General features: G+C 43.9%; 4 protein-coding genes across 4 annotated transcripts; 2 read left to right on the top strand and 2 right to left on the bottom strand.

The window, feature by feature from the left end:
* Positions 1-9304: 9304 nt before the first annotated feature.
* LOC126556949 (transcription factor RFX3) lies at positions 9305-33568 on the top strand. The gene is made up of 8 exons (XM_050212527.1): positions 9305-9707; positions 9812-10058; positions 28050-28143; positions 28404-28770; positions 31329-31430; positions 31579-32187; positions 32254-33237; positions 33382-33568. Exons 1-8 carry the CDS (start codon positions 9312-9314, stop codon positions 33490-33492), a joined length of 2910 nt encoding a protein of 969 aa, XP_050068484.1. The 5' UTR covers positions 9305-9311; the 3' UTR covers positions 33493-33568.
* A 3723-nt stretch (positions 33569-37291) lies between these two features.
* LOC126566344 (zinc finger protein 135-like) lies at positions 37292-38327 on the bottom strand. Its single transcript, XM_050223250.1, has 3 exons — positions 38308-38327; positions 38075-38213; positions 37292-37897 (listed from the first exon to the last, which is right to left on the bottom strand). Exons 1-3 carry the CDS (start codon positions 38325-38327, stop codon positions 37292-37294), a joined length of 765 nt encoding a protein of 254 aa, XP_050079207.1.
* A 451-nt stretch (positions 38328-38778) lies between these two features.
* Positions 38779-39125, top strand: LOC126559553 (electron transfer flavoprotein regulatory factor 1). Its single transcript, XM_050215722.1, has 2 exons — positions 38779-38821; positions 38912-39125. The coding sequence occupies exons 1-2, from the start codon at positions 38780-38782 to the stop codon at positions 39119-39121; spliced, it is 252 nt and encodes an 83-aa protein (XP_050071679.1). The 5' UTR covers position 38779; the 3' UTR covers positions 39122-39125.
* A 5127-nt stretch (positions 39126-44252) lies between these two features.
* LOC126557157 (uncharacterized) lies at positions 44253-62579 on the bottom strand. The gene is made up of 3 exons (XM_050212834.1): positions 62513-62579; positions 44853-46631; positions 44253-44786 (listed from the first exon to the last, which is right to left on the bottom strand). The coding sequence occupies exons 1-3, from the start codon at positions 62567-62569 to the stop codon at positions 44253-44255; spliced, it is 2370 nt and encodes a 789-aa protein (XP_050068791.1). The 5' UTR covers positions 62570-62579.
* Positions 62580-64250: the final 1671 nt, after the last annotated feature.

The raw sequence follows: 64250 nt of genomic DNA, 5'->3' as shown, positions 1-64250 counted from the left end.
CTCCTGCTCGTACGGCTCCTGAAGTCTCTGGTTGGAACGAACGTGACTCATTGACGACTTGTGATTCGATTGCGCACACACCCAATGGTCGTGGGACGTCGGGCGTCACGATGGACGCCACCTACAGCTACCAACGGAACACTGGGAAGCTTCTTCACACCACCGAACACGACCGAGCCCGGTTCCGACCGACGCGACTGATGCTGGTGCGCACTCTTCTGCACTCGGCACGGGTCCTTCCTCATTCTGAGCTGCGCGTTCCTCGCGTACATTGCGTGCAGCCACAGCTGGTTGGCACACTATACCCGCACATCACACCCACACTGGCCTCGCACTATCGTCGTACGCACGTCACAGCCAACCAGTCACTGCTACTAATCGGAGAAGAAATCTTTCACTCTGCCGTAGGTGGCCTTCGACCCTTTTCTTGACCAGCTGCTAGTGTTGCTGGAAATTGAACACACACGAGCGGACACACACACACACTTTGCTTGTTAGTGAGGGATGGAGGGTTTAATTATTTAATCTGATTGTGGTATCGTGGCGTATCATTTCTATTCCTGTCTCGTAGCAAAAGTCCAGCAGAGAATCCTTGGAGACGAGAAGCAATTGTGGGCACGATCGGATATAATGAAGCAAACGATTTAATTAATAGAATTGAGAATTGACTAATTGGAAAGTTCATCGATCTATCTACCACTTGACGTTGGAGCAAATCTACAAACTAATGGTCATTCAATAGCCTCGACCAGTTAGGCAGCAAGTAGCAACGAGGATACAGCACCAAGAAAATGATGTCACATGATGCACCCACACGGTAGTGATACAGAATCTATTTTTAAGGCACCAAATAAAACTCCTAGCAATGGAGTGAAAAAATAGAATGCTAAAGATAAACTATTCGCTCATCTACCTACACGCGGTAGAACCTTCTGCCCTACTTGAGAAGTTCATTCGCCTACCTAGCGCTTTGGATTATGTCCTATTTGGAGGAACAAATCCTCAAACAAATATGAAAAAAGACACACGATGTAAACCTTCCCACCACCTGGGATCCATTCCATTAAGTTCACATTTTCTAAGAACGACACATTTATAACAGAAAAAAGACGAGAGCCTCCATCTCGTAATGTAGAAAAGATTCTGTCCGACAAACCTGTTCCAGTATCTCCAGCTCTATTACCCAGCTCCCCAGTCACGGAAACAATGGTACCATACCATGTTTTACCTTCAGATAATTGGCAAATAAAAGCATCATGTGGAAGTAAACGTACGCAAAGCACGATGAGGCCTCGATGGAGGCGCCCAGTGCCGTGTATGCTTTTCGTTACCAGGTGTAGCGGATGTGTACTGGCCTACATTCTGCATTATAGTTCCCGTTCCGTTTTCCAGCGGATGCAATGGACGATCCGCGGAGTCTTCTTCCGGGAGATGGTTTTCGTTCTCTATTGTTGTGCGCGTCCTGCAGGTGCATCACAGCAATACACGGGTGCTGCCCACCGACCATGGCGGTGGGCTAGCAAGGGCACGTGACTCTATTCTGTAGAAGACGGTAGGCTTTAGTTGCTGGCAACTTCGATGGCAAAAGAAGGGTTTTCATACGCTTCTAGCTATAGTTTTGTTCGGTTTTTTTTTTTTTGTTTCCATTCTACAATAGCTCTCTTTCGCTTTTACTCTCTTTCTCCAACCATTTTCTCTTCTTATTGTAACATCGTTTGATCGCAAGTGTCGCTTCATTCTCTCTACTGGAGAGTATCTTTCCACACAGTTTTCTTCCTATTTCGGCCTCTCTCTCTCTCTCTATCTTTCTCTCCCCGGAGAAGAAGCATTTCTTATCAGACATTCTTCTTTCAAAACAGGCTGGCGTGCATGCGCGCCGGAAAATATATCCATTCCTGACGCCTACTGACACATTCGCTCTGACCTGTGAGAGGGAGAAAAACTAGGCCCCCGATAATCACATACACACATACACAGATATATGGACGTGTTAACCACACCGTCAACGACCTTTCGTGCTGCTGCTGCTGCAGCAAATACACTCCCGCACGGTTGGCTTAGGGAAAATCATTGGAGGCCCTTTAGGCTTTCACGTGAATGAGATAGTACCATACAGCGTTGCCAGGCGTATACTAGTGTGTGGCTGTATATGCTTGTGTGTAAATGTGAAAACCACCGCGTGTGTTTATGTGAGTCGTGAGTGCGTACATGTTCGCTTTTCCATTGCAAGCAGCGTTTTGGAGAGAGTGAGAGAGCGAAGAAGAGAAGGAAAAAAAACTTCTGCGATCGATATTTAACTGCTGCTGCTTGTGTCCCTTCCTTCCGAAAATCTAGAGTCAAGCTTCATCTGTTCCAGTTCTTTGAACTATTTTCTTGTGGAATTTTGGCTTTTGCTTAGGAGATTTTTACTTCACAATTAGGCATTGAATTGTGGAATGGAGAAGCAAATATGATCGAGTAAGTCCTAAAACAATTGCAATGGAAGACTACTCCGATAAATCCTTTGATACACTTGTCACAAGACAACCGCAAATTGGAAACACATACACGTACACATGCTCACAACCATAAGTACATCACAACTAATACAATTCAGGTGCCCAATTTCTTCACCAAAGATGTTAAATCTTGATTTTCTCGTTGTTCTATGAAACCAGTAGATGAAAATTCTCCAACAAAATCACTACCACACGATTGCCCACGATTGCCTGTGGCCGACTGACTGGGGCCCGAAACTGTATGGATTCTTCCAAAATCATCAAACGGGTCGCACACAAGCACTCATTAACACACCCACTCACATACATGTACATTCCTACACACATACACGAAGGAACCTAATGTTTCCGAGTTATACTGTACATAACATTTTCTCGCGAATCTTTCAACCGTTTCAGGGATCCCAACTTCCGGCCAAACAGTACCGATGACCGATATACATTCCCACTAGCTAACTCCACTAAAAGCACTAACCATAAAGCGAATAGCAGCAGCAATTATCACCAACGAGATGGGTAACTAAGGTCTTCTCGATAGCAACGCGTGTATCCTTCACGTACTAGATATCACACACCAGGAAAAACTAGTCGTCTTGATACTTCCTGTGCGTACGCCTCTGAGCCAAAAGCTCTTTAGCATACCTTTTTGTCACTTCGTTTCACAGCGCTTCACACCTCCCAGGATGCACACACACGCACACACGCACTCACCAACACGTAATTTTCGAGTCCGATTTTTCTTTTCTTGTAAATCGCTTTTTTGTATTAGATGATGACGAAAACTAAACTCCGGGAGGCTTCTCGGGGCCAGGAATTAGTTTGTCTGTAAGCAGAATCGGCATTAAAAACCCACTACCGGAAGGTTATAAAAATAACCGGAGCATGAGAGCGCTCCCAGCGGTGGTGACCGAATGCGAACCCGTTGGGCCAGTGAAAATTCACTCAGTCTGGAAGTTTTGCGAAGCAGCGTCTCCCGCGGGAGCTTTCTCTCGATTGCGTGCTCTCGCTCGCGTATGGTGTGGGGCCTTTCCCGCCCAATTTCCACGTTAATCCGCGGGAGTCCCCGTTCAGAAAGGGAGCAAAGCGTCAAACGAGCATTCGCGCGAGACGGTGAACAAGGATAGACGATATGGTGCTTTGGCTGACTGACATCACATTTTGGGGACAGTTTCTCCGATTTTCCTACGTTTTTTTTTTTCATTCGCTCTCCATACTTTTTACTCCAGTAGGAGAGTTTTCTTGTTTCATTTCTCTAACTTTCTCTCAGCTCTCGCATCCCGCACGAATCCAACGATTGATGGACGGCGTTTATGTTTTATGTGTAGCAATGCTGCTTCTGTCATTCTTCCCCAATTCCGTAAATTATCCACCCATTGCGAGGCTCGCGTCATAAATGATGACAATTGAGGAAGCTTTTCACTGATGGACGTGAGTGAGGATGTTTTTTCCTGCGTCGCGTACGGTTAACAGTCATCAAACGAACATCTTCATCACCAGTTCCTTGCTTCGGTAAAACAGTGATCATAGTATGAAAAATTGTATAATAAAATATATGCTCATTGATGTTATCGCACCAACGCAACCGTAAAGTAGTGTGAAAAATCACCTTTGAATAAATTGTCACCTTTGGACATGATGAGAGATGTTCCTTCCATTTCAATATCAGCTTGTCACATTGATGGGTTCAACGGGCCATTACGTTCCCGCTTCAGCCATCAGCCCTCGCAGGAGACCGAAAGTCATATTTTTCATAAATGCTACAGCACTTCTACTTCCTCTCCTCGCTTCTTCGTCTATCGCTTTCACCATAATCCCCTCCAAAAAAAAAGAGGGAACATCCATCCATCCGTTGTCCCTGATGCGTAGGATTTATTTGATGTCAACGTGAATACTATAACTCCACGGCCACGGCCAAAAGCATCTCAGCAAAATCAAACAGTAAGAGACGACCGGCCTGACCAAAAAATCTAATAAATCCCTTCGAGACCGGTAACAACACTCAAGTAGTGTCCCGGACCTTCATTCTTCGCTGCTTATGTTGAGGGAGCATTACCACACGGAGGCAGGGTGTATGAAAGAAAATATGTTTTTTGACGATTTTGTTTTGCTACCACCAACACCACCACTATCCCTCGGTCCACATCGCACCCAATTTTGCTTGATTCAAATTCCTTTCGCCTCTTTCCCGCCCTCTGCTGGGCCTCCCTTCACAGGAGCATCTTCTCGTGATCCAACATAATTTCTTTTGAAAGTAAACAAAACTACCAACATTTTCTTCGCTTTTTCGCTTCGTTGCATACTTTCACTCCCTTTTCTCCGGTGGTAACCGTGGTCGATCGTCCACTCTGTTCGGATGTTTTTGCTTCGCTCCATCACACAAGATTTGGTGTGCCTTCCTTCTGGTATCATGATACCTGCCACGGGGAAATGCGTGTATCTGTGATATGGAGTAAGAGAGTGAATGAGTGAGAAAGGTACAAGTCGGAAGGAGCAAGAGAGCATAAAAATCTCCGCATAAAATCTTTCATCACACAACCATACCCATCTGCAGCCCCCGAATCGGTTGGATTACCCTTGCCGAAGAGCTAATGCTCCTGGACGATGGTTTTAAGTAGTAAGAGTATTGCTTTCTTCTTCGTCCTTACACATTATAAACGGGGGTATGGCCGGCGAGAAGTGTGGGATGTATAAAACGGAAGAACAAAAATGTTGCTAGTCGACAAAATAAAGTCTAGGGATCAAAATAGTTGCCACCATCTACACTACACATTTCTCTACCTTATAAAGGTGTTACTTCAGTTTCTAAATGAAAGGGTTGGTGCGTTTAAAAGGATTGAAATAATGTTCTTATGAGTTTAGTTAATTATTACTAAAAGTTTATAAAAACAGACAGAAACCAGAAAGGATTGACAAAAAAATAAAAACTTTGAGAATTATGTTTTCCAATGAAAAATTGAAATAATGAAGTGCTTCCAAAAGTTCAGCGCAAATATTCGCGATTATCGTTTGTCATGATTTATTTCAACATAATTTACTTGAGTTAGCCAGAATCTTTGACTTCAACCCTTACGGGTTGTTGGAGAAAACGGCGGAGCCTATCAATATCCCTCATAAAACCTTGATGTACCGTGCCCTTGAACATAATTTTCAAATTATCGTTAAATTCTCTACGAAATGGAGAGAATGTAGAGCACAAAGTAAACGAGCTATCAATGGATTATTTTGTATAAATAAGTAAAAAAAATCGAAAAACCAACGTTTTATCGATATTTAGCTTTAAATCAACCTCTGTTAACGGTTGATTCAAATCGTTTTTAGTACCGTGAATGGCCGTACGCTGTCGGAGGCTTTTTAGTACAATGCTAAAGCGGCTTATAAGAGCCGGCGGCTGTTTGGAGTATCAAAACAAATCATTATGCAAAAGGACTTTGTGATCAAATTTATCATCCTAAACAGTCATCAAAAACTTGTTCTATTTGACAAAATTCACAACAGACTTCTTTTTGAAACATTTTTATTTGTAGGAAATGTATAACAATACAATACCCACATTGGTGATGATTTTAACTGAGAATTGCACTCCAAATGCAACAAATAAAGTAGCAAAATACAATGCCCAAACATTCATCAAACCAAGCTTGCTTCTATTTAAAACTATTCCGATATTTTCAACGAGTAATTGATATTCAAAAGTCCAATTTTTGTTTGCTAGAAATTTTTTAAAATGAACGTACTGAGAACACCTCCTCGCTTTCAACATTTTGTGCTGCAGTGTTTGACAGCATCTGTCAAAATTTTGTCTCCTTGGCAACGAGCTGAAAAACGAATAACAAAATAAAAGAGATTTCACCAAAGTAGTTGCTACGAAACTGTGCAAAGGATTTTCCGCCACCCTTTTTCGCCAACTAGCAGTGGTGTACCGTTCGATAAATAATTCGGTACAAATAACCAAACACACTCTCACACGCACGGTGGTGAACTGTATTTGTGGCGGAAACTGTGAATCCAACCGAGTTGATGTGGATCATATTTTGTGCATTCCCGTGTTAAAAACTCTCAACCACACGAATCTGTACACACTGTAGAGCAAACCAGAAATTTGCACCATCGTATGAACGAGTGTGAATATCGTAGTAAACTCGGCTGATAGTTATCCGTGCATCAAAGGCATAAACGGCATAGACGGGATAGTGCACACGACCGGTACGTTTGCTGTGCGTACTTCTCGGAACGAAAATACACACGGTACCAAGAACGCAGCTGTTGCAAAACGGGGTCCTAGGCTGGGTTTGTCCTGCTACCCTGCTGCCGTGTGTAAGTGTGTGTGATTGTAGGGACTTCCGACAGCATTCTTGTTGGATGTAAGTGCTTGTGTAACAACAACAGGTCGCGCCTGTGGCGACAGAAAGACTTTCCTAGCAAAAGCTCTGCTGGAATGCAACCGTCCACTCTGTAGCTGTTCGATAGCTTTCCCAAAACCGAGCGATGGATCGAAACACGCAGCAGTCCCACGATTTTTCACCGGAGAAGATGCCCTACATCCTGCGAAAGGGATAAGGAGGTAAGCATTAATAAAGGGGGGGAATAGGAAATTACGGACGCTTCGGCGGTACTGCTGTCCTGTATATTGCTCGCACTAGTTCAGTATGGGGCGAGGAATTATCAAATAGTTTTAAAAATGTTACTACCTTGCGTGCGATGTTCTGTATGCCCTCGTAGGATTGTGATATCTGGCTACGTTTGTTTACCAGAACTGTGAGACGCGCAGAACTTATGCGCGCCCAGCAGAAGTACATCAGTATGACGGTTTCCAGGTGCATAAGACACGCGTTGCCACGGGTTGCTAAGTTTAACGCATGATTGAGCAGGCCATCTATTACGTTTGTGGGCAGTTTACAGGGAAAATTTTGTGCCATGATTTATGATTCGGATTCTCTAAATGCAAGCCATTTGGAAAGGAAAAGACTAAAGTGTTTCACCTTTAAAATTATTTTTTGATCCCGGCTGCCTTAGCCTACCTGAATTTGTGTGATGATAAATACGATTCCCCAATTCTTTGCAGCACGTGATGCTAACACGCAAAAGCCAAACAACCAGGACATTACTCCATTTGGGTTTAACTTAATTCACCCGAGCAAAAAACGTTCCGCATGAGAAGATACCTGTGCTGCCTGGCGTGCTGCCTGGTCTTGCTTTCTTCGCACACCATTCCCGTAACCAAGGGGAACGATACTGGTTTGCGTTACTTCACCTTCCTTCATCATGAAACGGTTGCGCGTCCCCATATGGCGCTAAACGCCACCTAGACCACTCGCTCCGGCAAGGACCCCTGACAACGAACCGCGAAGCTGTTTAGCGAAGCGTATCCTGCACCACAACCATTCACTGATGTGTATTCTTTCTAACTTCCCCGTTGCAGCTGTCCTGGTGCCATACCGGGCAGAGCTGCGGGAAAGTGGGACCCTTAAAAGTAAAAGGATATAGAGAGCCACAAGGTTCAGGCAGCGCGGGGAGCAATGGCACAGGAATCTGTTTGATCGATACAATTCTCGTTCGACAGTCGCTGGCGTTTTATTTTATGCTTTCCTGTTTGTCTGCCTTTTTTCTTTAACAAAGTGTCCGTTGCCACCGCCGCCATGCACCGGTGTCCTAGCAGCATTGCAGTCCTTAGCAGCCACGATTGATCGCTAGGCGTCAGTAGCCGTTCTGTGCTTGGTGCATTCATTTCTGTTTCTTAACGACCGACGACGACAACCGGCGTTTGGGGCTCTGTTTTGTTTTTTCGCTAATTGTGCTTACAAACAATACACATCCCCAGAAAATCCGTAGCGCGATCATTGGACATCCTTGCTAAGGAAGGAGCAGTGTTGTGATACGGCGGGTGATGCTGGAAACTGTCTGTGTAATCTCTTGGAAGATTTAAATTGTCCTCTTTGTGCAACGGAGACCTCTCGTGGATGTCCCTTAGACTGTTGTTAATAAATTTATGTGCGGGGAAACGATTGGTAGGAGTGATAGAAAATCATAACATCCGTTAATGATCAATTCTAGTGAATGTGGAATATACATATCGCCTACAATGTCGTTAAAATCGATGTATGTGCGTGCGAACAAACATTAAACAGCAATTAAGTTAATTGCCTTGTGAATAGTTCTTCTGGAGGATAAATTTAACATTGTTTAGTATAATAACAAGATAATATAAAAAAATCATAGCTGACTCATGCTATATTGCCTATTTTGGAAGGGTTCGTTTTGCTCATATAAAAAGTGGTTAATAAAGCTCTCAACAGATGGCGCTCATTATAGCAATAGTTGTTTATAAGCAATAGTATGTATGGTTGCAATTTATTCAAAGATTTGTTGATTAATCGTTTAATTTCTTGCCTAAACAAAATAACTTACATGAATCATCTTTTCCTTCCAGATTCTATATTTACTACCGACAAAAGGAAGTAAATTTCTGCGGCGCTTAAGTTCGGCGGAAAATAGACTATTTGACCTCTACCCCCGTACGCAACAGTTCCACTCGTCAAACGTGTCCGTGGAACACAGTAGCATTACACCCAGTGATAACTGTGCCGCCCAACTATTCCTTACAACATTTCATATCAACGCTTACCCCATTTATCATAAAAAAGTAACATACGGTTTGCATGTTATACACGGTTCCGGAACGTCCCGGCACACATACACTTTACAGGGAAGATTAATAGATAAATTATTTTAACACTTGCATTAGTATCGGAGACAGAGAGAAAAAAAACTATTTATGCTTAACAAAACGAGCATCTATCATTAAAACAAAACATCATGGCGACACGGTTAGCAACACAGCGTAATTTTATAACCGTTATTCCCGCGCCTACCGGTAGCTCAGCTGCAGCTTCCGTTACAATCGAGCAAGCCGAGAAAGGTGCTGTAGTACAAAAAACCGCCACTGAACCCGCTGACTCGGGGAACACCACCAACGGCGCTATATCTACGGCACCAGAGGTGACGACAGTGAGTGTAGCGAGCTCGGTCTCAGGCATGGCCTCGAGACCATCCAGCTCGTCGCAACTATCCACGATCGCCATCGCTGGTGGGTTAAAGAATGGCAGTGCAAAGGGAACACTCATGTCGACAAATCTGCTGACAAATAATGCTAACATTATGAACCTTCTCGGTAACGCGAACGGACTTTCGCTGCAGCAAATCATTCAGCAGGTTGGTACAATCTTTTTTTATATGTTTATTTACCTCTGCCTCTCTGTACCTCTTTATTTTAATATTATTACTCTTGTAATGTAAACATTTGTTATGAATTTTAGAAAAAAATTGTGATAAATTCGAACGGAACCCTGATCGACCTCGTTCCCTTAAACGATGATAATGAAGGTGTCGAGGCAAAGGGTGACAACGAGAAGCTGTTGGAAGGCCCGACCGCAAACGAGAGCGTGGAGAGTGGTAACTCTTCGGAAGCAACTGTTGATGAGTCAACGCATGTGACAGCGCAGGTAGCGGTCGTTCAAAGCCAAAGTCCTGGAGATGGTACACCGCAGTACATAACTGTGACTGGTAAGTAATGTTGCTTTCGTTTTGTTTACATTACTGATTAAAGTTAAATCAAACCATAAAGAAATACTAGTGCAGGTTAAGTCAATCAAACCACTAAAAATACGTACAGTCAACTGGTTCTCTTTTAAACAGGGTTTTATTGCCTTTATGAGCAAATTATCTAATTATGATAATTATTGAAAACACACAAAGCATTTCGATATCAGTGACTGATCTAGCAGCGAGAAGTCGTCAAAGAGGCCTCTTGGATGAAAGGCTTAATCGTTTCGCAGAGAGACGTCGTATTCGTTTCTATCTATCACTAGAATTTGTAATTCCAATGACCTCGTCTACCAAGAGATCTTATCACAATCGCCCGCTGTTTTAAACGTTGTTTAGTGATTTTTTTTTCGTGCCTGGGTCTTAAACTACTTTTAATATAAATTTAAATTTGAGAGAAACCTCAAAAAAAGAAAAAATAAATTAATTAAAGCTATCCTTCTGGAAAGGTTTAATTTCGATGTAATAGAGTTGCATGTACAAATTTTTTCAAATTTTGTGTTGATTAGACCATCCAAAATAGCCGAAAAATCGTAAAATGTCTAGGTATTAAAGGTATTGAAATGCCTGCGGTTCTTATGTAATACTTTGGATGATCTATGGCTATCTTGATATTTCAACGACTTACCTACCAAGAAACTTTACGGCTCTTGGCCGTACAGTTTAAATGATATATTTTTAAATTTATATTTATTTTTTACTTTCATCTCACTTCATAATGTTTCACACAAACGGTTAATGGTTGTTATAACTTAATCTCCAAAGAAGCAATACTTGTTTTTTTGCTTTTGCCTTTTTTTTTTGTTGTTGACGAAATGATAAAATGGATGTTTATGGGAATATGAAATTTTAATTATTACAATTCCAAACATAACAAAATAGAACATGATTTTTATTTAGTTATATTACACAAGACTTTTACTCGCGTTTCTCTCAGAGATGAACCATGGACGAGAAAAACGTGCCCAATATTGCTGAATATTTCCTACTGGCAGTAGAATTGCTTTTTAGAACAGGCAATTTATTATCAAAGAGTCTTTTTATCAGATTTACATTAACATTCTTTTTAAAAGTATGTTCTAAACTAACGAAGCGACTAAAGTTTACAAGGTATAGCTACATTAAAGAAACAATATAAAATGTTAATTATTATGTCAACGTTCTTGTCTGTTTTCTTGGTTACTTTAAAACGCAAACCATTATGCTAGCTTATATTCGCAAAAGCTAACTCGAATTCGAAATCATCTTTTTAAAATATAACACACTCAATCGTGTGTACGTATCCATTACTGACAAACTTGTGCCCTCCAATGCTATATCATAGTATGTAGTCAAAGATCTTTTTCCTCGCTGACGCTTTTTGTGGCGTTTTCTTCCCGTTGACGTATGTCCATAAATCATATCCCGCGGAGCATGTTTTGCCACCGGTTTTGGATAATACAGTGAAGCGCAGTTGATTAGAGCATACGTGCAGAAGCTAAGGTCATTGGCCCAGAAGGACAAAAAGAAGACTTCCAAAAATTGGAGAAATATCCCCGTTCGTTTGCGAAAATTCAACGCTCGGAAAAATATTTCGTTTTTCCGTAAATTGTCACTCTGCGTGACGGCACGTGCGTTTTTGGATGCTACCAAACATTCACTGTACGTAGGCTTATTTGCGTTCTCCGAATCAAAGGGCATTGATCATCGGTGACGTGGAGGGGGGGGGGGATCTCTTCGTCCGTTACGGCTGGCTACCATCAGCAATAGAGCATTGGCCCATACGTATGTGCTACTCGAACTTGGGCATGGCACCGGTGCGTAAATTGTTCTCAGAATTATTGGAATCGAGCGCGGACGGAAAATTGTACAAAAAATGTCAAGCTTCTCCTGCGCCTAAGGTAGTGTTGCGAGTGTGCGAGAACGGGCACGTCTAAGTCCAATGCCATTACATGGTTTGCTTCAGTGATCCAATTTCGATGACGATTTGAAATAATGTATTGACGCCCTTTTGGCATCTAAATTGCTTTCAATCACATTCCAATCTTCTCTAGCTTGCTTGGAGTCATTGCACCATTATCGCATATGCGAACATCATTTGAACAGCGCAATCATGTCAATTACTTAAAACATAACAACATATATCCCTGGAATTGAACTCTACCGCGGAAATGAACTTTAGGAGAAGAACTTTTTGTGCTGGCTTTCGCTTGTTTGTATCTTTATTTATTTTCAGTTTCTTTTTTTCTCTTGAGCCTGTTTGGCTTCTTCGACTCATTATGTTTCTACAGCGCAGATAGAATCTCAAATGCTATTATTGTGATGTTGTTGATATCGTGAACCCTCGCACTATCGTCTATCGTCCTAAAAAAAACCTGTCCATTTTCCCTATAACATACACGTTAAATCAGTGTTGATAAACAACTCATCTTTTGATCTATTATTATCTCGATTTCATTTCACCTCTTTTTGCTGATGTGCCTTGCTGCTGGGTACGCTCTAGTGCGCAACCCCTCGACTCCGTTCGATGGGTTGTAGTGCGGGTAGCTTAATTAAACGTATCCTGTTTTATAATAGCAAGATATCGGCATCCGTGTGGCCGGCTATCGTTCCCGCCTTTTGTCGGTACGTTCTCGCCGCCTGACAGATTTCGTAGGAAAACTTGTCAAACACGTCAAAATACGCTGTAATCAGACACGCTCACTGCAACTGCGAAACCCAGGGCAGGACGAGACACGACTGTGTTCCTCGTTGTAACCTTGAATAGGGCCGATTTACCGTTTACCGCTACTTGAGTTCATCGCACGGTCAGGCCAACCTAGGCATCGGTACAATTAAATGTATCACTTTTAGCCTAGCTCAGCCTCCCGGGACACGGTAGGTTGACGGTGGTAATCCGCCGCACCTTCTGCTCTTCCACACTCACTCACGCACTCATTATCTCGTCAAGTGGGTTTTTGGCGCGCCCTCTTCTACCAGCTACTAGCGTAGTCCTAGCGCAGGAAGCCATCGAAGGATGCGTTAAAGAAAGGTAAGGATCACAAATTAACAGCCATATTTCCTCTCTGGTGAGAGGGTCGCGGTTGGCCACCCCCGTTAAGATTATCATCAACAAACGGTACCGGTTAGCTTTGGGCTGGTTTGAAAAACTTGCGAGTTGCTGATTATAGGTGGCACACCGCTGGGTTGGCTGGTGGTGGTAATTGGGGTGAAATTGATACGGTTTCATCTTCCCTAGCGTGTATCCTGCAACGTCATGACAAGCAACCCCTGTGTCACTCCGATCCTCGGAGTGCTTTTCTCAATTTGTCTACATTCGCACCAAAAATCACATGCCATGGTGCGTATATTTCTTAGTCGTGGAGCGTGCAAATGTCCTGCCACTGTACTACAAACCTGTTCCATAGCTGGGTTGCAAAAGAAACTCAGAGTTTTCTCTGTTTTTCTGTACTACAAAGAGCCTCTCACTCGCAAAACCACAAGCAACCGTGTGTCTTTACTCTTCTCACGGTCCAATGATCCATCCTATCAAACGCGTCCGAAAGATATGTATACGATGCTGGCAAAGATTTTGCCTCGCTTTCAAAGAAAAAAAAAACATTTTTCCGCGCATCACTCCCTTGGTGTCCTTGCCTTTTGTTGTTGTTCTCCCTCCTGTACTCTATCAGGCGATAATCTTATCGGATAGCACATCAAGACGAATGGCGAATGGTGAAATGCTTTCACCGTGCGCGCTAGAGAGGAGAGATCTCGAACTAATTAAAACTCTTAACTACAGATCTTGCCGCGCGAAACGACGTCCTATTCGTGGGACTGCTAAGTAGAATCGATGTAAAGTTTTATCTTCTTGATCTAAATTTATTGCACGGTTTGCTGGTGATAGGCTGTCGGAGAACGTGCGGAGGACCCAAGTTTTTGTCGCGATGGAGAGCGAGTGAGTTTGTGGTCTTGTTGTCGATTTATAATAAGTGTGCCATGCGTAAGCGTGTTAGCGAGCGGTGGAAATTAGTTTTGCTGAAATTATCGAATGCCGATTTCATTTATGCTCATTACTCGTTAACGGTGAATGTGGTGTATGATACGAACTTCCTGGCACTGCTGTAATATGACGAGTTTGTGTGCTCTGGGTTCTTTGGATGTTCATACGAGTTGGTCATGCGTTTCACGCTTTTATCACTACGCTGCAGAATAGTTATGGAAACAGCAGTTGAGGAGCCCAAACTCTGATCTAGAGAGTTTGGCCCAACAATTCTATGCATAGTGTTTAGAATGTTTTCGTTTCTATGCTGGCGCTAAAGGCTTCTTGCCTTCGCTTGCTAGGAGCCTCATGATACTTCAAGTGTGAAATTTTTCATGATTACATCATACATCCTTGTGAAGATTATGATAATAGTTAACTTTGTGTGTAATTAACACTTAAAAATCCTTCAACGAATAGAATTTCTAATCAACTAACAGTTCGTCATCATTTTGAACATCTTTCCTTTACAATTGTTCGTTTGTTTTATTCATTAAAGTGCTTCTCGAATAGCGAAACATCCTCAAAATCGCGGACATACAATAAAAAGTCATTCAAACTGATACTTTTATAGCAATCAAGCATTGGTTTTATACCAACGTACTTCACCGGATTGTTTGTAATTCCCCGTGCCGTGCTATGTGTCTACAACAATGGATGGTTTGTCGTACAATCGAAAACGAAGTCTCCATATCTATCCTATCCTTCAATGAGTTTATTATCCTTTTGGCTCTATTCCGCACGCTGGCTAGAAATCTTCACAAAAAATCCTTTCAGCCGGATCGCCGTGTTTGTGCGTACTTCGACCGATCCGAGTTACCGATCAAAAAAGGCAACAGGGCAAAAAAAAAAGCAGGGAAAGTTGCATCCGAGGACCGTGTCGTACGGGTGTGCTGAATGTTGTGCGCGCTACATTCGATAAGCACTGCATCGAGGTGTAGTGAAGCGAATGTAATCCTGAAATAATTAGTCTTGATTGGAAGAATTATCCCTCTCCGCGCTCGGTAGGACTTCGGCCAAAGTCCTTCGTCCGGATCGGACGCTGCACGCTGCAGACCCTCGCGAGCGAGTGCGAGGGTCCCATGGTGTGTGCACGGGAAAGAACTATAGCACCGCACCATTACTTGTATCAGCGCACTTAATAATGGGAGGATTAACAACTCGAAAATTATATCGCGTACCTCTATCACTGTGATCACTCTCTAGACTGCTGTAGTTGAATTGATTTTTTACCTTTGATATCTTCAGAAGCGCTATACCCGTACCACTATACCCTACTCTACTCGGTAAAGGGAAATAGACACACGACAAGCGAACAGAAGCTGTGAAGGTGTGCACCAGCCCGAAACATATGCTGGGTGGAAGCTGTTGGACAACATTTGCGCATCAATTAATTAGGATTACGCAGCGGGTAACGGGGTGCGTATGTGTGTGTGTGTGTGTACTCATCCTTACCTTCCCTTGCAAAAGGGTGCGTTCGATAGGAAGGGATGCAAACAAATAGATAAACATAATAACAATAACAACAACAAAAAGGGATACAGAGGAGGGCGCAGCATTATTGGTATTGTGTCAGCCGTATTGGCAGTGGCGAAGTATGAGAAGGGAATCTCGTAGCCACCTGTACGATTAGTTGGACGGTACTCTTGAGCGGTGAGTAATGTTGCCTTGTACGCCCAGGACTTTCAGGGCTGTCGGTGTCGGAGGACTCAGGTTATGCAACACGTGCCTTCCGAGAGGGGCTGCTTGATGCTTGCACGTGCATCGAACGGGTAATTGATACTCGCACACTCGTCGCAGGTGGCTCTAGAAATGGCCGCTCGTGCTAGACGAGTCGTCGGCCAGTCTGCAAAGATAGCTATCGATGGCTGCCTCTTGCCACTTGTTTTGTCATCATCTTAGTGGTCTTGTAAAATTATTGATTTAATTGCTCTACTTGGTGCCAACAAGGACTTCTACCATTATTCTTCTTCGGTGAAGCCTGGTGTATTGTAAAATGAGTGCAAATTGTTTTCCACATCCATCACATTTGCTTCGTGCGGCTAACGGTGATGCTATCGCATGTTATGGCGCGCAACAGGTGTTCCGCTTCCCATGGCAAACAGGGATCGATATCTGAGCCGATTGCTTCGGCTTGCGAATGCCATTGCGTCCGCCATTGTCTGATGATTTTTATCGCAAAATTTTAAAACCGAACAGAACAAATTTCCATCGATCGGAGAAAGATTACGGGTAGTGTTGAAGAAGCTCACAAACATTTTAGGGATATCATCGTGGCACCTGTTTCGGTTCGCAGACCATTCGCATTGTTTCGCTTATCTCTTTGTGGTTAGCGAGAGCACAAATATTGTGTAGGTTAGTGCATCACAAATGGTGATTTCACGTGTTCATTGTAGTCTTCTTATGATTGACAATAATTCCTAGATGTAAAGGTGAAGCAATTGACCGTTTTTTAACCGAGTAACTAAAATATCCGTTCAAAAGGTTTGAGATAACCTAAACAATCCTTTGATCTTCCCTTCAACATATCAACATAGTTTCATTTGAAGATTTTCTGACCAACCGGTTCCAGTGCCGCATCATAACGATGTTTTGCAATAGTTTTGAGGACTCCTGAAGAATCTCGAAAATCGCCGGCAATGACTGAGCTGTGCGAAGGTCCATGAACTTCCAAAATTAAACGTCCATCCATCCGTAAATTATTTATACATGGAGCTTCGAAAAAACCGTTTTAATAATTGCATTCCACTATTAATATGAAACATTTCTCTCCTGCCACTACGATACAGCCGGCAACCACAGCAAGAACTCCCCGATAAACTTTGCTACATCCTTCGTCACTGGCGCTGCTTAATACTTGACCAAATTACCGGTATTTCCGGTGGAAGTAAGTAGCTACATTTCCTCTTTGTTCATGACCCGGAAAACTCCCCGTGTGCGGTGTAAGAATTGTGTCCATTTGTTCCAACAATATTTGCCCGACTCGTGCGGCAGTGGCAGCCTCCCATTCCAAAGAAATGTCAACTTCAAAACAAGTGCGTTTTTGTTTTGATGTGCATCGTGTGTGTATGTGTGGTCTCTCTTACCTTGTTTGATGAAAGGTTCCATCGGGAATGGAATCTTTGAAATATCCACCATGATGCTGCAGGTGTGTAGATGAATCGTCAGGTCGCTCTGTCGTCACCTCCACCGATTTGTTTGCCCTGTGTGTTTGCCGTCCGACAGGATGAACTGGTATCGTAAGCAAACGAACGAAGTAACGTACAAGGAGATGACGGCCATCATCATCCTGTCACAGAGGTGCCGGCGTACCGCGCTTTTCCCCGGTCTTCTCGGGCGTTCTCGGTCATGCGCACGAAGATCCGACGCTGTAATGGAAATCTGCTCGACTTCTCTCGCTCATTCCTGTTCAATGTTTCCCCTCGTTATCAGCACACCGTCACGCATCTCTTGCGGTGCGTAACGGGGCGGAGCTTAACTTGCCAGGCTCACAGATGCATGCTGTGCCAGGCTTAAGGATACGTACCGCGGACCCGAGCACACTGCCATTGTCCGTTTGCTACGCCCATTTTACATCACCCGGCTTGCCGGTGTAAATTGCTGTGCTGTGGGAACTCCACGCTGTGCTAAGCATATTGCGCCAACATTCCGAAATGCAACTCATGGAGATGATCCCTCAAGGTCGTCGGCAAAAAAAAGACGGAGAGAAGGATCCTGGATATAGTCATCGAGTTTGCCAACGGAGAATAAGGTGGTGAGAAATCAATCACGGAACAATTAGCTGTATCGTGTGTCCTGTTTTTGTAAGCTATTGAAGATTAGGTCAAAATATGGATAATCGTCGCCTAAACAGTTCTTCCTGGAAAACAATGTGAAACGAAATATAGCTGATCTGGAAGATCGGCTTTTTATTTCGTAGCGCGATATTTTTTGCGACCGTATGGCCACACCTATCGGGCTGCTATCCTGCTGATGTTCGTTACAACAGAATCTTTGAGCAAGAAAAGAGTTATTTTCCTTTAATATCCGATGCACTATGTATTATGAAGTTCTATTTTCTTTCTGCTCTCTAACACCCTCCTAAATGTTGGAACAATGTTACAGTCCCACTAATTGTTTACCGATGATATTCGGTCACTGGCTCGCTGTTAACAAACACCGTCAAACATGAATCAGACGACAACGGACATTACAAATAACCAGAACCGCCAGGAGTTGTTGATCTTTTCGGATTGGCTTGTGGATATTGGGTTGCGGAAGGGATTACTCGGTTCGGGAAAAGGGCTGGAGTGAAGGAATAGTAAAAAAGGACGAAAGTGAGCAAGCGAGACACAGGACACGTTAGACAAGGAAACCATTTACCGAGTGCATCAGGAAACAGATAGCAAAAGGCTCTCCAAGAGGGAGAGAAACCCGGGTGAGTAACAAAGCGAGAAAACCAAGCGGCTGGATGCGGGATGCTGCGTGACTGGTGCGGGCGGAAGGCGTGCTTTGACCGTCGGGGCGGTGGGAGAGTTTGGCAGGCAAGGAAAATATTTGTCGGAAAAGTCCTGACGCGCGGTGCACCAGGGGATAGATTTCGGTATCGAATTCAGTTCACTCTACACCGTCGCGTCGTCGTGGCCCGTTGCTAAGGGTCTGTCGCTGTAGTCGCCACCGTGAAAACGTACGCTAACGGCGCATTCCATCAGCAAGGATAGCCAGCTCGCAGCAGCAGTAGCAGCTGTGTCTGCCTACTATCAGTGTGCGTGTGTGTTGATAATGTGGATACTGTGCGATTTGGGGGATTACCTTCCGGAAGAAGTTTAGTTGGTCGGTGATTCTTTGTCAGTGTTTGCCTTACGCTGATAACGATTGAGAATTTGGAAGCTACAGTTTTTCCGCAAAAAAGGACACAAATTGTGTCACTTTGCCTGGAAAATCATAACATCCCTTCTTGTTAGTGGCAACGTGGCAAAACGCATTTGCTGCTCAGGATAGGCCCTTCATAAATGTCCTTCGACACTTCGTTGGAAATACATGTTTCGTACATCCGTACGAATATAAGCTAGGCCAGCTTCGAGTCCAGAACTGATCGAAGAAGTGAATTCACTTTCACTCTCAGCTGTACCAGACAGACAAAAAAGGAAGAACGAGGGTCTTGGTAGTAGGTGATGGACAGGACAGATCATCACCGGAATCGAGTTATCAATGATGGCTGATAGAGTGCAATAGAGAAAGTGTGCGCTTTTCGGAAACAAAAGCGAGTGAAAGTGAGGACGAAAGAGCGAGAGCAGTAGCAGTGTAGTGTGCGAGCATGAGCTGGCCCTGAAGATTTCATCCCCATCGTGTTCGCCATTTGCCATTCAATACATCGGAGGGCACAGCCCATTCCCCCCAACTCCCTCTTCTCCCTCCGTGTGTCGCGAGTTCGTTCGATATCGATTTTGTTCGATTGTACGCCTCTGAGCCGCTTGGGCGGCTAGCTGCTGAGCCACAATCTTCAACCCAACCATCCTTCATCCGTCTACATTCGGGCGCCACCTCTCATCGTCTTTGGTGTGCATACGAAATCAGGCCACTCGGAGATCGAACCCTGTCTTGAGTGGCTCCGCAGCATCCGTAGTGATGGTAATGGTGTAACCTACTTTCGGCAGAGATCCCATGGTAACTTCCTCCCGAGACGCCGAGGTTCAGTCGGACGCCGAGAATCCTTGCAGCTAGGATTACGGAGGCATACGGACCAGCTGCTGCTAACGGTGGCTTTCGGTGCAATTGGTGCAGTTATAGCTGGTGGTGGGGTAATGTGTGAGGGCAGGACCCATAGACGTCCTTGAGACAAGTACCAACACCCCACCGGGCGTGTGGATTGTAATATGGATTCCGTTGAATGAACTCCACACTGACCGACGGCTAGTGCAATCGACCGGCTTCTGCTGGATCAAAAATAGGTAGTTAAATCATTGTGTGGCATAATATCCTTCACCCAACCTTAGTGCTTGTTAGTGTTTGTGTGTGCGTTTGTTTTTGAAAGATTCCAAGAACTGTGAATATCGAATGTATTAGAACTAATATAAGTAGGCTGAGATAACAAAGTCCGATACGGATATCAAGCGAAGGACTAAGGTGTGTCTACCACAGTACAAGGTGCCTTGGTTATTATCAACATACAACATTTAAAGCAGTGCTAGTAAATCAAGTCTGCCGTCATGATGTACAACAGGCGTTGCAACAATATGTCCTACTGCGGGAAATCCTACTCCCTGCACAACTCATGTAATGTATACTTTAAAATTACTTATTTATTGTATTATAATTTGTTCTTTGTTGTTGTACAGGGATTAGAAAAGCTACGAGTCGTATGAGTTACACTTAAATTTGAACCCCCTGTTGTAAAGAAATAACGTCGTTTACATTTCAATTGGACATGAGAACCTCGTGCATTTTGAGGTCTCTTAAAATCTTAAAGGGACATTCCGAAACTGGGACCCTGAAAATGGTAGAAACATGACAAGCATCCTGAGCACGACTATGGACAAGTAGCATAAGAAGCATGGAAAAATATAATGCTTAATACATTATTTTGCTTCCCGTAACAAGGATCAGAATATAAACGTAAAGTCCTCGGCGTCTTCTTTGGCACTACCGTCCCTGGATTTCTTAACTAGATGCTACCCTTTGTTGAATTCTTAATTATACATACAGGGAGAAACATTTAGAAAGATCTTATAAAAAACCTGTAATTTATTTAACGCATTCTTCACTTAAGCTGTTTAGAATGGTACAAATGGTGTTACAATGGTAATAATAGTTTTTTAACATAGTGCTCACTATCAACGTTCGGATGGGAGTTGATCTCCGGTCGTGGCAGCTGCCAGACTATCAGGCCGCCCTTTTCCATATTTCTTCATTAAAATTTGCGGCAATTGTGGTTGTGTTGTACCTGAATAACTGCATGAGTGCATCTTATTTTCTTTTTTCTTTGACTCCACAACCTCCTCAAGATGCCTTAGTCTGGCATCCTTGATTGTAAGTTATCAGTACCTGGATCATCAGTCCCGCTTACGGTAACAAAATTGTAGATGTAAGATGACGAGAATAGCTACGAAGGATGTATTATTTTGTTGCCAAATTCTATAATTTTATAGAAATAATGGTTTATTCGCAACCTTCTGACTTATTTAAAGCTTAATCCTGTAGCATGGAAATAGGGTTATGTTAAGTATTAACTTAACAAAATAATACATTCGTGGGTTCGCTTTTCAGCACGACTTTGTGGTATATGCCTGTGTCGTACCTCAATTATTCGCAAGAGTATATCTATTTTTTATACTAGAACCTGCTCGAGATATTTGGCTTTCTCGAATTCTATGTTTAAGGAAAAGTGTAGAGAATACAAAATTGAATATATCTCCTTTTGCGCTGCTTGATTATCTTCTTACAATGATTATATATATACTTCTGCAGCTTTGGTTTCCTCCAAAGTTGTTTTAATGCTATTTATCAAGGATGGGTATATTTAAAAGAAACTTAGTGAAAAGAAGTGTAGTACAGCAAAAAATTGTTTTTATAATTTTCAAAAACCACCGAAGACATCGCCAAAACCCTATTTGCAGTATGGTCCTAATAACTTAAAACAAGTGGACAATTCCAGCAGTCACTTTAGCGTTAGGATGACTTCAATGCTTAAAAAGAACGATAACATCGATGGCAAACGTGCCATTTTGTTTATGGAAGCAATTGTGACTGTAGTACGTGAAACCATAACTGGCTAGTGATTAATTGGCCACTGTGTTTGTACGCGTGTTGCGAAACAAATATCAGTACGAAAAACTTCGGCTACGTTATTGGTCGTTTAACGATTACCCGGACGGTATGTTCATCTCCATCTTGCACAAATCGCCTAAAAGCAAGTTAATTTTTGTAGTGTTTGTTGCAGCTTCCGGGCGGACGAAAAACCATCAGCACTTTTACGATAATGGTGGATTTAATTCGCGCGAGCTTGTTTTACGACAAGCTTCCTTTTTTGTAGCCCTTTTTCGATAGCCACCGTCCGTCCGCGCATGGGGACGGCCACCCACTACAACGCACGCCTGGTGCGGTAATGTAATGTACGCCATTTCGCAGAAATCCAATCAACATTAAATTTATGTTTACGGTACACTTCTTGCACGAGTTTGCTCTGTGTGTATGGACTCCCGATCGCAGAAGGGTCACGGCGTTCACGCATTCGTTTCGCAGATATCCCTCTGCGACGATGGAGCGCGAAGACACGCTCCGGGTGACTGGTTCGGCATCTTTGGGGAGGTTATTATTTTTCTTACGTTTAAGTCGAGCAATAACAATATTCTTGTGTCATGAGATTCTTTTCATCCGACTTTGGAGCCATTCATCTTACTCCGGGGTTTGCGTTGAGGGTGGTTTTAGAACGTAGCACCGTTTTGCACAGACTCACCTATGTAGATACGCCTGCAGGGCAAGCTGGAATAAGAAAAAAAGTACATTAGTATTTTTATGTGTTTATGACGGGACTCGCGGGCGCTCAGAAGAGGTCCTTAAGCTTTTATTGCGTTACGGCGTGGCGTATATGGCCTTTGTGTTTGTATAGTTCATCCTGTTTTTATTACTCCCGCGCGCGCACACACACACACCCGCACACATGCCAAAGCCTTGCGTTATGAGAAGGTGCTGTGAGAAGGAGTGGAATCTCCCTTAATCGAAATGGTCGCATGTTTGGTCTTGCTTTCCATCCATCTTCCGGTAAGGCCGCGGTTTGTATGCTGGATGGTATGCTGGCCGTAAAATGAATCCCTCCGCAAGATGGGCAAAACCTACCAAACCAAGCCGCGTCATCGGACAGCAGCAGCAACAGCGCTGATGCTGCGACAGGGGCGTTTTTATTGCCGAGTCGTCACCGCAAGTGCCTTCCAAAATGGCGTACGGTACGGTACGGTACGGAGCAACCATCTTGTGCGGCGTAGCGCAACGCACACAAAAATTGCTAATCGAATTGGTTTTTCCGCTCACAACTGTTCGCAGCATGGCAGGGTACACCAAATTGAGAAGGGGTTCGCTTACATTTGATTGGGTGTATCGATTTGTTTTGTGAAGTTGCCTTTTGGTTCTTCTACGCTACAGTCATGTGCATATAATATTTTGTTCTTTAAGGTTTCCTGTATCTTAGGAATTAGGTATTGCAGGCATCCGATACTTGCAAAATGTATTTGCAAGATTGTAGATTGAAAGTTCTGGTTATTCATCTGGATTCGCAGGATATTTCAACAGGACATGGTTGGTCGCAGGACATTTCAACGCCAATTAGAAGATTGGCTCTTGAAGTTATAGTTAACAAAACGTATTTTCTACGCCATTCTCAACCAAAATTGTATAACATATATCTTGGTTAAACGGACCTATTAGGGCCTTTTTGATACTACGTATTTAGCTAGTCAATTCGCATTGAAGAAGAACGATGCTGAACGGGTTTGGCACTTGGTTCTGTCGTATGAGGATCTGCGTCGCTATCGCCTCAACCCACGTGGTAAATACTTCCTTCCGATATGTCGCAGAGAAGGACACGACGCTCTAAAACACTCTTCTGGACATCCATTAATCCCAGCAATATCTTAACACTAATCGAAGGTCTCCACTTCAAGCCGCACATTAAAGACATTCGCGTCGTAACCATCTCGAGACAAACGCACGGAATGTCATCCGCGGTTTGGATTTACGAGGGAATCTCAATTCCCTCGCAAGCGATTAGCGGAAATGGGCAAATGAAGCGTTTTGTCTAATCATTCTGAAGTCAGTTTCACCCTCCGGGAGGCTAGAAGGAGCATTTCGTGGAACTATCTCGTAGAACTCGATCCCCCTGAGAAAAGCAATTGCCCAGCAGACCAAACGCTCTGCTTCTGCTGCTATATCTCATCATTCATTAAACGGTTTTTGTGTCGCCTTCACATAAAACCTCAACTTTTGCTTTTTGTCATGGAAAACCCGAACCCGGAAAGATTACATGATTTCTTGTGCGGCTGCAGCAGCGATTGATTTATCGTTTTATTGCACCACGACGCACCACGATAGTAGTGTGTCCGTGCCCGGTTCTGCGTTTCCGTCTGCTAGTTGTTCAGCCCGATCGTTCCGTAAACGCGCTGGGATTGCAGCACCCGAGAATTAGAGCAAATTGGAGACCGAGCTGAGAGCAGTGCTGCACGTTTGCACAAACCGTCTTTGAAATGTGGACTGGTGAATGGTAGACACACATCCTGTTTTCCCAAAAACCGATTCGATATCGCACACCGCGCACAGCACACACTATCGCCCATTGCGTCCGATTGCCGGGATTCGTTCTCGGAACAGGACGAGATCGACGATGACGGTTGCAACCTTAAATTGGTGTAATAAAATCCCTTCGCCAGCGTATTCCGGTTATGTTTCTATTTTCTTTTGTTGTTACTGTTTTTTTTTGTTATGAAGGATTCTCGATATGCGGTTCTGTTGTGCTATGTGCTAAAGGGCTACACTTTTTGAGCTGCATCATGCCGGGTTGGATCACCAAGGCAGTCCTGCTGCAATGGTTTCTGTAGATTTCGATTCGTTTTTTCCGAACGCGCATCGTTTTTTTTTTTTTGGCGAAATTTTCGTTTTACCGGACAACATTTTTGTTTTGGGTCACGGTTTCCACCCCGTAACGAATCGATCCTCAGAGTCCGGGTGCACCGCAGGATGTTTACAATGTTTTAGGTACAGTTTGGTATTTTTGGCGCTGACCAGCGCACTAAACTGAGCTGCACTGTGTGTTGTTTTGCATGGTGTTGTGATGGAATCTATAGTTGTTTTTATGTTGGAAAAAATAGCCTCTTTTTTATGTTCTTGATTTTTTATGTGTAACTGGGTGGGTGCTTGAAGCGTTTTACGAACACAACAAAAACATATTAAGCGATACCATCCATCCAGAAATGAGGTCTAGAAGTTACGAAATTGAGCTAGTAATGTGCAAGCCTTTCTGGTCACTCTTGAGGATCGGCCGGACAATGTAAGGACAGATCTGTTCAACAATTACTTACTCAAGAATAATCGTGTTGTACATGTCAATTGTCCAGTGCATCTTAAGCAGTTTCAAAAAATAGTGTCGAATTCAGTAGTGACATTCACGTTAGTTTTTTAAAAGCAAGTATAACCCACTTTTTGTATACAGTATAGAGGCGATTGTAGTCCAAGCCTCTATAAATTGAACGAAAAAATTGAGCATAGTCTAGAAATATAGTTTCATCAAAGACTGACAAGAGGAAGGGCTGACTAGAGGTAAAGTCAAGTCAAAGAAACCATTAATGGCAGAACAAAACGTCTCGTGGTTGAAGAACCAAAACAGTAGAAAAATTCAGAGTCGAAAAGTGATTTAGTTTCTATACTACTGAGAGCTTTTGTACGAATTTCCGGATGTTTAATGACCAGAAAATGACTTTTCACAGTGTTTCGATCCATATAATGGAATTATAGAATTATAGAAATTTGCTTTTTTTAATCGAGTTATAAATCTCCCCTAACCGATTGCAAGATTCCACTGTATAATTGGAAAGTTCCACAAGAAGCTTGCAATATTCCATTACCCATTTGAAAAAAATCTATAGAGCGACGCAAAGATTTCGGCATACGGATCGAAACCCTACCCAATGGATCGAATAGCTACCCAACTGGTAGCCATTCCTCACTTCGGGAGAATGGATTTGATTCGATAACCGGTCCTGCCGTGTGCAGACCAGCTTCGTTATCGCCATGACCATCGAACCTTCCCGTTTCTCATTTTACAAGAAAGATTTACTATTTCCGAGTATCATATGATAAGAGAATTCTGATGAAAACGACCATTCCAAGGCTCTTGAATTTTCCCCAAAAAAGCGCTTTACGAACTTCATATGCATTATTCGTTGGCAAAATAATGAAATGTGTGAAATGTAATCGTTCTACTTAACCGCAAGCAATTTTATGATTTTCATTGTGCAGCGACAAAATGATTCCGAAATTTCGTTTCCACCCCAAACCGGCCATAATCTATGTTATGTACTCTGGGGATCGCGCGCGCGCAAAAAAAAAAAGTTCAAACAATAGACATCTGAATGGGGGCCAGGACCGGCAACGCAAAATACGAAACGGATTCTTCCGTTTTTCCACTGATCCACTGTTTTTATTTCGCTGAAAAATGTCTCCCGTGTAATGCTTTATCGACATGATCTTGTTTTTCGACATCGACCAATTCTACAGGCATTTGTGTTGAAGTAAAATCCGGCCTTTGATTGAGCGCGCCTGGCATTGGCATCGCTGTTCCTATTTGTTCAACGTCCTGTGCTCTAAAAGTACTCGGGAAGGACATTCAGCCTGAAAGAACGCACACACAAAGGCCGTTACTTGCCCGGCAGCGTCACAGTCAGTCGGCCATGTTGGTTGACGGTGGAAGTAGAGCGGGATACGTTTCGGGATTTGATTCAGCGAAGCAGTCATGTTTTTTTTTTTTTTTTGCGATGCTACGTGTCACCTCCGAGAGTTCCTCCCCTGCTTTCATTCACATTCAATTCTGTTTGCCCAAAAGGTTGTTCTTCCACGCGCACGGCATTGAAGTCGTCCGCCATACCCTTGGCGCCACTCAGCTTCACTCCGTGTGCATGTGTGCGGGCAACCTTTCCTATTCATAAAGGGAATGAAAATAAAAATTCTTTCAAGAAAATGAAAAACCATCATCATCCCCCTCCGCAATCCTGCTTTCCCGAAGGCCGAAGAATGGAGACAACTTTGTGCCATAACTTTTGGGGCTCTATTCAAACGACACACAAGGAGAAACTGAGAGACGGAATGGGATGGATAGCTCCTGTGAAGCACGTCCATTTTATGCACGTTAGCACGAAGCAGCTTTCTGTTGGGCAGCAGCTTCCCGGATGAAATCCAAAAATATCCACACCCACAGCATCACGGGGGCAAGGCAATTGTCCGAATCTTCGTCCCCAAAGTGTACCACCGTTCACGCTTGGCTGAATGATGTTTTCCGCTGACACAAGCGCACGGGATAAAAATTCATCCCGCTGTTTCCAGTCTGCTTTTTCAGGCAACAAAAAGATTGGTGGATGGATGGGTACATCGTGGGAGAGAGGCCTCCTCGTTGGTTTCTTTCCCCATACCGTCGGATCAAAACCATTTTCCGCACATTCGGCATCATCTATTTGTTGGACCGATGTTTCTGTCATCCCTTATTTTTCGATGTCCTTCCCTGGATTCCCCAAGTCCCTCCCGCGTTTGAAAACGTGATAGCAGCCATCTGGAGTAGGGATGCATATAATAACTGCTAGAATAGCTCACGGGGTGGGCGAAATTTAGCCAGAGATACGAGTGAGAAGATAAACAAAGTACGAGTGAGCGAGACAGAGACTAGCAGGAAAAACAGTATTCTATCGCTGAAGAATAAAAAAACAAGATGGCCGCAGGATACCCTCGAAGGTACTGCTATCGGCCTACGGTTCTTTCGAAATGATCCGTTTATGTAGTCTCCTGTACTTGTAAAATCGTTCCGCATATATCCATTAAGTTTGTTCACAACATACACACACACACACACTTTTCCCATTTTACTTTGTCACAATGGCACCTGTTTGTTTCATCTAGTAATTCCCATTTCATGTCCGACAACAATTGACACAAAAAACAGTTGTTTATGACACAACTCGCTAACAAGCAACTCTGCCTCGTGGTCGCTAAACTCACAAACGCCGACCACCAAAACGGACCAGTCAGTGTTTAAGCGATAAAAATATTTAATCCGCTTTGTTACAAAGCTCTGTTACAACGTGTTGTTGAACACAGTCATCAACGATCGAGAGAATGAAAATTTTCAACAGATGCCCAAATTTCTAGGCACTAAAAACCTAATCACAATATTGCAAAAAAAAAAAAATTAAACACAGTGCGTTGTTTTCGTTTTTCTTCCGCAGTTTCGTCGCCCGAGAGTGTGCCGAACCATCACACGTACGTACAGTATGTGGACTCCGAAATGTACAACACTTCCGGCCAGGGACAGACACAGATGTAAGTTACCACTTATACACCGAATCACAAGTTATCCTTCGATTGAAAATTTCTATTGCAAAAAAGTGTTTGAAAGTTGTTTTTTTTTTTTTTTTTGTAAAACTCAGTCTCAATTTCGATCCAAATCCTTCATTATCATATTCAAGAATCGATTGGTTAAATGTTAAGCGTATAGCAATCGGGACAGATTTGTTGCGAAAACATCTTGCTGCATTGATGGCACAGAAATCAATAATTTATATTACAAACAACATTTCCAGGACATATCCCGTATATTCCGTTGGAGATTATGGCACCAACGGACAGCAACAACAGCAGCAACAACAACAATATTATGCTACGGCTGGCAGCTACGGTACGGCGGGAACTGGCAACGGTAACGCTCACACCGATGCGACCGGTACCGGCAATGGCACCGCAAACGGTTCAGGCACCTCCGGAACTGGGCCCAACACTGTCAACGCTAACGGGACCGTATCGTCCGGCAATGGTGGGGCTGGTGGTTCCGCTGGCGGTAACGCTAATCAACAACAGTACATTGTCCCAGTGGACGAGGCGGTCCTTCTCGGGTCCGGGAACACATCCGGAACGCAACAGCAGTCCGACTCGTCACCACAAAACATGACGGTAAGTGTGTGTTTGTGTGTGTGTGCATGTGCGTGTGTGTGTACGCAAACATCGCGGAACATCGTTCCGGGCAAATATGAAATAATGACCACGGATCGATGCAATCGGCCAACCGCAACCAACATCACGCGTCCTCGCACACCATTTCCCCATTCACACACCCGCCTCCATTTACGTCGTCCAAAGCGGGATTGATTTCTGGTGAAAATCGTGTCCACCAGCCAGCCACTGTCAGTGAAGCGGACACACACGGTGGCGCATACGAATCCGCAGAAGTGCCTTTGGTTAACCGCGGCATGATGTTGATGGAGCCCGCACCCGCACAATACACACGCATGGCTGATTGTTATCGAGCAGGAGTGTTGTTCGCATCGGTAATTGATAGTGGGCTTAACAATGATGCTGCAGCCAGCCACCTTCATGCCAGTTTTGTTTTCGTTTTTTCTTTTGCCTTTTAATTTCACAATGCAGCCTTATCCTGGTCGGGCGGCGGTCGAAAAAGGGACAGGAAGGAAGGTTATTTTTTGCCTCGGTTCTGTCGGATATTTTGGTTTTCCACATTTGCACCCACACGGTCGGCTGTGGGTTTTCTCGGACGGAGGGGTGAGGTTTGTGAGGATTTTTGTCGTTTTTGTTTGCTTTTCCACACTGGCAAATCCGTCGTATTGGTAGAGTTGTTATTTAATTAACTCCCGCACCTGGCGAATGATTTGCACGCGTTGACATCAAGTGTGCGCGGTTCTTCCCAACCATTTGAGCCGTTCAAAGCGGAAAAAACAAAAGCCAAATTGGAAATGGGTAGTAATGCGTGCGATGCATGTACGATTGATTGTCGATAGAGTTATCATATCATCCGGCAATTTCACCATCGTTCGACGTTCGGGAAGGTCGGTGCTCGGGAACCAAATGTTCCGTAAATTCAAACAATGCGAAATTGAAAACCTTGTGAGAACACACAACAAAATGTTTGATATTTAATATCGAAATGGGATAATCATTTTTGGTTATCACTTATTGACAATGAAATACACAAATAATTTGTTTGATAAAATGTCTAAATTTCCTATGCAAACGATATCAATAGGAAAACATCAATCGTAATTTTTCGACGGAATGCATCTACTCAAACGTCAACCAATCAAATACATACATGATAAAACAACTTGGCTACAAAATGGATTTAGTGTAGGTTCCAAAACAATTGTATAGCTTCATAATAACGTGAACATTACAGGCTAGTTTAGATTGACAATGGAGTTACAGGATATGCGGAATAAATGGGATAGTTTTTCAAGGGAACAGAAATCATTAATGACAAGGGGCCAATTTTTACTTCAAATTTGCTAAAAACTCTGCTGCTCGGACGTAATTAACAGATTGTTAGATGATCTGCTAGGAATCTTTCTTCTAGCCATCTTCTAGTAGCATCATGAACGTTGCAAGTTCTCACTACATTGAGAATTTTACTACGGTCATTTTACACCTTGTTTATGGTCGGCCGAAATCCTAATGATGTAATGCAAGTACTCTGCCTAAAAGCTAGACAGTCAACCATCGTTTGTGACATGTTTAATATGAATGAAGAAAGCTTCAAACATTCAAATATCGACTTCAAATGAGAATTTAACCTTGTCAGGCGTTGTTTATCCTTGTTGTGGGCCTGAAAGATCAGTAGCTTCTCCGTCTTGGCTTTGGCTAGGAATAAGAATAAGGTCCACGGGAGAATATTTTTCCAAACATTCTCTTTTTTACTGTTGAGGTCAGCTAAGAGACTGTTCGATTGAGGATGTGTGTACCGTTAGAAAGATATCTACTACAAAACGCCATTAGCAGCAGATTCTTATTGGTTGTGGCACGCACTACTTCGCCTTAGGCATGGAAGATGAGTTTTGTATGACAATTTTCAACTTGGCCTGCTATTTCTGGCTCATATACAGGATATTGTAGGGTGGATGTTCCTATGGAGAGTAAAGGTTCTTCTCATTCGTTGCTGCCGTATTAGAAAGGCCATTCAATTCTGTAGAAAGGACCTAAATCTGATACTAGATCGATGAATTCTCTAGGAAAAGACGTTTTAAAACACGATGCGGTTATAATCAGACGTCAGGATTTGTGTCATCATTCTAATTAAAATATGTCCGTTAATGTAATGCATATTTTACTATCCTTACTGAAGGCGCCTACCCTTTGGTACGACTTATTCTGATTAAAAAAAACTGTGCTGCTGATTGCATCATATTAAATCAACTAAAGAATTCCACTACAATTCCAATCATCCCCAACCTATTACCACCATTGGCAACAATGCATCTCCATCTTCTCACCTATTAAGCTCATACCATTTTCACTTCCATACTGCACCTAACACCTGTAACTAACACTATGCTCTCGTTCTCTATTTCTTTCTCTTTCTTTCCCGCTCTCTTTACTGCTCAAAAAACAAATCTTTTCGCACTCCGCTTATTGTAAAACTGTGCGTCATTTCTTGTTTCCCACTGTCTTGGTTCATCCAAACCACATTTGCTTTGAAATCAACCTTCGTCATCAACAACATCCAGGACGTAGCGTCCTACCTGCACGCGCACCAAACTGCATCCGTCGGTCAGGAGCTCGATTCCACGCCCAACCTGACCCACGCTGCCCGTGTTCTGCCCGCCACGGTAAGGACGCGCCTATACACTCATAGCCCAACAACAGCTCTCACATCATGCGTTGCTTAGCTCTCCTTCATCTGTATCTGGTCACATGTTTCGGTAACAAAATCTTGACCAACTAATTCATCCGTCTTCTCGTTTATTCGCTCCGCAGGTGAACTGGTTGATGGAAAACTATGAAACGGCGGATGGCGTTAGCTTGCCACGGTCGACGCTGTACAACCACTACATGTGGCACTGCAACGAGAACAAGCTGGACGCGGTAAATGCGGCCAGCTTCGGTAAACTGATCCGGTCGGTGTTTAGCGGGTTGCGGACGCGCCGGCTGGGTACGCGTGGTAACAGCAAGTATCACTACTACGGAATCCGCATTAAACCCACATCGCCGCTGGTGCATGCCATCGAGTGTAAACCGCAGCACGGCGGGTCCAGTGTTGGTGGGCTGATGGTTGGCCATCATCAACAGCTGACCGGTAGTAATGGGCTTGGCGGGGGTGGGGGTGCTGGTGGTACAGCTGGTGGAAACGGTGGGATGCATGGCCATGGTGGTGGTGGCAATCACGCCAATGGTATACATGCAACCAACGGCGGTACCATGGGCCATGCTGGTGGTGGAGCAGGTGGACATTTACAGCATGGTGCTGGGGGTGGAAATGGAGGCGGAGGAGGAGGAGGAAGCACCGGGCACGGTATGTCGATGCACCATGGGCGAAGTGGCAAGAAAAACAGCTTCAAGGCAGAAATGCCCGAATCCTGTGCACAGGTAAGCAAGTGTTTTGTCATCACCTAGCATTACCAAAAATTCATCTTATTGTCTTGTGCTTTGCAGTATCTCGGTGACCCAAACGGTGCCATACCGCAGTTCCCGATCATTGATATGATACACCCACTGCCGGACGATATTACGATGGAGGACGTCGATACGTTGCGCTCGATCTATCGCGAACACTGTGAAGCGTTTCTGGACGCCATCTTGAACCTGGACTTTAACATGATCGAATCGCTGTGGCGCGAGTTTTGGCGCGCAGAAAACAACAACAACAACGGGGACGAATGCGAAGAGGAGAAGTATCTCAGCAAGCAGAAGCTGTACCTGCTGACGCAGTGCGAACCGATCCAGGAGTTTGTGAAGCATGTCGATATGCAGTTCTACCAGAGCATGGTGGATGTGCTGATACCGGACGTGTTGCGACCAATCCCAACCGGTTTAACGCAGGCGATTCGCAACTTTGCGAAGAATCTGGAAAGTTGGCTAACGTCCGCGATGGGCGGATGTCCGGAGCCGATTGTTGCGATCAAACTTACCGCGGTGGCTGCATTCGGCCAAACGTTACGCCGCTACACCTCGCTCAATCACCTTGCCCAGGCGGCACGTGCCGTACTGCAGAACGGTACCCAGATCGCACAGATGCTGAGCGACCTAAACCGGGTGGACTTTCGGAACGTCCAAGAGCAGGCCTCCTGGATATGTCAGTGCGATACTGCGATCGTGCAGCGGTTGGAGAACGACTTTAAGGCGGCCCTACAGCAGCAAAACACGCTCGAGCAGTGGGCCGGCTGGTTGCAGAATGTGGTTGACGATGCGTTGCAGGAGTACCGGGGTAAACCGAGTTTCGTGAATGCGGCGCGCCAGTTCCTGCTCAAGTGGAGCTTTTACAGCTCGATGGTGATTCGAGATTTGACGCTACGCTCGGCAGGTAGCTTTGGAAGCTTTCATCTGATTCGGCTGCTGTACGACGAGTATATGTTTTTCATCATCGAGCATAAGGTAGCCAAGGCGACCAACACAACACCGATTGCGGTAATGGGTGAGGTAGGTATCGCCGGTAGGGTGGGGGAAATGACGGTGAAAACCTAATATCCTATTGACAAAATCTGCCGATTAAGAACGCGTCGTTTGGATTGCATACATTTTATTTTTGTCATTTTTGTTGCATTTGATTTTTTTTTTTTTCAGAAAACAAATTCCCGTCCCGTGCAAGACGATCTCGATCGTGTGCTCTACAACAGCGAGTACGGTATGGTGAACGTTAAGCTGGAACCGAGCGCCAAACGGATGCGCAGTTAGTCAATTAAACGCGAAACCTTGTCCGCTGCTGTACTGTAACGCTCCACGGATTGGCACCAATTGAAGCATTCCTTCTTTTTTTACCTTTGATGAACCGTCGGCTATCGTCGTTGGGCTTTGCATTTAGTATACCCTAGTGGCTCGTAGGCAGGCGTAGCCGATAGCCGTATCGACAACAGAAGCAACAAACTTATCCTGCCAAACGGTTTCACGTGCGCAACGAAAATCACGCACGCATCCCTGTGTTTGGTTTGGATCTTTTGGAGGTAATATGTAATATGTGTGTGTGGATTAGATTAATCGTTTAGCAAACAGCAAATCAATTAAAGCACATTGTGCTAGCGGGTTTTATTACGTGTTTCCGGATGTAGCTTTGGATTATTTATTTATTTTTTTTAAATTAAGGATTGCTGTGTGTGCTTTTTTGTTTCGCACGGGAAGCGCGCAAAGCAACACTTCTATTCTGTTCTGTTCTGGTTAAGTTTATTGCAAGATTCAACAAGCACAACAAGCGGAGAAGATACAGAAAGCGTAGATGATACTGTCGGTAACGGATGGTGGCAATATTTATTAAAGAAGCGTATCGTTAGCAGGAACGAAGGTAGATAAGCTACTAGAAGACGTGTATATGTGCCGCTGCCGGCTGTGGGGTAAGTGGGTTGAACGAAAGTTAGCCATTGTTAATAATAGAGCATTGTATGTTATTTTCTGCGCCATACCAACTAAAATGATAATGATTCTTCGTGCTAGGAAACAAACGAATGCCTAAGTACGTCAACAGAACGGAGGTAATTGTTGAAACGGTGTTTTAAAAGCTTCGACAAAACGGATTCACGTAAAGAGACTATATTTATCTGCCTCCGTAGTTACACAATTCCTTTTGGTTTCGGCCCCCCAGATAAACGAGAGATAATACGACGAAAGGTACGAAAAGTGAAGAGTTAAGAGTATCCAAGAAAATTGGGTGTGAGATTAAACTTGTACCGAATTATTAAATATGTATGTGCCTGTATCGAGATCATCAGTAAACAAGTGAAAATCCACTCACAAAAATACACACTGCAAACATTTATATATAAAACACACGTCGTATACTCATGTGAGAGAAAGGTCGCGCGCGCGAAACATTATTAATTTATCCGTGTTGAAGCTAGTAGCTCGGATGTACGATGAAGGGATGAATTTTAAACGAGACGAGTAGCATTAAAGCGTGCATAGACTACAGAGACAAATGATGTTTGCCATTGAACAATTGAATAAGAAAGGCAGGAAGAGTCCGTGATTAGTATGTGTTAGTAGAGATAAAGCTTTGGATCGAGGCTTAAGGATGGTGTGTGTGTGTGTGCTCGGTATATATTTTGTTTTTAATTACGGAATTCTGGTTGTGCTGCAATGCAAACCAGAACTACCCAACGCTATCTAGTCGCGAATGTCACCAAAAACGGTATTGAGTAGAGAGCGCTGACGACCAAACCCGGTCGCAGGCGCGCTTGCAGAGTCATAGATGTGTAAGTAAAGTCAAACCAAAACAAAACACAATGATGATGATGATGATGATGGGAAGAACTGTTTCGAAATAGCTTTTTCGACTTGTACGTTGTCTCTTGTGTCATCTGGTATCGGAATTCCCGGTAAAGCGCATAAGAGAGATATTGTGCAATTATTTTTCAGATGCTAGCAGATCTTTAAAGGGAGTACAACTTAAGCAAGATTATTGTAAAATTAACAAACAAACAAACAACAACAAAAACCACACACCTAAACTAACAAGCATACGTTTAGGACTTAATGGGACGGACTGCACCGAATTATTTTTGTTTATTTTTTTTTTAATTTCTTCCGTTCCGTCGGACGGCATATGGGATGAACGTGAATGTGTCTGTGTTTGTTCCGCAGCAGCAGTAGCTCTATATGATGATATATTTTATAAACGAAAACCGGCAAAACAAATTTGAGAAACGCAAATACAAAACGTATTTGTTGCGGTGAGGGAGGGAAACCGGTGCATGTCCGAAGCTGATATGATTCCTTTGAAACTATTTGAGTGAAATAAATTACAAAACAAAGATGTGTAAAAACGGATTGATTAATTTTGTTTGCATTTTTATAGTCTGTTCGTTAAAAAAACCCTCTGAGGAGAATTTGTGTGCCTTCTGTTATTAAGGCCAATTTTGGTAAAAGTTTCTTGACTTATTTTTGCTAATCTTTCGATTGATTTACTTCTCCATTTTCAATGTCCATCTACCCCGCGAAAGAAAAATATTAAGGATGTAATCGTTGAATGAAGGAAATATCATTGGTGGCATTTTTATTTTTAAGGCTATATTCTTGAAGCTACTGCTCCAAGAGAAATTTCTTTAAGCTGGAAATTTGACTCCTGCAAGCAATGATTCTGTTGCTCTTGTCGATGATGTATATTATTCCAAGAAAGCTTCTTTGATTACTGTAAGGGAGGACCACCAACCTTAATGCAGCATCCTGAGAAATCTTCATCAAACGAAGCACCTGTCGCAATGGACTTAAACTTAACCACATAATATACTTTTCTGAGTCCCATTACTCACTCACATGCGCCTCTGGGACATTAACCTTTGTCCAGAACTGATTAAAATGCCTTGGCTTTCTTCAAACGCTTCGAAAAATTAATGGCACCAGATGTTTGGAAATGCATTACAACGAAAGCAGCATTTTGCAACTAATTAAACTCGGCAGATTACAGTGAGTTGGTAACGGTTATGCGATACCATACGACAGTCAAATTCTTTCGAATTGTTGGCATGAAGCGAGGAGACGTGTAAGGTTGAAACTAAGATCACATCGGAAACAGATCGTGAAATGGTTGTAACACCTGATAAAGAAGATTTGTATTGATTGAAGAAGTTTGCTTATGTAAGTTAAATTATGCAAGTAACAAGCACTGCCCAATCAAGACGAAATTATCCTGACTTGTGGCTCTCCAAATATGCTCTATACGCGTATGAATCCTTGTTGTTTGGTAATTCTTCCAAACAAATGATCCTGTGGGAAAGAGCTACTGAAATAACTAGCTGTTCATATCGCATAATTTGCCTTGCAGGATTCTATTTAAGATTTGCGGATTGCATACTTTTTGTACCTTCGTCTGGACAATGCGGTTAGCGTGTGCACATGTGTTTTGTAAATGGTTTTCCACCATGTAATTATCAGTATTCCTAAGCGAATAAAATGAACTAGCATCACAATGACTTTAAAAAAACACGACTGAAGAGTAATTAAATGTATGTTTTTGTATATTCTCATTTGCTATGATATTTTTTATATTATAAATAATAAGTACAGTACACCATCCCTTTGGCAAATGTGCCACGATGTTGGAAAGGATTTTTAAAAAGACATTGCTGTTACTTTTCGCCTGCGAAATATAAACAAAAGGAGAAATTCGTTTCATTCGACTAACTATACACGTTCGCCCAACCATTCCACACGATGGATGGATGAGGAACGTAAAAAATTAAAAATTGTTTCTACATTGAACACATGTTGTTTGTTGCGTATTTCGTGACGCTTCGACTTATCGTTCTTTCCGACCTGATTCCACTTCTTCAAACGTGTATGCAGCACTACAATTGGAACGAATGCGTACACTGTGCAGTCGAATTAACGTTGCACTCGGTTCTTCCTCATTACATTGAATGCACTCTAACCCGACCTACTTGCTGCTTATCAATCGTTGTGGTGTTAATGTTATTATTTTCCGTGTTAAGCATTTTGAAAACTCGATTCGTGCTGTGTGGGAACCGTACAATGCGTCACACGGTTCTTAAACCTTCACCAACAAATGGACGGTATTGGCGTGGCGACGCAGCGTAGCCTTGTGCTTAAACTGTGACCAACAGTCCGGACACTGGTACGGGAAATCTTTCGCATGAATCTGTATATGGTCAGCCCACTGTTTACGCTCGTGAAAGCTTTCGCTGCACACCCGGCACCGGTATTTGCTGAACGCGAAGCAACTACGGCTCCGCACATGCCTTGCCAGGGACGGCGCATGCTGGAACTGTGCCAAGCAGTTTGGGCAGTGATGCTGTCGGTTGGCTAGGTGCGCCTTATTACCATGCTCCGTCAAGCCGGCCACCGTGCGGAACGATTTGGGACAGTAGCGGCAGTGATACTTTCGCTGCCCACCTGCCGTTGGACTAGGTTTGTTGTTCGTTGCCGCTGGAGTTGCTGACTTCGGTTGCTTTGATGGTGTCGGCGAATAACGCGCTCCATCCGTACTGCTGCTGTCGTCACCATTGGCAACGACCGTCGTCACTTGGATGAGATCATTCACCTTATTGCTACGCACGCGAAAGTGGTAGAAATCCTGCACCGCCTGCAGACACCGGTGGCAGATGGCACATCCCGCGTCCACCGTGGAGGAGAGCTAAAAATAAAGCACTTGTTTAGCGAGGAACCAATACCGATTACAACGCTTCTGTTGTTTCCTCCCCCCATTTCCCTGGTGGTGTGTGTGTGTGTTTACGTCAAGGTGAACTAGAGTCGTCACCTTCAACCGAATACTGCATCGAAGCTGCACACGAAGGGATTGCATATACGCTACCTTGATGTTGGTGCATTGAAAGATTTTCTCGACCAGCTCGGTCGAGCTGTTACTACCATTTTGTGCCAATGAAAACACACCCAGCAAACTATCCTTGCCGAGACAAAGGCGGCAGTACGTTTCCGGTCCAGCAGTGGGACTACAAAGGGAAGCAACAACACAAAAATAAACACATTACATCCGGAACAAATGCACATTTTGGGACGATTTCTGTGCAAAAATATTATACTCACATCTCCATCGTTAGCTCCATGGTGGATGAATGAGAAGTCGTACCTCAATGCAAATCTTTGTTCAATATACTGCAAAACGATCCAAGCAACCAACACGCTGCGGCTGCTACGGCTGCTATTGCTCACGACAGGGCTTGTAAATGTAATTGTGTATTTCACAACTTGCGTTGGTTGCTTCCGCGCCACACTCGATGCGCGTACATCATCGCTTTGGTAACGGCTTTGTTTAACAACAACCCGGCCTTCTAGGTGCTCGTACGTGCGGAAGATGCTGGCACCAACACACGCATCGCATCGTAATCAGCTGTGCTGTGGGGTGGTTCGCGTCGTGTGCGTGCACCCGCTTCCCGAGCAACACAGCTTTTTTTGACAGCTGACCATACAAAGGTGTTTGTTTGTTGTTTTGATGTGTTTTACAATTTCATTTTTGCGCAACAACAGCTCCTGCTAAGTTTTCTGCCTACGAGCAACGATGGGTGATCACCGGAGACGTGTGTTGGATCTTTACAAACGGGTAGGTGTGTCACACGTTCAACACACGAACACACTGCTCTCAAAATGTTGTTTGTTTTTCCTATTTCCCGGACCGGGATATACCCCACAGCTGCAGTATATGGGCCGCGAGTATCCGGGCGGACCGGAAAAATTTCGACAGCGGTGCTACAACGCGTTCAAGCGCCAAAGCACCGAAACCGATCCGGAGAAGATTGAAAAAGCGATCGGATTGGGCGAGTACGTTGTGAAGGAAATTGAAGCGTTGTACAGTTTACGAAAATATCGGGCCATGAAGCGCAGATATTACGATGATAAGTAGTGGATGTGGATGTGGGAAAAGTGACACAGGGAAAGGGATTTGAGAGTGAGGGAGGGAGTGCTGATAAGAACGGAAATTATTGATATGACCTTGGAGATAGTGGCACGAGGGAAGTTGTCTTCATCTGGAGAAGAGATGTACATAATCACTAGCGAAGTCACAAACGACGGCCCGCTTGGTGCCAGGGGGAGAAGTTTTTTTCCTCAATGTTGTCGATGAAAAGGATATTATTTTTTAAATAGGAAGACTTAAACCGAAAGTCGAATAAACATACTATTTTGTAGTAGAAAAGTAGGAAAATTAAACCATTGCACATTGACCTTAAGGTGAATTCATCGTAAGAACATCTACCGAAAACTATGTCTGAGTGTTATTTGTATTTGTATTAAGGAGCTTTTTCCTAAAAAATCATTATGGCTGAACAACACCCTGAACGAAGTCACTGTTTGCGGTTTCATATTTACACCCCTCAAATACTCTGTCAAATAAGGGGATTGAAAAAAACGCAATGCCTACTTCACATACGTTGCTCACCACTGTATCCGTCTTGTACGAAAGCTTGAACGCGAGTTGTACTAAAATTAAGCATTTATCGGAACTTTTCATGTTCTAAATTACCCAAATTCTTTGCACGCCGGGAAATTCCCGTTTGCAGAATTTCAAAAGTTATGCAGGGCAGAGCTTCCTTTCCGTCCAAATTCTACTGAAAGATAATGAAAGAGATAATAAATTGTAAAGGGTTGAAGTAACTCTGAAATGAGATCTCGGAATCTCAGTGGTGGACAACAGAATCACTTACATCTGTTCATGTCCCTGTTCGCCCCTTTTGGACGATCGGATGAAGCCCCTACAACGATAAGATTACTTCTTGTGTGAAGCCATCGAATACGTTAGTTTGTTGAAGCATAAGGGCACTCAAGGGCGACAAGATGTTTCCAACCAAAAGGTCCTTCGACGGTCGGCGGAAGCCTCTTCCTCTTACGAAGCGCAGTGGCGGATCAAGAAGGTCAGCTAGAATCCTAACAGCACAACAAACTCTGCTTCCCGCAAGAGTTCGTGGCCCTCTGAATGAACGAAACTTATAGGAACATCTGCCACTGACGTATGGGATTCCACGCAGCTGTTTAATTTACCCGGCCCCTTACGAAGAGTCTTTTGGAAGATGAAACCCATAGTTATTCAGACCGTTCAAACGAGAGGCGATCACTTTGAAGTTTGGAAACATATGAAGAAAGCGCAATCAAAAGCTTCCACAACCTTTAAGGATGTTTTGTGGCAAATTCTCTATTACTAACATTGTTATAGCACATAAAGTAGTATTCGTTGATAGTAACCCTAAAAACGCTTTTTTTGCACCATTACTAATCTTAATAAATAATGTATGTTAATAATTTAATCTCAATCTTTAATAAAATTCTTATAATCTCTTTAATAGGATGCCTATACCACATTCCGCGTCCACCGTGGAGGAGAGCTTTCTATGAATAATCTTTAATAGCATTTATTGAGATTATCAATGGAGCAACTAAAGAGTTTTTGGGTTACTGTCAACGAACACTTGTTTATGTGCTATAAAAGTGATAGTAATAGAGTATTAATATTTGTTTAAATTTGCCACAAAAAACATCCTAAAAGGTGTTCGAAGCATGTGATTCTATTTCTTCATAGTGGATTTGTTGATATTATTATTAATAATTAAATATAATTATGTTACCTGCGTGATGAGAGTTGTGATCATCCAGGGCAAACTTCTCTCCTACGGTATAATTGGCGAATTCCTCAACACGTGCAGAACTACCTCGTATTCGTCGCCGATCGACAAAACGTGAGCTTCTTTCCTACAGAAGTTGGACGACTCAACGAGTATCATTCCTTCGTCAGAAGCTGATCGTATTCTTCATCAACCATCGGACAACCTTTTCTTCCTATGGAAACACGTGTATTTCGCAGAGCTTGATTCTCCTCTCCCATAGTTCCCCGGTAGCCAGCTTCATATATCACCCTGCAGATAGGTGATCGTGATACAGAGCCAGTTCCCACGCTAAAAATTCCGCAACCGATATTAATATGTCCCCCCTTCGCGATATGTACCGTACAGACAATCTCAACTACACAAAATATAGAAAAAGCGCATGTAACACCACTGCGTTCCATTTTTCAACAGAAATCTTTTATTATTTTTTTAAAATTGTTTCTTTTTGTTCTTTTTTAATGTTTTTTTTTTCGTTCTTTCTCTCCCCTCCCCATCCCAGCAGTGAGCTTTCGCTCCCCGTCCGTATTATCACTTAATAGAAAGAGTACATCATTATTTTTGATACAAAAATGTCAGCTTCCTTTCCCCGTACTGCTCCTGCTGCGCGCACTAATTTTAAATTCTTACACCCTAAAATAATATAATACATCTTACAGATAGCTCTCTCGCTCGCTCCACTCGATAAGACTTTTGTTGATAAAAATAATTAAAAAAATGCATAAGGTTTCTTGTTTCCTTTTCTCCACCGGATTATCGATTGATTACTCGTCCTCTACTGTTTTATATTACTTTTTTTTGCATCTTCATCACATCTTGCATCTTGTTTCGTTCAATGTTTTTTTTTTGTCATTGGCGAATCTTTGATTTTAATGTAATTGTTGTGGATTGTTTAAGATGTAATAGACTGCTCCCTCATCGGCTTAGCGTGGTGCTGCTACTTTTATCTCTATTTCTGGCGCCAATATAATTTTATACGCACCATCATCGTTGTACTGTACAGTGAATGAGCGTGTATAGAGAAATGCCAATCTGTTTTCAACGTTAAATTGTTGAAAACAATTGAAAATAAAAAAAAAAAAAAAAATTAAAACACAAACACAAAAAGAATCCAAACCCGGTCTGGTTCTGTGTACAGAACAAAAAGCCTTTCATGGATTGGTTGTAAAAATAATCGAAATAAAATATTTAACCTAAGGACACTGTCTGCTCCAAAGGACACCAGCACAAGAAAACATTCCATCAACAACGAGCCCAAGAGAGGATACTCATAGAGAATTGCTTTATTCGCGCGTGCTTTAGATAGAGAGAGTGTTAGAGGCCCGCCCTTGCATTGAATCCTTAAACCGAGACTTTGTACTGCATTTGATTGTGTCATGTCTATAACACATTTCATTATTCTCTCTTCCGCTCTGATCTGATTTTGTATGTTTGTTCGATTTGTTTGAATTTGTAGCCTAACTTCTTATGTTATTTGCACCTCTTGCAAATGTAATTCAAGAGATCTTCTTCTACTACTGTACCCACACTTGCTCAAGAGCATCGTTTTTGTGGATTGATTAAATACATTTCAATTTTCTAAACCTATACCACCCATGTGCTTTTCTTTGTTGATGGTATAATGGGAGCGACAGTTTGCGGTTGTTTGGATGAGTACATATACAATAACAACAGAAAAAAGGACACTCATCAAACAACACCAAACTGCCATCGCTTTCGCTCTATCTGATTTAAGTCATGCGGGAAGAGTTGGGCAAAAATGAAATGTACAATCAATCCATGATCGCCGCCGTTTGGTAAATACTGTTCTGGCAATTTTGCATTTTGCAGATTAGACCGTACACACGGATGCTTGTGTACGAATTCTACTGTTCTGCTGTTTCTTATCCTCTTCCCTTAATAATCGTTAATATATAACAACAAAACTAAAAACCGCGCGATTGTACATACATGTTTTTTTTTTTTTGTGATCAGGTATACGATTTGTATTGTATTGTATGGGTTGATTGCATAGTGAAAAATAGACTAATTTTAAAGGCCCATGAACTAAAAATAACAACAGATAATTAAAAGGATTAAATTTTGCTTGAATCATACATTCAAAGAAGTATGCTTCAAGTGAGTATGGACACCCAATCAAGGGAGCTGCCTCTTTGTGGGTTTTGCCAATTAGTTGCTTTTTCGTATTGGCTACAGAATGGTGAAATATCCTACAATAGAGGATAATTAAAAAAAAAATTATTGCTCAGGTCTGTTGGGTATTTCACTAACACAAAACAACGTTCTTGTCCATGACATTCTTCGCCAGATTGATCAATGTTCTGATCCTTTGTTTCAAAAGACTTATTATGATAATCCTTATAAAAATCTGCTGCATTAAGAGCATTAAGAGATCCTAAAACACTGTAGTGTGATAGGAAGTATCGCTCGCTCATGAGAATGTTCTTGTCTTTCTCAAACGATGTCAGGACCTTCAAAAGCTGAGTGGACGATCGCCAGGGTGTAGGTCCACCTGCTAGAAAACCTGCTTTAAAATCAGTATATTTTTTAATGCATTTTTGCTTTAGAACTACTCGATTAGTGCAACTAGTGCTGTGTAACAGTAACTAAACCCTTACAGCACCCACTGCAGTAATCGAATAGTGCCTGTTTTGCCGATTGTAATAAACAGATGTTCTGCTCCTTCCTTCTATATCAGGAGCTGTATTAGTAAAAGTGTATCTTCCCATCCTCTTGAGGTTTCTCTCCACACTGTTGAACTTTTGCCTTTGTAATGTAGTGGTGCCGTAGCGATTGCTTTTTTTTATATTGAACCATTGAATATGAATGTCACTCTTACTATTGCTTTTATCCTCTTCTACAATCAGTTTCTGTCCTGTGAGGTGGTGTGTTGTCCAACCCATAAATCGTTGGCAGTGAATTAGATTGTGTTTTGCTTTTATTGTAACGCTGTAAGATGAATTGATTTCGCCCTCTCCGACGACTTCGAAGGTCGTGTTTGATTGGATATACAAAATTATTTATAAAACGTCGGGAGCAGGATTGGAATCAAGACGAATTGAGTTGGAGCTCCTAACTAATACTAATACTACTGTACAGGTGGTGTTTATGTTGTAAACGATTGTTTTTTTTTAATGGTGTGACGACTCTCATTTTTTTTTCTTTTAAAGCAAGATTAATAATAAGTAGCTTCTATTCCTCTTTTCTCTCTGTCGCCAGATTTATACATATTACTTTTTTAACTTAAACACGAAACGGAAATTTTCGGCCGGAACGAATCCTAACGTTGTGTTTTATGTTTTTGCATGTGTCATCAAATAAAACACATTATTGAAGTTAAATTTTGAACTTACCCGAAAAAAGACAGAAAGCGTGCTTCGCTTAAGCCAACCTTGTTATGATCGGTACCTTTCGCCGGATCGTTCCCTGTTGCTGTTGCCTTAGTTGCTGTTGTTGAAAGTGTTGCTGAAAGCTTAACCCCATTACGGTGCCACCGTTGACGGGTGTTACGGTGACGGAATTGTTGCCACTGCCCTGCACTATCGTCGGTTGCCGGCTAGAGATGACGTTCACCAAGCTCGCACCGTTACCATTCGCGGATGGAGAAATGGTGTAGTTAACGTCAAGCCGGGCACGTTTCGCTGGCGGTTGCTGTTGCTGCAATTGCTGCCGGTGATTGTGATGATGATGATGGTTTAGAAGTTGCGTTTGTTGCAACAGTTGTGTTTGCTGCTGTTGAAGTTGCTGCTGCTGGGATACATTGATCGTCCCACCAAGCCGGGACTGTTGCTGCAGTTGATTAATGTATAGCGATTCATCTTCATCTTCCAACGAGAGAAGATCCTGTTGGGTGAACTCGAGCGCAAGCGTACTGTCCTTCGAATCGACGTTGATGTTTTCATAAAACTCCGGAACCTAAAATAAGCATTACAACAACCGTTAGCAACAATTTATCCGTGGACATTACGGCTTGCTACTTACCTCTAGCTCGAAGTCACCCGGATCGCCACCATCCTCATCACCATCGATTAACGATTCTGGCGTGTTGATAATAAAGCTTTCCGCTTCCACATCGATCGTTTCGTGCTGCGGTTCGATCAACTCCACATCATCACTCTCATCTTCCTCCTCGCCGCCCTCTTCATCCTCCTCTTCCTCTTCCGCATCCACAGCCTCCTCGTCCACCTCTTCCGCATCCATGTCCGACGGACCACCGTCGCTTTCGAGATCCTCTTCCACATCCAAATCCTCCTCCCCTGTGGATCCATGCTTCATCTCGCCCCGTTCGAGCGCTTCCAGATGTTCGGGATGTACCATCGCACGTCGAATGGCTAGCGGATCCTTGCGGGACCACTTTTGTACCTCTTCGTCCATCTTAACGATTTTTGCCGGGTTCATCGCCCACAGGCAACCCTTACGCTGGCCTCCATTTACGGCCGGTTTTTCGATCTTCTCGAAACATTTGTTCAGGGAGAGATTGTGTCGGACGGAGTTTTTCCAGCCGGTCGGTGCCGTCTTGAAGTACGGGAAGTGTTCGCACATGAAGCTATAGATCTCCGACACGGGCAGCGAACCGGAGCGCGAATTTTTCAATGCCATCGCAATCAGGCATGAGTAGGAGTACGCGGGCTTGGGGAACTCACTCTCTCCTCCCAGTGGTGTAGCAACTCCCTTTGCTGGCTTCTGTTTCGTTCCGGTCGGTGTCATTGCTCGCTGGATATGTCTGGCAACCATTGTCGTTGGCGATCCGTTGCTACCGTGCGTTATGGTGACCATGCCGCTGGAAGGCTTACCGGCGGACCCGGACTGTTCCATGATCAGGCTACGGTTAAAAGCTTTCGGGCTGGATGCTCCACCATTGCCAAGTCCCATCCCGTTGCTAACCTTCTGCACGCTCTTTACGTTCTTGTACTGTACGCTGTTGGCAAACGTGAGCGCACCGATACCGTGAGCCAATTTGACGGTATTTCCCTTACCAAGCCCAACACCAAGCCCTGGCGATCCGGATGAAGACGTTCGGTGGACTACCGTCGTTTCACCGATTGTCACATTATTGCTGCTGGAGATAAAATGATCGCTAGCACTCTTCATCACACCTCCATTTCGGACGATGATCGTTTCCTCCTTCACCGTCGTCATCTGTGAGCTCAGATCCTTGCGCACGTTATCCAAGGGGGTTGAAGGAGCAAGTGACGTACAGGAGATGTTACCACCACCGGCACTTACGCGAGTGATCTGTGCCAGGCTGGATATCTTCTTCGGTTCCTGTACCGTTGCCACTTTGATCGTGTTGGGTGAAAAGGTGAGATGACTTTTCCGTTCCTTCGGGCTCGGTAGTGTAGGATTCGAACCCGCCCCACCGTGTACCGTTGTGTTGAGGTTAATGTTTTGCTTCGGTGACTTGAGCAGCGATTGGGCGACTACCAGCGCATTCAACGTGGAGGACGATGAGGTGGTGGCCGATAGAACGCTACCGTTGGTAAACGGTACCGCGGTGGACGATAGGACGGGCATCACGTAGTTGGGGTTGGCGCAGGTACCAACGTCCGGGTAGAGATCGTTACTGGCCATGCCGAGAGTGCTGCTGAAGAAGCTGTCGCCATCTAGTGAGCTTGAGTCCAGCTCGAGCGAGGGCAGATCGTAGTTCATCAGCGACACGAACTCATTCACGCCACCCACCACTGTGGTCACCTCCGATTTGATGTCAATGTCGAGCATGTCCTGCATCGAGTCGGTGATGTAGAGATCCGACATTGGGGTCTGAAAGGATAAAAAGCAAAGAAAGTGATCAAATATAAGTAAAACAGTTGTAGAGAGCTTAGGGAGTTCAACGGAAAATTTAAAAAATGACTAGACTTGCATCCAACTTGCGTTTATCGTTATGCAGGAAGGAACATCAGGCGGCTCAGACTCAGGCTCCACCACACAACATCGAATCTTGGAAATTTATTGGGCAACAGGGTTTCTCATAGACTTCATGCAACAAAGCAACCCTGACTCGACAGCAATCTTGTTTTCCCATCGTACGCACGGCCATACCACACCAACTCGCACACTAAGGGTTGATTCTCGGGTTGCATTGTATGTTCCAGCGCGCGAGCGAGAGCAAACAAAGGAGAGTATGCCGGGGCAAAAAAGTACAGTCGGTTCAAAAGGGATCGTTGTAAAAGCGTGACAGCAGGACCAAGAACCAAGCAGAGCGGGAAAATGTTTTTCAGTTTTCAAAAAAAAAGCCCACCCTGTGCTGGAAACGAACGACCCATGGCGAAGGGATAAAATGCACAATAAAGGAAGGATGATGTAGATAATTTTTGTTTCACTCCAAAAGCCGTACCAGCAAGGGGGAATAGGGAAAAACGAAACCCTCGGTCTGCAACATGGCCCTTCTTCAAATCGTACGTTCAGAGTGGCGTATTTCGCTACGCACGGAAATTCTGGATGAAGAGAAGCAACTCCACACTACACTCGCGTACACACAAGGGCAGGAAAAAATCCCTCAACAAAACAGAACAGCACACACAGCAGGCCATCGTTATGGGTATGTAGGGGAAACACGGAAAAGGGCTCGCAGCAACCACTAGGTACAACAGAAAAAAGGGACCCTTTTCTCCCTTTTGCTGCTGTGAGCGAGAGAAGCAGCAGCATAAGCATAACCGCGAGTGTGCGAGCGAGATAGCGCAAAGCGGGATGAAACGAGCGAGACACAAGCAGCAACTGAAGCCGGCCGGCTGCGCGGCATCCGACAAACAAACGCAACAAAATATGCTACCAGGCGCATACACATACATACGCATAGAAATCCCGCGCGTTCAGGGCAGAAGGAGAAACCACGAAAGTACAGTCGCGTCAAAAGTTGTGCTCGAGCATGCTGAACAACTGGTGCGCTCTTTTTGGCCGTTTCGCAGCGCCCTGTGCAACTCTCGCTCGCACGTTCCAGTGTATGTGTTGGGTGGGGTGCGGTGTTGGGATGGGGGTTGGTTGGTTTTGGTGTTGTTGTTGTTGCTGTTGCGCGCGTCTCTCGCGCTCGTTGTTGCCCTTTTCCGCCGACGCAAACAAAACACTTTTGTTGTGTTGCTGCTTGCCCGATTCGCGGCAAACGTTACACAGCGGAGGAAGAATTATGATGGATTTGAGGATGGTCTAACTAATGCGAGTTATGCTAGAGACATACACACACTCACACAGACAGGCCACGCACTGTTTGTAGGGGTGAAACATGACTGAAAGGGGAGAGTTTCATCCAGCCAAGATGTATTTTCCCCCCGGAGTGGGTGGCCGGGCTTTGGCTGGCTGATTGGATGTGGATATCCACACACACAACACCGAAGCAAATTGTGTGCTTGTGTGCGGGTGTGGGCTGCAACAAATCGTGAATAGTTGGCGCGGTTACCAAGAACGTTGCTAAGGGTGATGTGGTGGTCAGTTCGCTGCCCTCGAAGATGAGGTTAAAATAAAAACAATTCTACACCACCGCATGCAATTTCTCCCATAGGAGGCGTTTGTTGAAGTTGCGCGCAATTTCACCACCCTGCTGAACCTGTAATTCAATTTTTTCTCTCTCTCTCTCTCTCTGTCTCTCTCTCTTTGGGTAAATGTGGCAGCCGAGACGGTCTGTCACACAACAGAACTTAGTTTCGATTCCTATCTAGACCTTCTGATCGATTCTTTTACGGGTACAATAAAGTCATGGAAATCAGAAATTGTAGCCGACGAACTCTCGAAGTTGTATGGCCAAAGAAGAATTCAAATTTATCTCTGTGACTCATTCTGAGAGCCGAGACGATCTGTCACACGATATGACTTAGTTTCAAATTCTATCCGGATACCTTCTGACTATCAATTTTCAAGCATGTCCTCATCTCTTGTCAAGCCAAGGAAGTCATCTCTTGAAGTTGAATTCAAATTTCGCCCAGATCAGTTAACTTATGATGACGGAGAATGACACAATCCGGCAGTCAACCAACCCCCAATAACAACATCAACAACAAAATTTGCGCGCAATCTTTGATGACACAACCACAGAGTGTGTGGCCCGAGAGCGAGAACATGTGTTGGTAAATTGTGTTTGCATCACATGCAACATAAAATACAGCAAGCAACAACCAACCAACCAACAAACAAATCCCTTTCCTCCTCCCGGGACACGCGTTGTTGGACAGAGAAACACAGATACGAAGACGAAGAGTTGATAACGGAGAGTTGACACGAGCGTTTAAATTTTTGGCGCGAAAACCGTTTGTCAAACCGTACGAATGCTTTCTTGCATCATGAAATCTGCATGAGGGGGATCATGCGAATGGACTGTCAGAACTGTTGGAGGGTAATCTATGCATTTGTCTACTTAGGTAAACCAAAAAGGACACAAAAAAATATGCAAGTCGAAAAAAACCCGTCAGCACTGGATGTAGGAGAGAGTATACGGGATTCGGTTTGAAAACTGCTGATACAAGAAATCAAAACATCCCGTGTGTTGTTACCGGTCGAGAAGGGTGTCTGAAGCGTTTTTGCTGCTGCTGCTGCTGCTAATCACATTTCAAACTCAATCGAGTTACGGAAACTTCATTCCGGCATTCATGACATGCACGACAGAAGCCGCAGAGAGAGAGAGAGAAAAGGGTTGCGAGAAGCGGGAAAAATACTATCAAGTTTCGTCTTTTGGGGCGGATGTGGGGTGGCACCCATATCTCCGAGCGCGTTTTTTTTATTAGCAAATCTAATGAATTGACTCAGAATTCCGGTCAGACGATAGAGGCTCGTGTTCCTTTCCTGCACATCTCGCGCCATAAATGTGTATGTTGACAGTGAAATTAACAAGTATGGACATGTTTTCCTGTTCGAATTATCCTCAAGCTGGGAGGCAATCGGGACTATTTCGCGAGATTGAAAGAAGTGGTTGGATGAATTCTCTAACGGGTATCTTCTCTCGCATAACGTATGACATTTCCGCGCCAAAATGTACAAGTAGAGTCAGATTGCATACATGACCATCATCCGCTGTACATCGAGTACCAACTGAAACTGGACGGTCTATACTGAAAAAGACTAATACATTTCAGAAACTCGAAAATAATTAGTTTAAAAATATGCTCCCTAGTAGCGGATATGGTGGAGTAGAAGTTGCCATCAATTTGGGATATTATTAAAACTTCCAACAGTCGATATAATACACCACAATTCACACCAAACTTTCTCTCCATAAACGGGGACATTGTAGGGGACATCTGGAAGAGTTTCGCGCCAAAAAACCAGTGTTGCTGCTTCTTTGCGTTCTTTTCCTTGTGATCCCCCCACGTAACTAGGGAGGGCAACTAATACTTACGCAAGAACCGTCTCGTATCATATCCACCACACTGTCGGAGATATCCAACAGTGAGAAAGAAAAAAGAATCGAGATGCTGTTTCAGCACTTTCTCGCACAGCATATTTTGCGCGCGCTTTTCGTCTTTATGTATTTTTGGAGGGCAGAGACAGAGTAGCGACCGAAGCTACCCTCCTAAAAACCTTCGTCTCCTGCATCTTCTCTTGATCCCTGTGTCCTGCGAGAGCAAGTACTGGGTCCCCAATGGTGTATGAATGATGATGATTGCACCCCACACACAGCACAGTACATGCTGCTGCCATCATCATCTCATCATAATAAAAGGCCACCACCACCACCATTGCCGCAACTTCAATTATTTTAAGAATCGTGCGTGAGAACACGACACAAGATCTCGTCGCGCGCGGAAAGTGGCGAGATTTTGCTCCCGGTTCGTTTATTGGCGGGGATTGGCTGGCTGGGCGATGTTCTGTGCTCACCGTACGAACAAAAAAAAAAAGAAATCTTGTGAAGTCGATCCCCTTACCAAAACCTCCAGTGAAAAAGCGCGCCAAACCGAGCGGTCATTACTCCCGGCGGGCGTGATGTTGTTTATTTGTCGTTCGCTGCAATGTTTTGTATGTCGTTTCGACTGCCTTTTCCGACCAGCAGCAGCACAGAATCCGCCTCCCGGGACCCACATACTCTAAATAGCGGTCCCAACTATACACAAAACAGCAACGAATTTGAATATGAATCATGCAACTCCAGTTAATATTATGCAATAGAATATGTAATATTCGTTTGTAGTTGAATGGGTTCTTTGTCGGGAACGATACGGTGTGTTGTTGCTACTGTGAAAGGGTATAGGAAGAAAGATGATACTAATCTTAAGCACTTAAATCATCAATCAACAGTCGGAGAAGAGCACTTGGGAGGAGGAAACATAACTTCCTAGTCTGGATCACCCCACGCACCGGAGGGAAACTTGTTAAGTGGAAATATCTAATAATAATTCTCTCCCCATGGAAACGGCCCATGAGAGGGAAGTAGCGATCTTAGTAGCGGCATTCCAGTGCCCGTGTGTCTCTGTTTCTCTCCATATTCTTCACCGAAACTCTTGCTTCTCTTGTTTTTTTGGTTTCCGCAGGAAGCAGGAACACATCTTTGAAGTGTCAAATGTTGAAATCAAGTAAATAAACCTTGCTAGAATACGGGGACTTGAAAAGAGTTTGCTTGCTTGCAAGCTGAAGTACAGAAAAATCGCTAGCAATCGGACAAAAACATTCACAAACTGACCAAGACTTAGTACACATGAAACATCAGCACTTTTACTGTCTTATCCTTATCCTCCCCGATCATAACACGATCAACGAATGTTCAACCTGCATATGGCTTTGCTAAAGGAAGCAAAAAGGAGGCTCTCTCGGATGCTCGAAGGGAAGAAGCAGAAAGTGACAGATGCCTTTCACGGTTTTGTAATGACGACAAGTGTATTCCCTTCTTTAGAGACTTACACTTGCTCGTGCTACCACGGGGCCAAGGGTACCGGGATCATCACCAAACCAGGAGGAGGCATGCGGCTCTGTGCCTATTTCGCCCCGTCTCGCTCCCGTAGTTTTACTTCCTACCAGCAAGACAAAACCGGGCACGTGCTCGGAACAAGAGTTATCCACACCCTATTTTTCCGATCGTTCGAGCAGCCATGCATGTGCGGCAACCGTGTACCATCTGCCACAAGATCCCATAAAAATATGGGGTAAAAAATTGACACGATCGCGTCGAGCTCTTTTCCTCCACATTGCAAACCCAACTACGGACAAGATCCTTGGAAGCACGGTGGAAAGAGTAGATCAACAAGCAGAAGGGCAAACTTTAAACTGATCATCGATTAGTGTGAACCGCTCGTGTTGATTAATTACAGCAACAGTGAGTGCACTAGAGTTTTATTGTTTCATTGCTGTATAACACAGTAGCGGACGTTGGATTGGGAGAACTTAATTTTGTGGAATTTTTAAAGTGAGTTTATCATGTCGATCTGTTCAAGAAACGAAGTAATTGAGTTGTGTAAAACTTGTCGAAGATCTTTGAAAAATGAGGAAAATGTCATTGCATCAATCAGAAACCCGTCTATGCCTTTCGGACCAAAAAATATATACATTAACGTTAGAAATTTGTGAACTCCACCAAATCAAATTTAAAATTTGATTTGATTTAAAAAACCTTGTCCTGTTGAACACAAGTTGGATGTAGGGATTTTTTTCAGGTTTTTGATTCGTGTTTTTGAGGATTCTTTAATTTCTGGACGAAAACAGATTATTAAACGAAGTTCAAGATAATGCTGATGCTGATTTTTTCCCTATTTTGCATCGGTTACACCCACCCCAAGCAACGAAAAAAGGTGCTACAAAATTGAATTTAAAGTTGGTCTAATCGTTTTGTCCGGCACTGTTTGTAAAGTTTGGATTTGAGGACGCACGCACCTAGATCCTCATGTAGAACGTTCATCCTCATGTGGAACAATTTTCCACCACCTCAACTTTCAGGGACTGATGATCATGTTTGAGTGTTTTTCACAAACTGTTTTACTAAACACTTGATCCCTCCTTTTGACATGGTTCCTTACATCATGGCTCGTTGACTCGCTTTGCCCCTTTTTTTATGTAGACAGAGAACGATCGTTTCTTTGTTTTACACAACCATTATTTCAAGCATAATTCTGGCACGATCGCGAGAAAGTGCGATCACCAACACAGAAACCCAACAACATACTCCAATGCTCGGTAAAGCAAGAAATATTGTGTGATGGGGCCGCGTGAGAATAGAATTAAAACCATGGTTCGAATCTCTCCACCGCTTCCACGCTTCAACACGCACACACATGGTGGAAAAAGTGTGTGTGTGTGTGTGTGTGGGAAAATTTGTAAAAATCAACCAAACGCAACACACAGAAAGTTCTCATTCGGGACGAGATTTCGAGACAGAAAAAAGGCTATCGCGGTGGGAAAAATGGTCACAGTCAATCAAGTGTGGCGATGGCGAGAGCCAGAGTTCACACGAGGAGCTACCATGGAATACGGCGATTCGTTAGGGTGTTGTGGCCGCTGCTCATTTCAGTTGTTGGAAACGCTTCAAAGCGTAACGATTATAGTTTTGAAGTTAAGTGATAAAAATGCCCATGATTGATATGGAAATAATTGAAAATTGATTCTCATACAAAATTATATTTTACAATTTTCCGCTCATAACACAACACCCTCTTTTCTGATTTAAACTTAAACATTTTTCCATGTTGCTTTACCCAACTGCTCCGTCACCCTACTTGGTGCTCAGTCTTTCTATGACAAGTCATTTTTCATCCCACGAAAGGACGAAAAATTCAATCTGGTGTGTGGTGGTGTGCTACCGGTGAACCCTCTCGCAGGAATATTTGTTGCAGTTGAAGCGACATTTTAGCAAGATGCCTGTACAACTTCTGTACAACCGTCTGTGCAAATGAATCACCGTCATACCGGCAACCTACCGAAACACATCCTTCCCTTCGCGTTCTTTGAGATCCGTGAATTTTCCCCATCTATCTACTTCCCATTTCCCGGTGCCACAAACACCGCACACTTCGAGAGAATCCTCAAGCAGAAAAAAAACCCGGCACTTTGGAACACTTTTCACCGGTATTTGCTAACGAAAGAAGTCAAAAACACGCATGCGTACACCTCCTCCAGTTTCTCTATTCCTCCGTAGTGTGTTCCGCCAACCGTTTACCATCGTAATGAACCTTCCATGAAGGCGGGAAAACTTCCACAACACCGCACCGGAAGCAAATATGTCCGTCCTCACAGCACAAGTGGGAAATAGACATATTGAGAATGTTATGAAATAAATTAAATTTTATCCGGGACTTTTCAAATATTGCAACAGAGAGGGAGAGAGAGAGGGAATGGTTGCGCTGAAGAGGGCGAAACCGTTTTCCTCTAGTAAGTGTTATCAATAGAACTATTTCAATAACAACAAAAAAGTTAAATCTTAGACGTGACAAATTAATTCCACATTTATCCGGTTAGGATTCCTCCGGACGACGTTTCCCGCCTTGTAAAAAAGTGAAAGTAATTGATGATTTTTCAAACTAATGCCCATATAGACCGCTCACACTCCCTTCTACATTCCTATGCCGTTCATCACACCCTTCTGGCGAGGCAAAGAGAAATTGGCGCCCAGTTTGAATTGCTTGAAGGGCGCAAACTCCAACGTGAGCACCATATCATCATGATGGCTTGTTTTTTTTTGGGTTGGGTGGGGGTGGAGGGGAAACAGAGGTGTGCAGATAGAATGTTTACCCCCCGTAATATCGATCGATTTGGTTTGGTTCTCTGGGAAAGAAGCATTCACCACGAGAGGCGGGAAATCGAATGTTTTTCATCCATCAGAAATTTCGCAGATTTTTTGGAGCGACCAGAAGATCCGTCGTTTTGAATCCGAAATCAAAAAACGTCCGGGGAGTTAGGAATCCTGGAGACGCTGCTTTCTAACCCTCAAAACCGGGTTGCCGTACCGAGTGCCTGTAGCGCAATTCTAGAACGAAGAGTAATCGTAGTGTCACTTCCGGAAAATACCAGGCGCACATAAGAAATGAGTGGTTTCTTGACTCGGGCTGTGAGGGTGCCACATAGCTCCATTTTCTCCAGTCACATCGAGTCCTGTGGCCACCGAGTAAGGATATTCTTTACCCTCCTAGACAAATTAGAATGCTCTGGCATGGGCCTCTAAGCGCTCGTTGGAAGGCAAGTAAGGAGGCACATACAGAGAGAGAAAGAGAGACACACACAAGCAAGAATAAAAAAAAGAACCCCACATTTGAATTTTAGTGCGCATGCGGCACGTGGACACATTTGTAGGACGTTTTTTTTCTACGGTCTCCTTTTTCACTTCAATTTCCCTATCCTTCTTTCTTCGTTTCCGGCTTGTCGAGCCGCAAGGGAACCAGGAGTTTGGTGGAGTGTGTATGTGTTTTTCAACCTTCCAGCCCGGTGTTATAACCCCCCCACAAAAAAGTGATTTCACCTGCATGGTGCAGACAAATGGTAAAAGGGTGCCAGAGACTCAATCGAACCGATACAAACCGCGAAAGTTGAGTCTCTTTGAGCGTTGCCTGTCCAAAGCCGGACGATGAAAATGAGGGGAATGAATATGCATTTTATTGCCTAGCTGTGGGGTTCACACTTGCAATGTAAAATATATCAGTTAAAGGTGAGAACTGGACACACCTTTCAAGTACAAATAATTTAAAAATAAAAATACATCCTGTCCTGCTACAAACACCACTCCGTCGCGCCTACCCAAACAAGGGAATAGTTCTGTGCTCGGAAGCAAACTATCGGCAAATAAAAACGCGCGAAAAACGGATCCCTCAAGGAACAGCACAACACAAGGAGAGAAAGCAGTTCCTTCTGTGCTCTACAAAAGCCCTTCTCCGGGTGAGATGCAACGAAACATTTGGGACCGTGTTTCAACGGTCGTTCTCGTGTGCTGCCAGCCTGATAATTCGTAGCAGACGAACTCTTTCCTTTTGCAGACGCGTGAGACAAATGACGAAATGTTCGCTCACGGATGCAACTGCTCCGGCGTCTGGCCTATGCCGGTATCGTCGTCGATCATGATATGCAAGGCAATATTTAAATGCAATGCGGTTTCAGCGTACGGTGGCGCGCTCAACGAGCATGCAACAGCGACGAAATGTCGCTCGAAGGTTATAGGGAACATGTTGGGGAGCTTGCAAGATTCAAATACTGGTAGAATTCAGTCGAAATGGACGGTTTGACCAAAATCAATTGTATCTAGTGCAAACGCCCAAATGTATGCAATTTTTTGTATGAACAATTCTTACAAACATGCCGTTCTCTTCTCCATTACTATATCTTATTGAATTAAAAATTATCACACGTGTAGTAGAAATATAACTCAGCTTTTCGAAAATACCAAAGCTGGGATAATGCAGGAAAAGGGATGGGGCGTTGAGGGAACAACAACATGTTTGCCTTTCCATAGTTGAAACCAAAGGATACAACCTCAAAAAAGCAATAACGAATTACCTCACCTAACCTAAAGAAAAAAGCTCATCCCAAACCTGGATGATAATTTTGCGTGTTAAAATAAAAATTACTTCAATAAAATCATAAAAAGCTCTGCACAACAAAAAGAAAAACAAAAAGAGAGAGAGAGAGATAGGTGCGAAAAAAGGATTAAACGTTGCCTTTTGATTTTTCCATTCTTCCATAAAGACGTTGATGAGATGCGGCGCGAAAGGAAAAACTGCTAACCCAAAACATCCAGAACGAAAAGACCTTCGGAGAAAAGAAAGCAAAAGCGCCAATAATCGCACTTGAGCGCACCAGGGTCAGCCGTTTTGCAGGTAACATAGCAGCCACAACTCCCGGTGCAATTAGTCAACGTTTCTGCTGGACCTGACGTGGTGTGTGTGTGTGTGTGTGTGCCTTTACAGACCCGAAAAATCTGCTTTTTTGTGGGTTGTGAAACTAATTGTTACGCTTGTGCAGATGTTTGCCTGTTGTTTTCGGTTGCAATGCACCTCGGGTTTGGGTGATGATCTAGAAGTAGCATTTTTTCCCTTTGATCAATTCACTATGTTCGTCAGTCGGGGAGTTTTAAAGATAATTTTCCCAACACAGAGCAACCGGCACACACATGGTAGTATCGAGATCGCTAGCCAGATTGTTATTCTGCATGATGATCTTCCTCTCTGGTGGTATGGGTGGTGGTCAAGAATCGTCCACAAATCCCGCCCGGAATCACGGCGCACCTTGACGTGTGTGCTCTCCAAAGAACACACTTCAAGCGATCTCTCCAAACCGAAAAAACCGGTTCCTATCCAGGGTTTCCTTTTCGTAAAAAAGTTGAGCATTGAAATCTTTTCTTCTTTTCTTTGCCCATCACCATCGCCTCCTTGTTGTGGGTGATATTCTTTTGGCCCACGACGATGGGGGCCTCTCCCTTGTTCGCTCGTCTACTAGCATCAGGCCACCATATCTACTAGCCCGATGTTCTTCGACCCACCCAGGAGAGATCAGCATGATGAGCAACTCTTCTTCTGTGCCGCCACACCAATAACCGCAGAACAACGGAGAATAAAGAGCTGAAAGGAGCAAAAAGTAGAATTGGAAGGAAAATATTTCACACGGCAACCTCACCAGGCACACACAGCACAGGAAGACCTTCTTCGTTTGCGAGAAGAGGGATGGCACGGAGCAAACCTCGACGGCTTTAAAAGGAAGGTCTTGGAAGGGACGGGGTAGAGAACATGCCACAAGGGGTAGTCCACAGCACTTCATTCTGTCCTCTCGTGTTCTGCTCGTTTCTTCTACCTATACAACCCCTATATTCCATTATTGTGCTTTCGTTTGCCCTTTCCCGGGTTGGGACGGAAAGCATAAAACTCTACCGTCATTCCTCACCATGTGTGCCCTTACCCCGCGGGGTGTGTGTCCCTTCGTTTGGTCGCTTGTTCTCTGCGACCTGGTGTGGAGGATCGTCATCAGAACAGCTCAAGACTACGAAAAGTGTTACGGCAGATTGTGTAGTAGTACGAAGGAAAGGAGGGTCTCAACAGCATTACCCGATGGGATGAGAGGTACGTGGATGCGCGGTGGGGTGTGTTTTTATGTGCCTCTGCTACTCTTCCTGCTTCGGTTCGTTGCGTTCGTGCGATGATCATCGGTCGTGGCTTTTGGGAGAGTACGCGCGCTCTGGGGCTCGGTGGAGTGTTTTTAATGTTGTTTTTTTTTTCGCTTGCTCGGTTTTCCTTCGTCGTTTTGTTGCTAACGAGAAGATATCTTTTTTTTTTCATTCTCCTGTTTCCATCCTGCAGAGCTTTCATAGGTTCTGCTTTTGTCTTTCACGAAAAGGGGGACGATGATCGAAAGATGCCAACACGAAATTACACTAACACGCGGGAAACTCAGAAAAGACAGTGATTGCGGCATGTGTGTACTAAGAAATGAGGCAAGCAAAATTGTTACGCGCTGAAGGTTCTCCCTGGTGGAGAACAAAGAACGCATCTCCCGGTCGCTACCAACTTAAGTGATCGCTCTTTTGTTTTTGAATGGAAATATGAAACAATCGAGAGTCAAGGACTTTGAAAATGACGATTAGATTTTAAAATATTTCAAGAGATATAATAGACAATCACTAGAATTAACGAGTTAATAGAAAACAACATTAGCTAAGATATATCAGACACATAATCGTATATAAATTACAGTTTTAAGTATAACGAAAAAAGAAAAGTTAAAAACGGAACGCCTCATCTCATCACCGCACAAAACAACAGCCGACGAGCGGATGGTGTAAAATATGTAAATTAGAAAAGCTACGCCAGAAGGAAATCATCCACCACAACACTACGGGAAATAATTAAATACTCTAAACATAGAAAAACACATTCATTCAAGCTCTAAGATAGCCATCTCACTAGTAAAACTTCCTACAGTTACGATAACCGTACCACTAGAGCTGCTCCCCCTCAAGCAAAAACAACGATCCGCGAACAAAGCGAGACCAAGAAGCCGAGAACTATTCAATTTTGTCCGCCTGTCTCGCCCCACAGATCTGGTTGGAGCCTCCTTTTTCTTGTGATCTCTCATGGGCTTAAGGTGAGCCACCCCGAGAATGATTTTAGCGCCGTCGTGATCTTCGTCTCCAGCTTTGGTAGGTGGTGGCAGCAATAAATGGGCAATGGTTTTAAAGTCGCCGCAATCCATGAAAGATGATGCTTCCTCAATCCAGCAAAAGTCCCTCACATCAGAGTCATGGGTTGCTTTTGAGAGGTTAAAGTCGTATACCAAAGCGACCCAGCTGAACTCGATCTCTAGCAGCGCTTAGAGTGGTTTTGGGACGATGATAAACGAGAATTGCACTACGAACGAAGAACGTCAGAATCGTTCTTCGTTCTCCAACTCATGCAGATAATGCTAATTTTTGTCCTCAAAATGTGCAATAAAGGTTTAACATATTGAGCTGTAAAAAGGAACTTAGCAAACAAAACGAAAAAAAGGCGCCTGGCGCTTTCCCATTGGGAAAAAAATTGCTGAACAGATTTTGACTTGATGTCACACCGTCATACGATCAACGGGTAGGCGCTTTCATTCGCAAGCGGCTTTCTCTCATGCATAAATTAAGTGCTAAATGCTAAATTCTTCCTAATAGTTTTATTGGTGCCGATAACACACTCTCGTTTTAATTTCTCTACCCTAGAGAGTCCCTTGTTTTTTCCAAGGTTCGTGGCCCAATTCCGGATGGTTGCAAGAAAAGGGCCCCTGTTCTTCCCTTAGGCCACAGATACCATTCAGGCTGGATATTCAGGCCCGCACATCCCATATTGCCCAAGAATGCACCCGAAATAAAGATTTATGGCCCCTGTCGGTGGAAAAGTCCCAGCATTTAAAAAGGTGTTCTTCTCTCTATTTCGCTCTTTTTCCCCTATTTTACATCTGTTACTTCCTTCTTTTCAACTATGGCACCACCACCAGGACACCAAGCGGTAAACAAGGACATCGGAAGGATGAAAAACGAAAAAGCAGATCCCTTAACGCTACAATCTGAATCGCTTGAGCCAGAAGATCTTTTTTTTTTCGAGTCCTTTCACGCTTGTCGTTACTCTCCGCTTCTCACAAACAGCACGAAAACTGACCTTTGGTTTGCAATGATTTCCTAATTTTTCCCTCCACCGTGCACTGGTGTGTGTGTGTGTGTGTGTGTGTGTGTGTTGCCTTGGGAAAGAGGCGATTTAAAAACAAAATAAACACATTCCACTCGCATACCAGCGGACTATTAACAACCGAATGCATCCATGGTGTTGAAAGGTTTTCGTGTCCTGGAAGAAGGGTAGCAGAACGATCGGGTCGAGGCTTATTAGGTACGGGAGAGTCATACATTCGCTTACCTGAGGAAAGCAAACCGAGCCAACAAAAAAAAAATCAAACCCTTCCAAAAGAATTTACGGGTGACACACACAAAAAATCTGAATGTGCGTAAAATCAAGTTAAACCCGATCGTCATTCATGGGAAGCAGAGATTTGCTTTTCGACTTGCAGGCATTTTTTTTAAATGCCTTCCAAGTCGAGCCGATCCTCAAGGGAAGGGGGTTGAAATTTTTGATTTTTCGGTGTGAAATACCGATGCCGTTGACCTACTTTTCGTCCGTTAAAATATGCACACACCAAAGAGACATAGATTTTGGTTCTTTAAATCGAGAAGATAATGAGGCGAGCTTCCGAAGATCGCTGCTACTTTCATACAACTCCAAGACAGATTGAGAAACTATCGAGTTCTTCACGAGGGAATTCTGCTCAGACCAACATTGACTACGAAAATATGTCGATCTTGTACTAAATTAAGTGTACACCCTTGGAATAGTAATCAGTAGTCGCTCCTCCCGAAGCAATGTTTCCTTCGTACCATTCCAGACAGCATAATAGGGCAGTATACGGGGAGGGGAGAGGCTCCTCAAATAGGCCGCAATGTGTGTCCTTGGCTCGTCGTAAATTTCTGATCATTCTCCTCCGACTGACTACTACTACTACACTCCCGGCGAGTTGTGTGTTCAGGGCCACCGCACAAGACCTCCGGGAGCTGTTGGAAGTAAAAGAAAAAAGCGCGGGAAACTGAACAATCGTATCGATTGTTGCTGACCGGACGACGAGAAATTCTTTAACATCCCTTCTTATGCCTCCTTCATGGCCGACCGGAGAGGATTGTGCACTGTATAGAGCAACATCAATATCGATTAAATTTAGCTCACAACACACCAGAGATCAAGAAGCCCGATTCTAGACGACCAACTCCAGTGTGGAGGCCAGTGTAGAGATGGAAAAAAGGCGCGCGCTCGCATATTCTCATGTGTGGCTTGAAGTACAAAACAACAAAAAAACGTGATCAGGACCGCGTTCTTCTTTCTTTTCTTGTCTGTGCGGTTTGACAAGACCTTTCCGGAGAGCCTGACCTGATGTTGGACCAGAATCGTGGTGGGGGCATATGGGCATATTTAAAACCCCCCAAACACACACACACACACACGCAACCCAGGGATGCAGAGATGGGTGAGGACGGAGGGGACACACAGGAAAACGTAGCTGGCCGGGCCAAAAGTGGTAGGGGCCTGGGGGAGCATACATTCATCGGCAATGATTATCTTTCATTCTCTGTCCGGTTCCCCAGTTTCGCTTCTCTTGGATACATTTTCGCGCGAAATCGAACAACCTCCGGCTCTTCTGGGCTGGATGGGAATTTGCGGTGCAGTTGCTGTGCGTTCGGTCGGTGCCTACTACTCTGCGTTCCTTGGAGGAGGAACGTCGAGGCAACACGTTTTTACAACATCTGTTGTGTATCGAGTGAGTATGTGATGGATTCGCACAACTTGAAAGAAATCCAACAACATTTATATGTGTCCTAACGAGTTCAAGAACAGTCTAATGGTGTATTTTTCCGGAGCACCTTAAAAATAGCCACGTGCGTGTTGCAGGCATTTGCGTGAAACATTAGAGAGACCCCACCGCACACCGCAACAATACAACACACACACAAATACATCCAGACATGCGATTCACGCACAACCGGCATTTTGGCCTTGAACTGTGCCGCGTGAGCTGTTTCGCACCGGTTCCAACAGCGATTTCTCATCTCTCATTCTCGTAGGTCTATTTTTTTTTTTGCCGGCTAGCTGGCTGGTGGATTCGCGCGATCGGTACCCGAAACCCATCCAAACAGCAATAAATGAGGCTGGGCCGGAGATTCGCGGGATGAGATGTAATACACACTGAGAAGGCACAGACGACAGTCATCATTCGCATATCATTTCCGGTTGCTCGCGATAACAAAGCAGGCCGCCGCGATGTTTACTATTCCAAAGCTACTCGAGGTGAGATGGTTTCTCCCTCTCTCTTTTTCTCTGCCTCGCGCACACTTTTTTACACACATTCTATCTCGCTCCACCGTTTTCGTACCAAATGCAAGTGACATTCGATGCAAAAAATGACACAATTCAGCAAAAAAAAGATATTAACGCCACAGCACAACACTTTCGCAGAATCGAAACGTTTTGAAGTGCGGGCAGATGTTCGAAAATGTGGTGCCTCACACAGCCACAGATATGCGGGTTTTAAGTATGTGCCTTTCGATGATACACGGTCGCAAAAAAACCCACATAAACATCTGTCGGGGAGTTTGCCGATTCGTCGCACTCTCTTTGCTTTTTGGCGGGGTTTTCATTCCTTTTAAACGTCCCAAACTCCGGCCTGAACATTCTTTTTGACAATTTTTTCGTTTTACTACTTACGCTATATTTGTTCAGCGCGTCGTGGAATCCCGTGGTTGTGTCGTCCAGGTCATACATTTTGCAGCCTTTCTTTACCGGTGATAACAGCAAAATACGCGGGCACTTTTTGATCAACACCGCACACACACACACACTCACAGGAATTTGCTTTTTAGCAAATGCTTGCCGATTTGTACTTAGATTCACACGACTTTAGACACCACGGGCACAGTGATGGTGAACGATGATGATGAGGTTGGACCGGTCGGTGTAGTGATACAGCGCGCTGAAGAGGATAAATCCATACACAACAATGTAATTCACAGGCTAACGAACTGTTCTACCCATAGCTGGCTGGTTCAGCAAAAAATTCTGGCCGTGTTACGATCGTACACATCGGGATCGGGTGGGCAATTCGATTCCAAAACTATCTGCCGGAAATCGGTCGGAAATAAACAAACTTTTGTTAGCCGGAAACGGGGACAATTCACACATCAATGAAACAGTGCACGCACACACACAGAGAGAGGATGAAGAAAAAGGAAACGTAGAAAAACAATACACCGAAACGATAGAAATGGGCTGACGCGATATAAACAAAACAGGAAGAAAAGGTTCTCCTTCCTAACGGTTCCCCCTTTTTCTTTTCGACTCGTTCGTTCGTTCGCGCGCTGCTGCCGACTGCGAACGTTCTGCGCGCGCTCTTCGACAGTAAATAAACGTTGGTGCGTGTTCGTACCTGCTCCAGACGTCTCTCTGCGTGTACACAGGAGATTCGCCGTCTCTTTTCTCTCTTGCTCTCTGCTACACACACCGCACTCACTCGAAGTGCTTACGTGAGCTGCTTAGCTGTGTTAGTGTCGGCACTGCTTCTCGCTCGATGAGACTTTTTGGCGGAATTTTTCTTCTCACCACACAGGGGTACAATATTAACACCTCACACGAATTCTGGTATTGTTTCACTTTCTCCACAACTGTGAATCGAAATCTCACCACACACACACAGTCACGCACAACACGGCGGCGACAGAAATGTGCCTAAAATTCAGCCACAACGACGACAGCAGGCTCGCATGCAATTGTGAGCCTTTCCCCGCTCACTATAGTGACTCCGGGGCGGAACAAAGAACCCAGTGAGCCGCCGTTCAAAATGGCCGTCCGCGCTCGTCGTTCTCTCACCGGACAGTCGTCGAGTAAAAACCGGCAAAATGGATTTTACACCGCACACGAATGTATCACTAGAACCCACTCGCCATCCAATGGCGACACACAGACAATCCACTTCACCGGTCACTTCCCAAGAGATGATGTAACAATGGGAAATGTGATAATTTTACCGTAGAAAAATTTGCGAGGGAAAACCAAACCGGAGCTAACCGTGTCAGTGAGCTGATTGTGTCATTCAAAATCGGTGTCGGTTGCGTGCGTGTATTCCGTACCCGTGTGTAAGTTCGTAGAGGCAGATCCAGCTCGCACAAACACACACACACCAATGTGTTTTGTTTGAAAACAGATTTTTTTCGTCGTACAGGGTGTATCAAGCGCAAGCTGAAATTTGGAGAGTTTGGAGAGTTGAACTTAAACTCGGAAAAGCAAAAAAATATATCTGTACAGTGTGGTGAATACGAGTGAATCTTAAAGTTGAAGGCATTTAATCAGCAAGCAATGCGGAACGTTGAATAATTCTAAGGGGAAGCAGTTAGAAGAAGCAAGATTTAATATTACACATAATCTAAATCAAATAATCGTTCTAAATCAA

Source organism: Anopheles maculipalpis, chromosome 2RL (assembly GCF_943734695.1).
Source record: "Anopheles maculipalpis chromosome 2RL, idAnoMacuDA_375_x, whole genome shotgun sequence".
In the NCBI taxonomy this organism is placed as follows: Eukaryota; Metazoa; Arthropoda; class Insecta; order Diptera; family Culicidae; genus Anopheles; species Anopheles maculipalpis.
The sequence above is the reverse complement of the archived record's forward strand: the minus strand, read 5'-3'. Positions and strand labels throughout refer to the sequence as shown.

What these genes read in the sequence shown, in the direction of transcription:
- LOC126556949 (XM_050212527.1), top strand. Translation starts at nt 9,312, where the DNA reads ATGGCGACACGGTTAGCAACACAGCGTAATTTTATAACCGTTATTCCC. An exon ending in TGCAGCAAATCATTCAGCAG is followed by an intron (nt 9,708 to 9,811) that starts GTTGGTACAATC and finishes TATGAATTTTAG; the next exon opens with AAAAAAATTGTGATAAATTC. An exon ending in CCCGTGTTCTGCCCGCCACG is followed by an intron (nt 31,431 to 31,578) that starts GTAAGGACGCGC and finishes TTCGCTCCGCAG; the next exon opens with GTGAACTGGTTGATGGAAAA.
- LOC126566344 (XM_050223250.1), bottom strand. Translation starts at nt 38,327, where the DNA reads ATGGAGCTAACGATGGAGAT. An exon ending in ATGGAGCTAACGATGGAGAT is followed by an intron (nt 38,214 to 38,307) that starts GTGAGTATAATA and finishes TTCCCTTTGTAG; the next exon opens with TCCCACTGCTGGACCGGAAA. An exon ending in TTCAATGCACCAACATCAAG is followed by an intron (nt 37,898 to 38,074) that starts GTAGCGTATATG and finishes CTTTATTTTTAG; the next exon opens with CTCTCCTCCACGGTGGACGC.
- LOC126557157 (XM_050212834.1), bottom strand. Translation starts at nt 62,569, where the DNA reads ATGTATGACCTGGACGACACAACCACGGGATTCCACGACGCGCTGAAC. An exon ending in ACGCGCTGAACAAATATAGC is followed by an intron (nt 46,632 to 62,512) that starts GTAAGTAGTAAA and finishes TTATCCTTTCAG; the next exon opens with ACCCCAATGTCGGATCTCTA. An exon ending in CGGGTGACTTCGAGCTAGAG is followed by an intron (nt 44,787 to 44,852) that starts GTAAGTAGCAAG and finishes TGCTTATTTTAG; the next exon opens with GTTCCGGAGTTTTATGAAAA.
- LOC126559553 (XM_050215722.1), top strand. Translation starts at nt 38,780, where the DNA reads ATGGGTGATCACCGGAGACGTGTGTTGGATCTTTACAAACGG. An exon ending in TGTTGGATCTTTACAAACGG is followed by an intron (nt 38,822 to 38,911) that starts GTAGGTGTGTCA and finishes TATACCCCACAG; the next exon opens with CTGCAGTATATGGGCCGCGA.